The sequence below is a fragment of the Zophobas morio genome, unplaced genomic scaffold (genome assembly GCF_036711695.1).
Source record: "Zophobas morio isolate AGI-343-1 ecotype UQ-CSIRO unplaced genomic scaffold, CSIRO_AGI_Zmor_V1 ptg000582l, whole genome shotgun sequence".
Lineage (NCBI taxonomy): Eukaryota > Metazoa > Arthropoda > Insecta > Coleoptera > Tenebrionidae > Zophobas > Zophobas morio.
Window position 1 is genome coordinate 29,332 of NW_026972685.1, and position 62,516 is coordinate 91,847.

A 62,516-nucleotide genomic window follows, 5' to 3' on the forward strand; every position below is an offset into this window, starting at 1 on the left:
TGGCTTTTGGTATTAACGCAGGGGTAAGCATATTCATTATGTATACTTATTGGATAACAGTAATTGTTAACCAGTTTTAATTTATGTTGAGAAATACACCTATTGTTAAGCGATGTTAACGTTTTATAATTTACTTTATCGCTTCCACTACTTTCGGCACTAGAAAATTTTAAAAAGTCATTATTACTGCTACCTATCTTGAAATTTTCTTTGTCTTCTTCAGAAGAGTGCTGTATACCAGTATAAAGATTACAGTATGTGGTTACACTATGCATCTGTTCAAATTTATGCCATTCTTTACTTTGGTGGTTTAAATTGATGTTTATTGTTTCTGCATCGTTCGTCCGCAGTGACATTAAAGGTTTACCACATTGAGGGACTAGTTCGTCATTCATTAGAACATTGTCCCCCGGAGTACCCGAAAAACTAGTGGATAATATCTGAGTTGAACGCTCTGCCTTATTACGATATGAAACTATATTCTTTTCCGTGAAGAAGGAAGTTAGATTACAATTTGATTTGGAGAAAATATAGTTTTCCTGACTTCTTGCCTCTTTTAATTTATCATGGTCTGTTTTCTTCTCTTTTGCGTTGGTTTCCTTTTTCTTCGCATGCTTTCTATTTGCCCTTCTATTTTGAAACCAAACTTGTACAACTCTTTGAGACAACCCTGTCGCATAAGACAAATCTTTCCTTTTGCTGAGATCGGGTATTGGATTTTCGTCAAAAGCCTTTTTTAAGAGGTTAATATGCGAACTGTCAATCCTGGTTCTCTTTCGTCTATTATTTTGCTTTTTAAATAAGGTAGAATTATTATTATTAAAATCTAAAACAATTTGTTCTCCAAATTTTTTTAAATTATTAATATCTGAAATTTTCGTTTTTTGAGAGGTTTTTTGTAGATGAATGGTAAAAGTTAGTGTTTGTGCAATCATTTGCATATAAGTCGAATCTTTAAATTTTGAGACATTTTTAGTGCTTTCTTGAGAATTTGTTTTTATTTTATTACCTTGAACAGAAGATTTATTTGGTACTAAATTCTTTTGAAGGAAACTATCTTTTTTCATAAGTTTTCGTTACAGTTTGTAACCTACATACGTTGTTTTAAATTGCTGAGAAATAACCTAGAAAAATAACTACCAGCCCTTTCTGTACTTAGCGAGAGCAGTCTTTCATTTTTCTACTAAGACTTGATATCTAAACTTCTCTCAGTGCTCTAATGTAATTATTTTAAATATTTTGTAATGTTTATATATTTTGACCAAGTACGTGAGATTGCTTTTTTTGGCTTTTCTATTTTGGTGGCGTCCTGCTTTAGTGTAAACACATAAACAAAAATTAATATTATCCAATCAACTTGGACATAGTTATTGGCGAATCTCAAATTTCTAGCTGCTTAACCAATATACTATAAAGGCCATCTTTTTTTAAGTCGCACGTCAAGTTCCCCAAAGCAGTCAGTATGACTTCTACCGGTTAGTCACAACTACTACAGTATATAATTTTAAGGATAAGAAGTATTGTACAAAACTGTTAGCATGATACACTGCTAAACTTAAAAAAACTAAAAACAGTAAAATTTAAAAATATTATTTGTCGTCCGGTTGCGTATTAGATATGCTTTATAAATTTATTATTGTGCTTAAGGAAATGACCCTTGCGCATAATAAAGTTATGTGACTTTTTATTTTAGTTTTGCAATAATAATTATTTAACATTAAAAAAAACCTAAAGAACTCTAAAGTTTGTGTCCTACATATATTAAAAAACAATTTAAAAAAGTATAATAATTGCAAAATTAATCGATCTTAATAAAAGTATGAATGCCTTAGTTATTTTCTTAAATTACTTTAAGCTTATAAATATGTTAATTTAATAGTGAGTTTTGTTTATTTAAAAGTTGTAAAACGGAAAGCCCGTTTCCAAATGCATCTTTTTATTCCATGTACGGTAATATCTGTTTTACAAAATAATAAAATCTCATTTTTATTTAATGTGGTACTCGTAAAAATCTCTGTTCTCTTAAAAAACTTACAAGGTTTTATTGGTACATATACGTATGTCATCTATTTAAGTGGTAAAGCGCTGTAGCATGCATTATTAGCGAATATAATACCACTATACAATTTTAACCATCTTACAATGGTATATTGTAAATATTGAGTAATATTACGGTTCGGAATTATCTAGTAAAACAAAAAGTATCATATATGTCGCATGTTTTTTCCTCGCTTCTTCCCTTTTTTTTTATTTTACCGCCTTTTATAATTTAATATCCATTAAAGACTTCGAAGTACCATAATTTTTATGCCTTTGTAAACATAATAGAAATTATAATAAATTCGTAGAAATCAATTAAAAAAATAGATAAAAACATAAAGTGTAACGTAAGTCAAAAACCATAGAGGCGAGAACAAACTTTATCAAACGATTTAAGGATAAAATTGCTAAGCAAAGCAAACTATAAAAAACAGCAAAAGATTCTAAGGGACAGCTTTGATGCAAATACAAGGTAGTAATAAGTACTTACCACTCGAGGGTACATCACATAACAAATCAGCGATCCAGTATTACCACAGATTTCTTTTTATAGACAGTAAACATTGGGTTAGAAGGCATAACCGCTTAAATAAGCAAATATTTAAAAAAGAACCGCCCTTTATTATTAAAAGAATAGTGCAATTGGCTTACTTGGGATAAGCTTAACCTCCTTAGAACAATTTATGGTTGTGGGGCTTATTAAATGAATAAATAAATTTAAGTCAAGTTACGCGCCTGGTAAGATAATCAAGGATCAGTACTACCTTGGTATTTTGATATAATACAGTTTCAGATAGTTTCCAATATTAATAGTATTAGCTAGGAAACCTATTAGTCGAGCCTAGAACGGAACAAAAAGTTAACACCACATATATTGTAACACTAGATGTGTGAATTAAAAGAATTATCAAGAAACCTTATCTTTTAAGGTTAGTGCAGACATTCTTAACGTAGCTAATAACTTATTCAATCTTTTGTTTAATGAAACTATTATAAAATTAAAACTTCTAATTACAATATAATTGATTATTAGGAAGTAGAAAGGGAAATGGTGCGGAAGTTTGAAACCGTTTTAAGCACTGAAATAATTAAGCCAATTAATCTGATAGAACCTCTGAGGTAGTATAGCTTACAAAATTTTTGAAAAGTTGACAATATGCCTTGCCTTGCAAAGTCGAACACTAGTAGTTATTACCAGTAGTAAAACAAAGTTTAATTAGAATAAAAGACTAGAATAAGGCACGAGATAAAATAAAAGCTTCAAGCAAAAATGAAAACCAAAGATTTTACGTTTTCTCATTTGTAACTTTCGTGCTAAGCACGAAAAATTAAAACTTTACTATTTCATCCTCCATTAAATTTTTGTGCTAAGCATCAAAATATTATGTACAGGTTTAAAACCTAGGCGGTTTATTGTAACAACTAATTCCCGTTTCGAGGTGAATAAAAAAAGATAAACAGATTACTTTTTTTTTCTTTGCAAATTATTTACAGCATTAGGGATCGTGAGCTGCATGTAATATAAACTTAGCCTATGTACGTGCTGCTGATAGATTTTAACCTCTTACTCTTTCTGTAAAGTTGGTTTAATACCCCGATAGAGTCCAGTATTATTAAATAAATTTATACATGCTTTAGCTCTTCGATCACTTAATTATATTACGTTAAAGGCTATAGTATATCTTATTTTTACATTGTTTAAGGTGTTGTTTTATATTTATGTTCGAGGTCTTCCGGGCTGTAAGGTCAACAGTCTTTAATATAATCTAATTATCAGTCGTCTATGGTAGTTTTAGTTACAAAATAGAAGTGCAAAATTATATAGTAAAGGAAAATCATTTACTTAAAAGTGAGCTAAAAAAAAAATATTCAAGGCTAAACCAGTTTTGTGAAAATTCAAAGGTGTAATTTAAAAAATTTTCAGCTTTATCCAAATTATAAGATATTAAGAGTTTATAGTAGGGGATAAAGTGAGTTGAAAAAGTGCTACTTATTATGGAAACTTATTCCTAAAAAAAATTTAGGAAAAACAACGAGAAGTTCAGACAACGGCTATGTGAGAAAAAGAAAATATGCGTTTAAGTAGGAGAGAAAGGCAACTTGAGTAGAGTATAGACATTGTAGCATGCTTCTAGAATTGGCAAAGACCCAGTGTTTGCACTAAGGTGGGGCAGGTTCTATCTTACCTCTATTCTTACTGGAAGCGTTATTAATCAGAATATGCATGGGCTGAACCCACTCGGTACTGTCTTAAGCTCACTAACCTATATCCTGGCATTGCCTACTGCTCTCTTCTCGTTTTAAGCATTTAAACAGAATATTTTGACCCGGCTAATAAGGTGATATTAACTAAGTTACTATCGAAAACTGACTTATAGAACGAAAGCCATAGTAAGGAATGCATTAGTAATGCGTGATGACTAACTATTACAAGCTTTATGACATGGTAAAACTTGGGTTGAAAATATCCTTCTTTACTAGAAACCAACTTGTAATACGAGGGATACAAGAAGTATTGGTATTCAGTAAATTACCCGCTGACTGCTGGTGCTCTCTTAAATAGTTTTATTACCCAGTATAATAAGTAGATGGGGTAGTTTCTAAAAGGAACTCTTTATGACTACCTTAATATTTGCATAGGAAGGGACAGTTTTCTTATAAAATCAGCACGTCACGAGTTAGTTAAGAAAACTAATATGCGAAAGCTTTGATTATACCTCGCCACACCTTTTGTAAACAATGAAGTTTATCTTTTAAAGTGACGGTAAATAGACTGGTAAATTACACGAAGAGAAGCCGTTGCTATATATGAAAGTTGCATTAACCCCCCTCCCCTTCTGGCTGTGGATGTGATAGAAGAGCATAAAATAATATGTGAGGATTAATAAAAAGAGCTTTATATACTTTTTTTCATGTATCTTTCAATCAACACTTAGAGACCTAGCTTGGTAATACCCATTAAGTAATCAATAAAATAACCAGCGTTTTATTTTATTTAGTTTAGCTTCGGGAATAGTAATATGTGAATTTAAAAACTGCTGATTGTTGTATATCGTGGTTCTTTATGTGCTGTATTGAAACGCTTGAACTTGTGATTTTAACATGTATGAAATAGACTTTTAAGAAATAAGAGCACTGCCGAGCCAATTAGTCAAACTTAACTTTACAAAGTCATCCGCTCGGTTAAATAATGTCTACGTAATTTAAGACCTTTTACCCTATAGAATAACACGTAGTGGCAAACAATTAACCTTTTCACTATTGTCGAGTTCCTCTACAACACAGTCAGTAGTTATGTGATCCGGAATGTAAAGTCAAAAAAAAAAAATGTATCTCTAGGGGTCGGGCGCGTAAGGTTATAACACATAGTGAAAGCTTATTGGAAAGGCATAAGTTCCTTTACTAGTTGCTCAACATAATTGTATATATTAAGCGAATCGCTTCAAATGGATTCAGATTTACGAAGCACGCACACCTTAAAAAAAAAAAGAGCACACAAGCGCACACACATTTTTACACCGCGTGGATCACTAACTTTTGGAGGTCAGCGGGAAGCTATATCCGGTCTTTACAACTTTCAGAGGTTGTGTATTTATTCTAATAGCTCTATTTGAGAGTATCGGTTTGGCTAACCTAGCGTAAACGGTTATATTATTGAAGAATGAGTGACGTTCGGAATCTTCATGATAGGGGTTCAGAACCAGGCAAAATGTTTTTGGGCGGGCTAAGTTGGAACACGACTGATGGTTTTCGTTTATTAGTTTTTATTTATTTTAACTTAACTTAAAACTAACTTCACAAACTATGATTAGTATGTGCTTGGCAGGCTTAAATAAAAAAAAACTGTTACTACTGTTATGTTTTTTTATTATAATTAGTTTTTTTCCACACCTATATTTTTATATTATATCGGTAATAGTCGATTTCCATTTCTATAACATTTCTACTTATATTGTTAAAAGTAGAAATGGAATAAAACAACTTGGGTTCTATTCTTTTCATTTATTACCTTTTTTTCCTAGTAGCTCTAAAATCTTTGTGTTTTATTAGACACCTTGAAAAAGTATTTTTCCCGGTACGGAAGACTTACCGATTGCGTAGTAATAAGAGACGGCCATGGGAGGCCTCGTGGTTTTGGTTTTGTTACTTTTGCTGATCCGTCTAACTGTGAAAAAGTTCTTGCAGATAGTCCACACTTCATAGACGATCGACAGGTTAAAGATCAATTAGTTAGTTTCTTAGTTCAGAGTCACACGCTTTTAAGTCGTTTATAAGAGTTATTATTTTTTCAATAAAGTTGTAATAGTTTTACACAAAACAATAACTAGATTGATCCCAAACTTGCTATTCCTCGTGAGGACTGCGAGGAGCCTCCCGTCCAGTCCATCGAGACTTTCCGAACCAAGAAATTGTTCATTGGAGGCGTCCCCTTGGATGCTGATGAAAAGAAACTACGAAAGTGTTTTGAACCCTACGGTGTCTTCTCACCTTTTAGACTATATACCACTTTTCACGCACTTTTTGTTAGGTGTTATAAAAGAAGCTTTCTTAATGTACAACCGGGACACTGGAGAACCAAGAGGCTTTGGTTTTATCTCCTTTGATAGCGAGGAAACTGTTGAATATTTGCTTGCTAAGTCTGAACTTACTTTTGAAATTGATGGTAGACGGGTCTCTGAGTATTATAATATATTACCAAATTGGCCTCATTTAATTTATTTTAGCTTGAGATTAAAAAGGCGTTACCCAAGCAATCTGAATTACTAGCTCGCCGAAGTGAGCTCGACTATTACAGTCCTCATGGCCCCGTTCTCCGCCAGAAAAGCGAAGACATCGATCGTGGTCGCGGTTACCGTCACTGGGACCCTCGAGAAAGAGACAAAGATAGGGGCAGGGAGAGGTCCAGAGAAGCAAGAAAAGAAAGAGCAGACGAAAAAAAAAGGGGTGGTGGCATTGGGAGGGAAAGACGCCGAGGATATGAACCTGTACATGATTACGAGAGGGATTATGGCCGTGAAAGAGGCTCTCGAAGAAGTAGAAGTTTGGATAGGGTACATACCCTCTAGAGGAAGGGAAAAGAGCTACGAAGTTGACGACCATTATAGAAGCGCCCACTATTCCACACACGGAGAAAACTACATTAGGCGTGGCTTATCCCCTGATAATGTTCATAGAGCTGGCCACACTGGTAGGAGTCGCAGGGACATTAGGGATTATGCGAGCAGCGACCCTTACGGTTACTACAACGGGGACACTGAGCGCGTCTCGAGAGAATTCGGTCGGGAGCAAATTGTTGCTAATGAATACAGCTTCAGAGATTCAAAAGAGTACTCTACAGTTACTGGTTATCCTGCTTATAAAAACTTCGATAGCTATAAGGAAAGCGATACTAGTAGAGCGACTGATCCCTCGCCATTTTCCAAGAACATTAGGCCCGGTGAGCTTTTGCCTTATCATAATAGCATGCAGGGGGCATCCGATAATAAGAACGAATACTCTAGCATAAATAACTACGACCGGAGCCAATTTTTAGATGTTCCGCCAGCTAAAAGCGCTTATGACAACTACTACGACCAGTCTACGAGCAAGTCTCATTCCTCCTTGCAACCATATAGCAGCTATGGCACCAGCATTGGTGCGGGTAACCCGCCATCAAGACAAGCCCAGCAGCTTCCCGTTCAAAGGCATCCGCCCCCGACTGCTCTTTACCCTCCGACCACTAGTTACCCCCGGCCCTCTGCGAGTGGGTACCAAGTGCCAGGAGGAAGCAGCCACTACCGAACTTCAGCCCTTGACATGAGCAAAATGACCTATCGCCCTTACAAGCCGTACTGACACGCCTAGCCTTTGGAGAGAAAAGTTTTAACGACGAATGAGTTGTTATTGGCTAAAACTTAAAGTATTACCGATCGTATACAGCAGATTTAATAAATGGGCCTTAGGTTGTGTGAACTCTCGAGACAGAGTTAACGTTAATACTATGATAATAGGGATATTTATAAGCAACTATTTTATAGTGGTTACCTTAATTTTAATACATATTTATAAAAGCGACCTTGGCTTTATAGAGCACTTTATTTGTACGAATTCCAAGGCTCGTAATATGGGCAACCTCTCAGGTACTTTAGCTGTGTGGTCTAGGTACTTAACTACATAAAGTAATAAATTCGGCAAGGGGTTACCGCCTAGCGTCTCTTTTGTAAACTAACCTCAACCAGAAAACCCGAGCTATTCTTTCCTTTCAATATTTACTCAAAGAGGAGAGACCAGGTTGGTAGTAAATACTAGCCGCCAAATAAGCTTGAAAATTACATGTTAACTTTTTATTGCCTTGCACCGGAGGCTTGTGCGTCATTCAGTTTCTCTATGAACATCCTCGTCCAATGCGCTCTCCAGTGTTTGTAAGTCAAGGGCGTAGTCGGATCCGTTTGTGTGTTTGTTACCACCGTACTCAGATGAGTTATACTCGTCCTGTATTGTGGTAAATATCCATGACGCCCTAATTTTAAGGTTTTTAAGAACCTTAAAGAGAGAGGGAGCTGTCATGAAAAGTTCTTTTCCTGTCCTTTTATTAGCGTAAATACTTTTTGGGTTGGGTTTCTCACGACATTTCTTTTCTAAATAAGCGGACTTCCAAATCGCAAATGTGTCCTCGTTAACGGGGGTTAAAACTCCTTTAAGTTTTTCTCGCTAAATACACAGGAAGCCTTTTAATGTAGAGCATTCAGTGCGAAGGAACACTACCTCGAGTTCTACTAACTCCTCAATGCTGATCCCAAGTATCCGTTCGTCTTTGCTTTTATCCTTATTGAGTACATAGCCTGCAGGAAGAGTATGCTGGTATATACATGTTCTTCCTGCATGAACATAGCTCACAAACTAAAAGTTAATAATAGCAAAAGCAAGTACCATTGGGGACACTGCCATAAAGGGCCGAACAAACCTTTTTCGCAAGCTGTCAAGAAGTACTTGCAAATCTTTCAAACCAAAAAAATTTATTTACTTTTAGTAAATTAAAAGAAAACTCAAAGAATCGGATGAATTAAAAAAATCTGAATGCTTTTTGTTCTCGAAAAGAAAAAATGAACGAGACAATAGAAGTAGAGTTTTCTGACAGACCCGCTGGAATACTTCTTTGTTTAGGCTCTGAGAAATCTACCGACAAAAGTTTACTTAAAACAAAGTACAAAACATGGCGTAAAAATTAAACTTTAGACCTTTAGGCCAAAATTAACAAAAAAATTTTATTATAACATAATGACAAACTATCTTTAAAAGCTGACAGACTTCAACCAATAATATCAAATATTCTCACAAAGCAAACCTTTGAGCGACGACAAGTCATGAGAAAATTTACAGTTATCACCTTTCGCACAAAGGCCCCTTTTGTAAAGACTACAAACGACAGTCTTTTCAGTTTTAGCTTAAAAAAGTAATAATGAAAAGTAGATAAATAATATTTACTAAAAAGGACTTAAAAATGATCACCGGGGACGATAAGAGGTTTAAAAAAGGTATTTTTTCCTATTTTCTCATCAACTGACTTAGTTGCCTTCTGTTTATCTTCCTAATAATTTAAAAATGAAGCTAGAAAAAGATATAAAAGTCGCAGCAAAACTGTAAAAACCTAAAAAAATTAAAATTGAATTATCAGCTTCGGTTTTGGGCATGTACTAAAAGTAAAAAAACCTTCTTCATATAATTGCTTTTTGTGCTAGCTCTTAACTGTGATATAAACTTCTGTTGCTTTGCACCTAGTTTACAATTCTAAGTTTGTAAATAAAGATAATAACATATAACGGACCTTTTTTATTTTTAAGCCCAAAAGTTTTGTCTTCAACAACCTTTTGGGCCTTCTCCTGGGTTATACTGTGTTTCTTTGGAGGCATTAAAAATATATATATAACGAAGGAAAAAAAGATTAGTAAGGTAAGCCCTATGCGCTTGCATTTGTTGGCGTCTCGGAAGTACAATATTAAAATTAACCTCTCACGTGATCGCATATTACTTTTCACACTAAGGCCCCTTTAGATTTTCTCCTTTTTCGCCTTTGCTGAGACGTACTTTGCAGACCAATTTGCACACAAGGGTCGTTCTATACGCCAAAAGTGCAATAATTGACTCATTATACTTCCAGCACCAGTAGTTTAATCCGGGCAGGTTAGGTCTCACTGCGTGTAGTGATTTATTATATTAAAAAACCGAATTGCGCTTCCAGTGCTTTAAACTTAAATGAGTAACTTAGCTCGTCATGGACGCGTACGCTAAACATCCTCAGAAATGCGAGTTCAATTTTAGTTCATAAAGCAAAGCATGTACCGACCTCCCCAGTGGTGGTTTTTGGCAGCTACCTGACACGTCAAAGTGGGTATTAACTCTCTTGGAAGGAAATACAATAAGATAAAGCGTTGACCTCTTCGTAGGACGGAGCGTAGTAGCTTATTAGAGGGAAAAAAAAGAATATCTATCTTAAATTTGTCATCATTTATTGCCAAAGATTTTTCTGTAGGCTTTATTTATTCCTTTGCATACTGCTGACCAAAAATTAAGGGGAGTTTTAAAATTTAAAAGCTTTCTAAGGCGATGCCTTCGCGTAATTAACTCTTAAAATGTTATATCATTTTGAAATTTAAATTAATCAAATTGCTAAACGCTTATGATTATTGTGGTCAAGAAGAAACTGGTACGTTTCATTATACACGCTGGCTTTTATTGGGAATCATAACTATTTAAATAACTTTCTCTTAACTTTCAAAAAATAATTCGGAAAAAAATTAAAATTGTGTATTAATAAAGTGACCCCATTAATATAATATATAGCCCGAAAGGGATCATGAGACCATTTTATACTTAAGGGCAATGAGTGCTAGTGACTCTAAAAACCAGTTTTCTTTGGAGATGCTGTTTTATTTTATGCCCTTACAGGAGATGCCTGCTAGGGCAGTAAAGCGTTAACTTAATAACCGCAGAATTTAAAACTGCTTTCTTTTCTCTTAGCTATTCTAATTTTCTAATTTCTTATTAAAGATATACCATATTCTCACACTGTCTTTCATTGCACTTCTAAATATTCCTCATAGTTTAGTTCCGGCTAGGATGTTCGACGAATTCAAAATTCTTATTTTTCTTTCTTCACCCATAAGAGGTAAGTCTGCCTTTTTTTTTTATAAATCAATTATCCTTTTTCCCTTTATTTGAGAAAAAAAAATCAGTAACTCTTAAAGAATTTAGGGTATTTTTTTTAAAAACACTCGAACCTTTACAATAATTTTCTATCCCCACTACCTGTTACACCGGTTCCAGACCGCCACTCTGAGGAATATAAATTACTAAATTTGAAATTTACTATTAGTGGTCTATACGAGAAAATGATATTATTGTTATTATACAATGAAGTAAGGAGGTTTGTAAGGCTCAATTTTTTCTCCTTAAGGTAACTAGCACCGCCATTAATAGTTTATACTCTATAGGCTTCCCGGTAAAAAAGGAAAAGGCAGGCTAGAAAACTAAAAGGTTGCTGTCAGATTACCCACCACGCCAAAAAGTAAACGCTCACCTTAAAGGGAGAAGTAATCACTTATTACGAGCCCTAACAGTTATGGATTGTCCCGAACATTCAAAACTTGTGGTTCCCAATCTTTAAAAGCAGCGGACCGCCCAGGCATAAGTATGATGTGTCGCGAACCCCTTTATGAAAAAGACCTAATTGAAATTAGTTTATTAATTGTTACTTGTTAGAATTATGCAATGTTTTATGTGGAAAAAAAAGTGATTTTTGACTTGCAGTTTATTTACCAGTTGCGAAATTACGGGACTGGCACTGCTGTTCAAAGCTGCACGCATGTCGTCAGTAGCGGCCAACGATGCCTCTACTTGTTTTTGGTTAAACACAATTGGAAATTCCTCTTCGCACGAAAAAGTGGTTGAAAACATCACAAGATACAGCAAAGCGTTATCTCCAAGCTTATCATATGAGATTGCTTATGTGAACCAGGACTTTTTGAGGTTAATGCCTGCTTCGTACGTATCTTTGCAGTTGCTATCATTTTACGGTTCGGAATCCTTCTACACTAACACTGAAAGAGTTTCGAATTAATTTTAACAGCTTTTGTCTCGACGTCGTCCTATTTCAAAAATTACCTCGAAAACTCCTTTTAACTTCGCGGAGGTCACGTAAAGCATTTTTTTGAAGTTCGACTGTAATAAGGAATTTTTGTTGTCAATGAGCTAAATAATTTGTTGCTTCAGTTTTTTCTATCCGCAGCTCGAATTTGCAAATAAACGCGAAGTTTGTCTTCAAACACCATGTTTGCGCTACCCCCCAGTTTCGTTGTAGTTACATATAAAATGATATAGTGTTCAAAAACGTCTACAAGATCGGTTAGTCGTATCTCGCTAGAAAGCTGCTCCAACAAATCGGTGATTCCTTATTCGCTTAGCTCTTCTCACTGTTCATGATTTTCCCAACCTATTTCTTTCGAGAGTCAACGAGCCCCCTTAAGAAAAAAGGTAATATGTGCTTGGAGCCCTAATCAGAGCACAAAATTTTGAAAAACGCGTATTAAGTGAACTGTTTTTGACTGCTTTCACCAAAGTTATTGCCAGTTTCATGATGCCTGGCAACTATACTGGCAACGTTTTTGTCGCTAGTGCTGGGCAGTTATGCATACAGTGTGTCGTTACTGTTCTGCAACTTTTATTTCACCAATGTTGCAAGATCGGAGCGTGATCTTAGGATAACAGCTCCGCCTGTACAGAAGCAGCTAACTTTTTCGAAAGTACATCACGTTTTTCAACATAATTGCTTATTACTTTCATTACTTCCATTCCGTTTCCTGCAGTTAGAAGTTCTCTTATAATAGTTCTTCTTTGGCTGTGTTATCCTCGTCGAAATTAGAACAAAGATCAGTAATTGGCAACATTGTGTAATGTCAGTACTTTCGTTGCACTGAAAGGCAAATTAAGTGAATTTTTACTTCACTAAAAGTTATTCTTCAATATTGTACAACATTTTTTCTTTTACTATATTGTTCAATAGCGCAATTTCTTGATTTTTCTTTTTGGCCTGCTCACCTAAAACTTCTTCCGCCACTTATGACAGACAAGACATTACTTATCTTTCTCTAATCGTATGTCACTGCAAGTATAAAATTTATTAACGAGTTGTCTCTGGCTTAGCCCAGTTCTTATCGATGGCAGTACTGTTTTCCCTGGAGGCTCATATACTATTAAAATAAATTATTGGACAACTTTTAAACGTGGGCCAAAGTTTTAACAAGTATACATTTCATCCGTTAGAGCCAGGTATCGTCGATGCAGTCAATCATTGAGAATCAACAATCTAAAATGCTTATAATTAAGACTCAACTTCGAAGCCTTCTAGATCCTTTGACTTACTAATGTATCCCGCTATTATGCAGAAGATTAAAAGGAAACGGTTTTTTAAATTAGTATATATAAAGGCAAGCTAGTTAAGGATAAAAAAGCCTACAATAATTTTAATATTTTATCAATGAACAAATGGTAAAACTAAAAGCAACTTTGGAAACAAAAGCTAAAATGTTTACGTTCTATAGACTTGTATTGAAAATTTAATCCCTTCGACCCTTGACGCAATTTTTAAGTTATACCACTGATATACTATGACATAAATCTAACGTTTTTGCTCAAATCTTGCCTTCGTTTCGAGGGGGACCTTGGTTTAAGGCGACTTCTAACTACAAATTTAACAATCTTTATAATACTAGTTGCGAAGGAATTAGTTATATAATCAATTCGTTTAGGACCAAAAAGGTTATGGGACCAGAATTTACATCCTATAATGCTCAAACTATATACTACTAAGGCTACTGTCTATGTAAATGCGGTTTTTAATTCGATGTTAAGCATATCCTACTTTTTAAATCGTTCGAAGTTAGCAGAATTTGTTTTTATCCCAGAATAAAACCAGGAAACTTTTTTTAAGACCATCGACCCATATTACTATAAGACCGCGGTCACTGTGATACTCGCAAGATTGAAAGAAAAGGGCATTATTCCAAAGTGTCGATCAGGTTTCCGTAAAAAACAGTTGTCAACTTAACAGATTTTGAGACTTTCAGATTGTGGTACTAAAACCTTTAAAAATCGAAAATATGCAGCAATAGTAGTTTTAGACGTTGAGAAAGCCTTCAATAAAGTTTGACGCAGAGGAATTATCTATAAGAAGGCCAAGTTTAACTTTCCTAGGTCCTTACTTCAAAGGACAAAAAATTATTGGCAGCTTTTATAGAAACGGTTCATTCAAATCTGTTGGATTTTAAAGTTGAAGTTCTTCATGGATTATTTTCGTCGTCACTTCTATTCGCGGATTATATGGCAGACCTAACCAGATGGACAACCGTATTACTAGCCCAAAAAGAGCGGAACGCAGCTGTATTCTGCAGCTCTAAATCGATGGCCCAATTTTCAAAGTCATTAAAGAAATGTAGAATGCGTGTCTTCTTTTTTTTTTGTTATGGCTTGTTTAATGCCCAGTTCTTATACTTAACTGACTAGTTTTATAATAAAAAGCGTTTTAAGTCACATGGCAATAATATTTTCATTGGGAGCCGGGCTTAATAATTAGCCACTATCATTATCATACCCTCTCCCATTTCTCCTTGGTGTGTGCGAGCTTGAGTTGTACATTTATTAAGCATGTCTTCAGAACGCACCTTTATAATGATAAAGCCTGACGGTGTCCAACGCACTCTTGTTGGTGATATTATTCAGCGCTTTGAAAAGAAAGGTAACATATACTAATTATATATATAAGCGAATTAGAATTATCATTGTTTAATAGGATTAAAGCTTACTGCCTTAAAAATGTTTCAAGCCTCAATGGATCTTCTTAGACAACATTACAATGATTTATCCTCTAAAAGCTTTTTTGAAGATTTAATCAATTATATGTCTTCGGGACCACTTGTGTGCATGGTTTGGGAAGGTTTGAATGCTGTGAAGACAGGACGTCAGATGTTGGGGGAGACCGATCCGTTTAACTCTCTTCCGGGTAAAATATTTTTTTTATTATATAGGTAGACTCCCTATGATTAGTTTCTTCATGCACCACTCTGAAAGTTGTGTGGATAGTAAACCCATCTTAATTATGAGGGTTTTAATACAAAATTTTCTTTTTAAAAATATGACGTAGGGTGGGTTTTAAATAAGTATTATTACGCAGGTACAATAAGGGGGGACTATTGTCTTCATATTGGTCGCAACGTTTGTCATGGTTCTGACTCAATCGATTCAGCTGAAAAAGAAATATATTTGTGGTTTAAAAAAGATGAATTATGTCTTTGGAGCAAGACTACTGCTCAATGGTTGTACGAATAGCTTAAGTATTATTATATTATAATAAAAAAATATTCTTAGAAACCATTATCACGTCGAAATTTTTAGCCCTTGGATTTGTACTAGTAGATTTCGGGTAGCTTTACTTTTAACTTTAAAAGTTGTTACTATCAAAATTGAGTACGTTATTACTACCTGGCAACTTAATCATTTCTTGATACATTTATTACGGGTTCTATATATTTTTTTTGCCTAGCTTATGATTCCCAACTTTATGTCTAATAAAAGTTTGTACATAAGTTTCTGTTAGTTGCTCTGTGAGATTTTAGAAATTAAACAATTTAATTAGTTGTTAATCAGTGGGAGAGAAAATAGAAATATGGTAAGGGAATAAGTGCTATGGGTTAACAAGGTCCCGTTGATTATGTTCAATTATTTTTCTTTTCTTTAAATTTTCTTTAGATCTTTAGGGAGATGCTTACCACATTAAAAAAAAAAGTATTTTATCTTCTCTGACTTTAAAAGGACTGTCTGAAGGTAGAGGATAATAGGAAGTTTACAGCTGGTAAAGATTTTCTTGTTTACTTATCTTCGAATTCTATTAAAGCAATATACAACATAAGTTATAAAAGTAAAATTTAGTTAACGCAATTTTTAAATACGCTCATAACGGCCGTCTTTTTACTATTGTAGTAACGACTGTACTGCTACTTAGTATAGCACCGCATATCATCAATAACTACCGTGCTTCTATATAAAACGAATTCAAACATACTGCAATACTCTTGTAACCGCTTGCTCTACGAGTTTCTCATTCAATAACTGGAAGAGGCGCAGCCTTTATTATTGCTCGGGAACAGGGCGGCCAGCCGGTATGGGCGAAGCGATTACCGCTATGATTCTCTCTGAGTTCGCCTGGCGTCACTGCCAGATAAGATTTCCTTGTATAGCGGCTTTGTCGTTTACGCAGGTTTCCGGACTCCTTTCATGTAGTAAAGATAGTGAAACCCTTCGGCGCAACTTTTTTGTACATAAAACGGTTTCATCTAGTTTTTTAAATTGTTGATGTTCCTTTTCCATTTATGGTACTAAACTTAAATCGAGTCTTAATATAACAATATGATACTAACTACTGTTCACACAAACAAATTGAACTGAATAATATTTTTTATGTGGCTAAGGGGGGGGCATAGGTACATATGTTATGAGAAGTTTCCTTGCTACACCTTTCTCTATACATTATTTTTAGCGACTATCGCTTTTTACGTCCTTTTTTTCTAATGTGCTTGTCATTTATAGTGTAAACCTTCAAGATGTGGTGATTAGGGGCTAGGAGTGATAAGAGATTTTTAATATAAATTTTTTTTTTAATGAATATTACTCCCGTTGGTTAAACTCTGCTAAAGCATTGCTTTTCTAGCAAAAGGATAAGGCTTGGTGTTGGGGTAGTTTTTAACTTTTTAAGACTTATGAGTCCTTACAATTTAGCCCCCCGTTTCCTTTAATTATGTATCCCGGAAGTTCTGATATCCATCTTTGCAATTTTCGCGGATAGTAGATCGTTCTTGAATGCCCATGGTGCCTAGTTAATGATCGACTAACAATTGTTACTTGCTTTTCAAATTAGCATCCTGTTTTAAACCGTTTATTAGAAATCTTTTTGTTAAGTTTACGTACTGAAGTTAAACTGTGCTACGTGAAGGTGCAAAGACCCATTGACTTCTATATAATGTTTATTAATCCGATGTTTCTCAAAGGATGTTTTTCAATTGTTTAATATTTTCTAAAGTGAGGTGCGGATATACTCCCGAGTGAAGAGTGAGTTAATAAGCCTAACTCTATAAAGTTTTATAAGTCTGCCTTTCAAAAGAGAAGCACGTATGGCGAGTTTCAGTTTGCCGTATGCCGAACAAGCTTTACACAGTAGAGAAACTAGTAAAAAAAGCTTTTATTGCAACCCTTACTTTTGTAAATTTTATTCTTGTTATACTTGAATTATTTTTTTTTGTTATTTGTATTGTTAGTTAAATTGTCCAGATTAATAAGCACATCGTTTCAGATGTAAAAGAGAATTGCTAATATCCATTATCTAGTTTAAAGGGTAATTTAAGTAGTGTATTCTTCCAGTAAGACGTTCAGCTCCCGGTCTGTCCTACGAGCGCTAAAGTTGGTGAAGGCCGGTTACAATCTTATTTGAGAAGATCATTACTGATACACTGCTTACGCAGCCGAATTGTTAACTGGAATAGTCAGTTAAAAAGAGTAGTTGTACTATTTCACATGTTGTTTTATACTGTTGCTAAAATGTGTTTTTGCATAGCCTTTTTTTGTATTACGGTCTCTAATTCTTCTAGACAGTTTCTCATGTGCGTACGCGAGCTACTTAGTACTATTTGCTAAGGGTTCTAACTTTGTTTTTCAAAAAAGATATTGGGAAATCTTTGTCATAATAATATTTTTTTTGATGCCCATTTATTATAATTTAAGTTCTAACAGTTTTATAAGGGTTTTTTCAGTCCACGATACCTGGCCTTAGATAATATATGGTCGGCGTTAACAGTTGTTTAGCTAGTATTGCTAATAACGTGGACATATAATATATGAAAGTAAAAGTAAACAAATTAGTAATTAAAAGAAAAAAAGGGGGCTTTGGCATTGAAATTCATAAAACTGAGTATATAGAAAAGGAAAAAAAATATGTTTTTAAATATAGAAATTCAACTTTCTCACTAACTGTAAGCAAGTGGCGTTTAGTTAAAATTTAATGGCATGCGTTTTCATGAAGTGTTTTAAACGGTTTTAAATTTCAAAATTCGTAAAGCCTTAAAAAAGTATATGAACGATATATTTTTTCGAGGGTTAAGTGGCGAATTATAAAATTATTTGACGTACGTTTAATTTGCTTCGATTTAAATCGTGATTACGTGATAAAAATTTATTTTTTTTAAAGTTATTTTTAAATGTTAACACTACGAGAAATAAGAGTAACCCCCTAACCTTTAAGAAGAGTAACACTAAATGTAAGCAGAGTAAAAAAGTTTTAACCTAAGTGAGGGGTTGTATTAATATTTATACATAAAAAATTTATAAATATAATTATCATGGCAGGGGTTTTATTAATATTTATAAATAAAAAATTTATAAATATAATTATCATGGCTTCAGTGCATTTCAGTTGTAGCCACGCCAAATAATAATTGTTGTAAAAGGGATGACAATTGATTTTTAGAGCAAGATTTTAAGCACAAAGAACAAGCAGAAACACGACTACCTCTGGTTCACACAAAAGAAAACCATAATTTTTATATAGTAAAAAATTTAGTTGCAATGTGCTAAGATCTAGTATGCGTCCCTATCATTATTTCCGTTGAATATTACAATGTTGAATGCGACCAATGCCTTAATTAGTCTGCGCTCAACAGATTTTCAAGGATTTCCAACCTTAAAGTGAGCTTGAAGTGGGGGCGCTTGTTATCTAGCTTTCTCCTTACGCATTTTCTCTTTGGGTTACTTTTGCTTCTACATTTAAATTCCCAAGTTTTGTTTTTACTTTAAGATCTTTACGGTCTTTCCTTATTTCCACTTGTGCACAGCTTAGATATAGTTTTTGTGCATTACTCCCTCTTGCTCTAAGATCTTAGTCCTGTCTACTATGTTTGCTCCAAGTTAATTAGTTAACTTTTTTTTTCTTATTATTTATTTTAACTGAGATGTCCATCTTTGGGCGCTTATTTTAAAATTTTAGGATCTATCTCAATGTTCTTGGACTTGAATTGAATGTGCCAATTCAATCTCCCCTGTCGCGTAGATCTTAAGCTTAATCTATAACTTTGTATAAAGGTAATAGTAACAAAATAGGTACAGTTTTATTAGGCTATCTCCCACTCTATAAAGCCTCAAGCTGCTATCGGGGCGCTATATTACAGACATGTATACCGTATATATTATGGATAAAAATTTCTTTAATCTTTTATATATGGCAATTTAAAAACCTTTTGTAAACATTTTAGAATTGTAATATTTTTATCGTTTAGCCCCTTTTACTCTTTGGTGCTAGTTATAAGATTTTTACAAGCATTTCGTTTTGTTTTAAGTTCAAAATTTTCAACTCATCTCTATGGTGGATTTATCAACGGCGCATCGCCAACCCCACCTCCTTTCTTTATTTTTTATCCCTAGTACATATATTCGCGATAGAAGAAACTAACCTACAGACAACTTTTGTCTTTTGTAGCAGGCGCAGTCTTTATCGTCCACGTGTTTAAGAGTATTCTGCATGCAGCTAATATATTGGATCTCTTCACTCCGAATGTGTTCAGATTGTTTCCCAGGGTATTATTACGGTGCCTTCTTCAGTTAAGCTCTGAGGGTTGTACGCTGCTTCGGAAAGTTATCTGTATTTTAGTGCCCGGTGGAAAGCTCTGCCTTAAGTTCGTTCTGATTTTAATCCTGCGGTAGGTTCTAGATTACCTGTGTTACTCGAGGCTGCGTTATCCTGAAAACCTTGCTTCATTGAGTCCTGCTGACACTGTCCCAGATTCATCGACCTTAAGTAACTGGCTTTTTTTGTGGAATTTTCAAAATTCTAGCTTAAATCCTTTGATTTTTCTCCTTTGTGCATCGGTAATAGGAGTACGGTCATTCCTTATTCCCTACTCGAGCTAGGTACTGTTCCACAAAAAATAATTGAATAGGACCTTAGAAAGGGTGAAATATAACTTTTGTCCCTTTTTCATTCCACTTAGTAGAACACTTGAAAGAGCTGGCATTTCTAGGTTGCTAGTTCGTTATTTGTTTCTACTAAATCACTGTGCAAAGGTTAAAACAAGATCTAACTTGAGTGATTTCGAGCTAATTTAACCAACCTTAACTTTGGTAACCTAAAAGGAAGGACGAAGTAAGCTAAGGTGCCTTTCTTAAGGAGTAGATTAAGCTATATTGTTGAATTGAAATGAAACAAAAAATCAATCTAATGGTTCACCTTGGAACCTTTTAAAAAGTCCTAAAAACCTGTGTTTACTTTAAACTGTCAAGAAAACAGCAATAATAATTTAAAAGGGTTTCCTTATCCTACGCAAACCGACTTGTCAGGAAGGGATCATAGTCTTGATGCTACTAGCCTCATAAGAACTTGGTTTAAGTTATGTCACAAGGCTCTCATTCTGACTATCTTTCTGAAAATTTAAAGAGTCATTGTAACGCCCTACAGAGCAACATCGCAAATCTGTAACTTAAAAACTATTGACATTTAAAGAATATCGGTTGTACGTGAATACAATAAGTAACGATAATAAAAGGGAGCGGAGCGGGTACATATATAGTACTAGTACCTAGTATTTACTATAGCACAGACACTATTCGCTAGGCAAAGGCACCAAACAGTGCCAATACCATAGACAACGCGAAGCCCGCTCCGTACTAGCAAAAGGCACTAGCACAAGAGACAAGGAAAGCGCACTGAAGCCGCTCGAGGAAAACAAGCCAACTCCGGTGAGAGTGTCCATGCTATAACGCGAGGCGGCGCCTGCCACACCAGCGCGCTCTGGAAAGAGCGTAAATCTAGATCACATCACTCATCATAGAGCTCTTGTTGTAGCGGCGTTCGTCTTTGCTACTAACCGTAAACCATAGTAGTGTGCTCTATAACTTAGCAGCTTTCGTTAACTATTTATCTAGTGTTAAAGTTAACTACAACTGATCAGCTTAGGTAAATTAGATTGAAAACTTGCTTCAGCTGGCAATGCCAGTACTCAACGTCAAAAGATCAAACAAGTAAACAGTAGTTATCTGTTTGTGTGGTATTACTTGATACCTTTATAAAGTCATTAAACTTGCGAGCAATTCTCGTGACAGCAAAGTCAGCTAAACAGAGCACAAGTCGAATACAGATAAGGTAGAACCTGCCGAAGGACTCTATTTAACTTTAGGTTTTTGTCATTTTTAAGAGCAAGTCTTTCAACACGTGCGTCTCTAACATATAATTTGGTTAGCTATTGCAACCTGCGGCTCTCCTTGGTACAGTTCAGCTCATGATTCATAGCACAGCAAAGGAAGGCACCATAGTCACGATCCTAGGTTGTTTGATTAGTCAGATAACGAGTCCAAGCTTCAAAAAGGAAGCTAGCCATGTTGTTCTTAGGTTAACGTGGTGATCCGCCTAAGCAGAGGGCATGAAGGATAATCGCGGTCGTGACACCATCGGATAGTAGAGGGTGACATGACCCAAGCCAAGATTATCCTGTGACCCGCTGCCGTTTGTGCAGTACGCCTGGAATTTGGCTAAATAAGAAATTTAAAGCGAGCTGTAAAGTAGGAATCCATTCTGGTTTAAAAATACCTAAACCTCAAATCATATGTAATAACCAGTAATTATATTTATAAAGGGGACCCATGGTGATGCGAGTTCACTTCCATTAGCTTACTTACCTATAAGGTAAAAATGCCCAATGATCTTGGTACTAATCTAACCATGGATTAGGAAATAAAGTAGCATTAAAATTAATTAAATTTAGCTTTAAATAATTTATAGGTAAAAGTATTGAGTTGAAAACTCGAAGAATGTATTCAGTTCCACATTTAAACATAATCAAGGTGTCCAAGGACATACTAAGTTTTAAACGACATCCATGTCTTTGCCTCAAAGACTGATTAAAAATTACGGGTAATAACAATTTTTTAGCCTCAAAAGGAGCGATTTAAAACTAAATAAGAATTTAAAAACCCCCACTTAAAGAGCATGGTAATTAAGCTCCGTGCTAGTTCTTTTACGCATTGCCCCTGTACGTTTACTATTTTTATTCTCGCCTTTGTGCGGAGACTCGTAATGTACCTTTGCGGTGTGAGCGCAGCAAGTTAGCCTTTCGGCGCGATTCGATTTGGAAACTGTAAGTTAGTATATGCAGTGGAAACATTTTGTCGAGCGATTGGCTTTGACTTCGGACGTTGGCTCGAATCTTGTGAGCCTCGTGCCACCTTGCACACTCTTCATGGACGTAAGATTACTGTCCCTTCCCCATGTTCATCGTGGTAAAAGTGGTCAAAAAAGATTAACCCTATATATAAAATCCGTGTTTCCCTTCGCACCTATTCCTGAGAGCTGCCTGATGGTTTCGATCTAAAAAAAGGTAACAGGCCATCCTAAGATGGACTGCAACGTAAATGTAATGATACCTGTCTCGGGTCATGTCACCCTCTACTAACAATAAAGGTCTTACTTAACTCTTTGGCTAATGCAGGAAAACACAGGTTACTGTAATGCTTAAGACACCTCGTTGTCATTATGGTACCTTTCGGACTACAGCTATATCGTAAGGGTTTCGTTGTACTTGGAAAAGCTCTGGGGTCCGGTCGGATCGTATTGAAAAACATGCTTTAAAAAATGGTAAAAAGACGGTGGTGACTTAGCCATTCGCCAGGTGAAAAAAAATCTTCCCTGTAACATGCAACAAACTAGAATGGTTATTAACGTACCTTGTGCTTGATACCTTCGCGTTCATTAACTATTGTTTGAAACTTCATGTTGACTCTGTAGCTTCGAAAGCAAAGGGCTTAATAACCTTACGGAATTAGAAGCTTCGCGATGATACTACCATTACCTTCTGCAGCTATTCCTCTTTAGGCGTAGTGAATGAAGATCCGTCATAATAAACCACATCTAACATATACACAAAGTTGAAGAAAACAGGTAAGTTATGCAGTACAATACTTAACATCCGAACAATTAGGTTCGACCGAAAGCCATGTAGGAAAGAACTGTAGAATGAGAGATGACTAATAACACAAACCTTCCTGTCCGGAAACACTAGTATGACTAAAGATACAAAAGCAACATAACTTATTAGCTAAATGTACAGTCACAGTGCTAGAAACTATAGGATGGTGCCGCGAACTTAACTGTTTAGCTACTATGGTAGCTAGATAGTGTTATTAGCTAACTCTCTCTCTCTCTCTCTCTCTCTATATATATATATATACACGACGTTTGAATACTAGAACATTAATATCCTCTCTGGAACAACATAGATTGGATTGAAATCCCGGGAAATAACGTGCTTGTAACTGATATTGGGATTAACTTTAATAAACCATGTACTCATATCTCGTGGTGTTATTATACGACGTTTCCGTAACACTAGTTATCGCACGTGCTTTATGCTTGCCCCACATTTTTTATATTTCTTTCCTGAAGGTATAAATATCCTTCCTCAACGGGGGCGATATACCCTTCACACCTCATTTTCTCCGTCAGGTGAGTAACGCCTGGAAACATATAGGCAACTCCTTAATTCTTTAGGGCTAAAAGCTACCAAAATCTCAAAATAGTATGTAATTTAAGAAACTCCCGAACATTTTTAATTTTCCGAAAATTTCATAAATTTTAGGTATAAAAGCGGTACAAACCTAGAGCAAAGTAGATCTCTACCCTTTGTTTCTTTGCTTCACTCTATTGGCTATTGGGTCGGAGGTTAGGGGTCAAAATCCTGATTAAATTGAAAGAGTAATTGTGCGCGCTGGGGATTTTTTTTTGTTTGTCGGGTGGTGAGCGTTGTGCCACTCAAGCTGCTCAAGGGCAACCAAATTAACTATTTTTTGTTTTTAATATTAGCCTATTACTCTCATTTATTTATAAAATGTTAGTTTTGAAATTTTTAATGAAAAACTCGTCAATAAAAATTTATGATCAAGTTACTAGTAGGGCTACCACGATATGGAGGGTTTCAACATTTGATTACTGTTAGGACTATTATTATTATTTTAAAAGCTTAAAAGTAAGAAACTATGTTAAAAAGGCGGAAAACCACGTTAGATGACAAGTATTTTTATTAATTATGTTGTTACTTGATTAAAAGGACAAAAGCTGTAAAAAAATAGGAAAATAAAGTTTCATTTTTAGACTATATTTTTCTAATTAAAGAAACCTCGATCCTTTGTTCCTGACTGATATTCTAACTATAACCTATATATATTAAATGTTAAATATAACCTATATATATATTAAATGTTAAATAGATTAAAAAAGTTTCACATAGCACTTAAGTGAAATTGAAAAGAATTTATAAAAGCTTTCACACGATTTTAAAAAATTGTTTAAACTTAGTGTAACTCTAAAAGTTTTACTTTTTTACTTATATATCAATATAGCCTTATGATATAGGCAAAATGATTAAAATTTAATACATAAAATCTTAAAATAAATAAAGCAAGAATAGTAACAACCTACGATTTCACTTTAACATTTTAAAGTTATATTTTCATCTTCCAAATTCAATAGCTTTAAAATAAATTATGATTGGTTTATCTAATAAAGATGACAAGCCAAAATTTACTTCAGTAAGTAGTAAATGCTCCTTGGAAATCAGAAGTTGCGTTATTTCGAAATTAATGCTAGAGGAAAATCCGCTTGTACCTAGTTACTTTACTTAAAGGTTAAATTTCATAATAAATGTTTACTAAGCGAAGTGTAGTAAAGAACCATTTTTAGAAGTTTTAATTAATTATAAATTTTGAACCGTCTTCCTCTCTGTTACAGGGAAGATTATCAAGTTTACATCAAAGAATTTTTAGTTTATCAAACTTCATATATACTTTTATTTCTTATATTGAAAAACTTGAAACTTTAAGGAAAAGTTTTATACTTAGAATAGCTTTATAACCATTTTTTTAAAAAACGAGATCACCTAATAAAAGGCGCCGGTACACCTAATATTGCGGTTTTTTACCGAGCTTGTTCTCAGACTTTTAAGTTATATTACTAGTGTTAGTTGTATTTAATATGTTATTTTTAATTCTTTTACTAGTCTAGATTTTTAAAAATTTACTGAGCTGAGTGTATAAAAAACTCGTCTTCTCTTGTGGAAGTTTAGCTGAGAAAAACAGCAATGATAGCTTTAGGAAAGAATGAAGATTCTCATCAACAGAAAATAGCAAAGAAAGCTGACGTTTTCCTTTGTGCAAAAGATCAGAAGCGTCAATTTACGGCTTTGCTATCTTTTTTAGGTCAAAATTTTTATTTGCATTATCGAGAGATAGTTACCTCAACTCAGAATTTTTTTTTCTCAACCTTTTTAAAGTAGCTCACTTTTTTGTGTTGAAATAATCTTTTGCATAAAGTGACCATCCAACTTTTTGGAATTGATAATAATTTGTTGAACTTTGGTAAACTTAGAGTTGGCGGATGAGAAACAAGTTAAAACGTTCTTTGACAACTACTTTTCTCGGATTTTTGGTTGTATTTACGATGCCTTCATAACTTGTGAGGCAGCTTGCAGGCTAAGAGGTTCGTTTAAATATTATAAATCCTAAAGAGCTTCTCTAAATTTGAAAGGAGACCTATTAACTCCCTTTTTTTTTAACCCACTCGGATAAGTAGATAGCAAAGTTTAATTTTATCTTTTCATTTAAGAATTACCAGGTGAAAATAATTTTTTTATATAACCCAAGTTTTTAAGGATAAAGAAATCGGACAAGACTTGCTTAAAGAATTAGAGGAAATTTTAAATGTTTTTGAGCTTGTGCTTTTAAATTTAAAAACACTTACTGGACGCCTTTGGCAGTACCACAGCTTTTGTAATTATTGATGCTTAGTTCCAAATGGTTTATGAGCTAAATAAAATTAAACAGACAATGTCATCCGAAAATTGACTCTTCCCGGCACTGCGTCAGAATGGAGACTTAAAGGTCTTCGATTATTGTGGATGTGGCTATGTTGTACAGGTTACATTTTCCTTATCTTTGTAAACTTATTACTTAAAGCTTTCTTTATAAGGAAATGCTACGCCCAAGGAGTCAATAGAGTTATTTATTGAAACTGTTCCATTGTTCGAGTCAATTAAGAATGGTTTTTAATTTTATAATTTTCTTTATAAATTTGTTTGGACACGTACAAGTTGAAATCGTAGTCACTCAGTTCATCTTCCATTCAAGTTTATACTTAAACTGTACTGTGGGCATATGAAGGCACTTCATAAAAATTCGGTGCACTAAACGTCTTTAAAGCAAAAATATTTTGTGCTACGGGCAATTATTATAGCCTTGGAAGTTATTAGCCATGCGCTGCTGTTATGTTATCGCTTATCGTCCCTTGTTTACTCGTGCACTGTCTAGTCAATTCTTTAAACACGAGTACAATAACTTAATAGAAAAAGTTCTGGTTCATTATTTATTAATTCTTCTAGGGTTTACTATTTTTGTTTAAGTTGGCTTAAGCTAATGCAGTAAATTTATAAATCTAGGGAGTATATATTATCTTAATGTAAATATGGATAGTTGTTACTGGTGGACACTGACTTTTTCGCTTGCTGGTCGCTGTCCAAATAAGAATTTTTTATGAGGAAATTCTAAGTATAACATTTATTTACAACATTAATAATTCTTTGGAAATCGTGCAAAGATGATAATACTCTGCTTTTCGTATTTATGGTCATATACATTTCGTCATACTTTATTTTTCTTGTCATTCATAATTTTTTTGACTAACTATTTTTGTTTAGAAAGTTTAGAATTGGAGGCATTTCTCCCTGCAGGTTCCTCTAAAGTTGATTCTCACTTAAAAGTTATTACTGAAACAATATCACACTTCTTTGAGTATTGCGACTCCTTGATCAATTCTGACCAAGGTACCTTACAATAAGAGAAAGTTATTCATAACTTTGACTGTAATACAGTTGTTTTTAGTAAATATTACAAGGCAGTTATAATAATAAATTTATTTACTTTTGTACTAATTATATATTTGTAAGTTTAATAAATACACTAAAGTTTGACTTTAAATGTATATTCGGAACACCAATTATATTAATTAGCTTTGTCACTGAAGCTCAACGTTGTTAAAATTTTACTCACAAAAAAAAAAAAAACATAAAAGAGTCGAGACTGCAACAAATAAGAAAACTTTTTTCCTACGTTTTTAATTTAATTGAATAAAATTAAAATGTTATCATATAAAAATTATAGCTGCTTATACGTTCCTGATGTCTTTGTTTACTAAACACCATTTATCGCGTCTTTACGGCGACATCTCTAAAGGTTGCGGTCTTCTGCCCGAAAAGTTCGGTACCATATTTTCTATTCTCACTGCAGCTTTAAAGTTTATCAACACTTTTATACCATTAACCTCCAAGAAAAAGAGTGCTTTTCGACTTGCCCCGTTGCAATAAACCTCATACTCGCTAAATACTTCTGTAAACTAAAAGATGAAGAGTATGTGCATTGCAAATTGCTTCCTGCCGTATTTACAACGGTATACTAACTACCATTAAAAATATTGTAATGATATCTTACGAAAATGCAAAAGTCTAAACAGACCATGTCATTGCTGAATGCAATACTTCGTCAAATTTTACTTTCCTCCCCGCCTAATGAGGAAAATACTTATGACTTCGGCTTTCCGCTTTTAGTGTATTCACGGTAAAAGTTATATATAATTACGAGAAAATTACTTTTCACTTTTTAATTTAGGTGGAGCCTTGCGAATTCTCCGGATCCTTTTAACTTTGAAAGCGCAGATGACGATGAGGACCAGTTTGTCACGTCATTTGATACAGTTAGAATTTATATTCATAATAAATAAATACTTGCGTTATTTGCGCTCTCTTTCTTTAGTTAGCTTCGTAAATTTGATTGGCTGATACTTTGTATATAAACTAAATTTGAAACCGCCACTTTTTATTGTTTATAAATTTTATTAAGGACTCCCTTTCTTTCTGGACTAACTACACCCGTCAAGGACAACTAAGAATCTACATTCAGAACGCCATGGATGTGTTTATTACGATATATGAAACTGAGCACGTCAAGCAACAGGTAAACTAAAGACAAGAAGGGAGTAAATATCACACTTTATTCCAGGAAGCATGGGTTTTCCGAGAGTTTTACACCTCACGAATCTCTCATACAAAAGGTGCGGGTTTGCTTGGACTCACTCTCTTTCATAAAAGCCATTGCAGCAGGACATGGCTCTGAAGACAATAAAAAACGAACAGCTTGCTCTAAGAAAACCTGGTTCTCCTATAAATTCATTTCTCTTTCTGTTGATTGGCTTATATAGCTATAGATGGTTTTTGTATGCATATTTTTACATACACTAGCAGTAACTATAGGAAACCGTAATAATATAATAAAATAAACTCCAATAACTTATTAAAAATACACGTCTCCAAGTGCTTCATTGCCAATTTTACGCAACGCCCGCTGAATATATTATATACACCCGCAAAATCTTCATTAGGCTTATTTCTCCCTCGCGAACTTAAATTTTATTTTTTAAATATCCAGGGCGTTCATGCAACTAAAGTTACTAGAAGTGGTCGAATGTTTATATAAAGAACACATCTCGGAAAAGCAAACTGCCAACCAACCTTTGGCCACGTTTATCGTTCGACCGATCATGGAGGTTCATTAATATTCTCTATGTTAACTGTACTTTTTTTATTGTTTTTTATTTCTTTATATCCTTTTTTGTTGGACTTTGTATATCATTAATTTTTTTGTATAAATTGGCTCCTATCATCGTTATTATTATGATATCTTTAATGAGCCTTCTTTTCTGTCCGCTTTTACTTGAAGTGTAGATCTCTATTTTATATCTTCATGTTTTCAAGACGTTAAAGGTTTTACTTTTTCTAGACTTTATTTGTCGTGTTTATTCTGTCCAATGTGAATAATCCAAATCCATCGAGCTTTTGGTTGTTATTCACTAGTACGATTTCCAAGTGTCTTCTTTGGAAGGATTTTGTACTCGGCTGGAAGGTTTCGTCACCAGTTGATAATTATGTTCTTTTGTTAAAAGGAAAATACAATCTTAACTTTTATAAATTTCGCAAAAATAAAGTGCTGTAAAGTAGTAACCACTTCGATGACTGTTATATTCCGCCAAATACTCCATTTTTCATATGTTTAGAAATGCATGCACGTGTTGAGCCAACTGCTTTCGTTGCATGTGTTTAAAATTGACCAGCGAAATTTGCCTTCCAAACTATATTTAACAAGGAAGGATCGTTTTCGAAACGCGCCAAGTAGTGTTACTTTCTTTAACTCGAACTAGATTTAATTTTTTTTCGGACAGCAGATGAAGGTCCCAAGGATGGCACTACCATTTCTCAGTTAGTATTCTACGTTTTCCAAGCTACTACTGTTTATTAATATAAGAAACAAAAGAATTATATAAATATATAAAGTAAATAGACAATAGCATTGCAACAACATAACCAAATGATAGTATAAAAGATTACTCGAGTTTAACAGTTACAGTCGACCGTTTTGTATCTCATTTAAACTTTAATCACAAAAAACTTTTTTTTCATTAATATAGAAGTGCTTTGAAAAGCAACGCCTCTTCTCTTCCGGTAAGAAACTTATGAAAGAGTTTGCTTTCTTGAGAAACATTAGGAATGTCCATCAATACATATTTTATTCAGCCGGAAGTAAAAAGTGAGGAGAATGTTGCTTTTGCATCTTTTAATGATCTGGAAGACTCTTCGATTCCATGGACTCCGCAAATTGTTTACTTTATTTGGAAGAATATTCTTACGTAACTTTTGTAAATAGTTAATAGTAACTATTCTTACTCAATAAAGAAATGAGTTAATATTTTATTAATATGAAAAATGTTTGTTTCGATATTGTTATGCGTTAGTTGCTTGGGCAACATTAACGACTTAAATGATCCCTTCTGCTTCTCCGTTGCATTGGACTGTCTAAGTGAAACGCACGAACTGTTGAAGTGTATAGAAGCCAATCAGGTTTTCTAGAAGTCGGTTTTAAGTTTTATAGAAAGTCATTAAAAAATGTTATAAACTCGTGATATATATTTATAATATAACGAAGTAAGAATTTATTAAATCTATACCACAAAACTCTAATTTTACTTGTTATTATATTTATTATTTATCCTTTTTCAGGGGATTCAAACTGAACACGACACAAAAGTTCCTATAGTCCAGACGAAAATTCCGCTTTACTTTTTTTTTTCATGGGTCGTCCAAGCTTCCAACAAGCCCGACTCCTTTAAAACAGGCATCTCTCTGCTGCTGCTCTTATCTATCTATCGCATTCCGTTATATATACTATTGTACTCACTTAGTAAAGCCTCTTGTCTGCTTGAGTTTTTACAGTTAAAGTACATTTACTATTAAAATTAAGCGGTATATAAAAATTTTTTATACAGATTTTGAAATTTTCTTATATATTCATTACAAACTTTGAGGAGTAAAGTATATAACCACTATACATAGAGCGCTCTTTACTTTTCTTTGTTTACTAAATAATGATGTTTATAAGGGCAGAACGTATAAGTATTCGAATCTTTAACCATATGGCGTATTTCAAAGGCATTAATTAATTTACCAATCACAATCATTCAGTAAATCTTAAGCTTAAAGAATTATATATTCGAATTTTTTGACGTCAAAAGTCATTCTATTTTTTGAGTGACTTAGGAAAACTCACCGCTCTTCGACTTATGTGCCAAATGGTGGTACGCCGCCATTATTTGTCTTCAGAGGTACGCTAGTCTCTACATTACTTTTATTTCTTCCTTATTTTTACTGACAGATCACTCCAACAATTTTACAACACTTTTATCGTGTGCTAATGAAGATGTTACTTTTTACGGACCCCGATTTCGTGAGCACCGCAACCATTGGATGCGCTGTAATTTCCTTTAACTTAATTATTTCTGTGATAAAATTTAACAATTTAACTCTAAGTATTTCTGGTGTAACGTACTTATAATTTCTTAAAAATTCTACTCCTCATATATTTCTTTATGTGTAGTAAGCATATCTTTATAAGAAACATGATTTCTGCCGTCTTTTTTAACTGAAAATACATGCAAATTTTTTATTTTAAAATGTTTCAACGTTTGTTTATTTTATATCGTGAGGAGACTACTTGGATGCAACTTTTCGTTATTCTTTTTTATATTATTATTATATAGTTTGCCATTTTACATAAAGCTCAACATTTTGTGTATAAATTGCTCTACTGACTCTTACCATATTCTATATCCCCTCATGTTACTGTATATTTCTCCATAAACCATCAAATTCTATACGGCACTGTAGTAGTTTAACATTATTTTAATGAGAACATCTTCACTATTCCTTTGCCCGGCTGCAACCTCGTGCTCTTTCCGTTACTTGAAAAAGTAGAAGCACTGTTAAGCGAGCCAACTCTTCCTATTTCAGTCCGTTCAGCTTGTATGGAAATTCTTTCGTCCCTAATTGGTTATTATCCTTTCACTCACACTAATATCGGGGAATATTTTTTGTTAGCAAGCATTCATCAATAAATGGTGACTTATTTATATTATTTTTGACATGTTTGTGAACAGGAATATCTCATGACCCGTCGGAAGCCGCTTTTTTTGAACTTCAAACGTTGTATGAGTTTTTACTACTAACTGTTAAGCTTATGAGCAATATAGCCATTTGGATCTTATAAACATACCGAGAGACATTCCCTACATTTTCTTCTTTATCAGCAAAAACAAAACTACTTGTGTGAAAGTTAGCTTTCTTACTCTATTGCGCACACACTCGAATTATGCAGAGAAAAACTTTTTCTTTTTAACTTTTTCTGTACCCAAACTTAAAACAGTTTATAAATAAGCTTGCAAACGAGTTGTTACGTTAACACAAGATCACTAACATTTCTTAACATGTTTTGGGTAATAACAGTTCAGACCATGAAAAAAATCACGTGCTTTCCGACTGCAAACTTGCTAGCTTGGACCATTCTTCAGCCTCTCATCTTATTTTTGTACGTCTTCGCTAATCCTTCTTTTTTTTTTATAACACTCAGCAGCACTGTAAGCTAATAGTTTTTAAAAAGCAAAGAATAGTTTTACGGAGTTTCCAAACTATTAGTCGCTATTACATGTAACTAATGAACAAGCAATATATGCTATGCGTGGTTACTAAATTTTAACAAGTATGATAATCATAGAGACGAGTATTTGGCGTACTAAAGCTGCTCTGTTCCTCTTCTAACCCTCATAACTTGCAAGGTTCCATCATACTTGAACTTTTTTATTTCATATTTTTATCTTTTTTATATGTATGAAAAAAGTTTATTAGAAAAACATACAACAATAAGACCAGTAATAACTCGGTCATAACTGCTATTAATATTTGATAAATGCTAAAATCTTTTTAAAAAATATTCTGAAACGTCATATGGCCTGCTGGCTGTTCATCGGTTTTTGCTGGGTGCGATATAAAGGAGCGTGGGCATGTAGTGGCACATAATACCACGTGATCATATCACGTGATGAGGGGACGAGACAAAAATTCCTCAAGTTTTTCCTCCTCGTTCGTGTTTATATGTATATATTTCTTATACTTTCCGGCTGAAGAAGGAAAAGTATTTTTCTTATATGGTTTGTGTAACTGATAACTCATAAATATATAAGCTGAACTATAGCCATACTAGAATGAAATTTTTTAGATTTCATGCGTATAACTTTAATATATTCATAATATAAATCAAAGTAGAAAAATAACGACTACTATAATGAAGGAATAGTTATATATTATTTACAAATAATTATCTACTTTACAATTAAATTACTTATTTACAACGTTATCGTTTTTATTTTTTATATTTTTTAAGAATTATTAACTTTTTTTTACTAAAGGACAAGCCATCCACATTATGGGGATGCTTATCTACTTCAACACAAAAAAAAGCGATACGTATGTTTATAGCACTTTTCTACCTTCCAGTATCCTCCATTGGCTTTTTATAAAAGATCTCTTTTAAGCTAATTATTTGAGTTTACCAATAAACTTTAATTTATTTGCTGAACCACGCGTAGCTGCTTGCTATTAAAAGAACAGTTTTTTGTGGAGCTTCTTGCTTCAACTTTCGTACTGATACGGAGCAAAAGTTCTTCCGTTTATTCCGCTGCAATAAACATCATCAATCTATTTTCCCAACACGTGAGTATGCAATTTATTTAATGAATTAGTTTATTATCAATCAAGTAAAGAATTATACATTTATATAAAAATTTCCCATCTTCTGTGCAGGAGTGCTTTTGTTATCAATTTAGTTTACTCAAAAACTTATTTAGAGTCAAAACTATTTAAAAGGCAATCATTTTTCGTGTAAAAAGTAAATAGCTATAATGTATAGTTTCCGGTTCTTGTTTAAAGTTAATCCATATGAAAACAATGCATGTTCCCTAGGATATACATATACGCTCCACTAGTAATCAAAGCTTGTGAGCTCTTAGGTTGTGCCTAACATTCTTTTTTGAAAAGATCTTACACGCGCGCTATAAACACGAAAAAGAAACTCCGCATGAAGTCACGAAAGCGCCCACTGTACCGCCTTGGTTGGACCTGACTGGCTTCATTGTAATGAATGAATTATCGGATGTTCTACTTGAATCGGTTATGAAAACCAATGAAAAGGAGAGTTTAGAGGGCGTGGAGAAGAAGGTGCTGCCATGTCCGAATAAATTTGTGTTGTTGGGGTTTTATAAGTAGTCTAGAATAACAAAATAACACTACTTCTATGCCTTTTTTTATTTAGTAGCGCACGTGCGAAATTACACAAATACCAAATATATATATAATTTTTTTTGTGCATAAGTTTAACTGTTGTGTGGCACGTCGCTCTAATGTACGCTCTACCGTAATAGCGTATACTATAACCTTTATACTACATTTTAGTTTATTAATTAAGGCTGGGATCGTTTTATTATCTACAGCTTAAAATGCTCCTGATATGTTCCTTAAACTGGATGATGGCCTTCCCTCCGAATTACTTCGATCAGTCTAACAACATCTCAAAGTTTTGCTGTATTCTGAAAATTCTTATTTACGAAAGTATAGTCGATCTTTCCTTGGTACATTACTGAAAGTTTTTTTTATTTGAAGTTTAAAACAAACTTTTTACTCGCTTGTATAAAATATAATAGTTTTTCATTATGAAACATACACTTGTAAGTGTAAGGCGGTTACTACTCCCTAGAAACTTTTTTATTAAGCACTATCACCTTATAAAAAAGAGGGGGTGGGGAACCAAAAGAATCACCTCACTTTATATTATTAGTACAGTTTATGTTATTCGACCCATAGCGCTGCGGAGTGACAGAGCGTTTGGTGGGTATTTTACGAGTTTTAGTAAGTATAATTACCCTATGTATTCGCTTAATCATGGGCAAAGAGTTAATTTCTGTCTTAATCTGTTAATTATTACGTTGATTTACAACTGATTACTTTTTCATGGGCCGTGCATAATGCTCTCTTTATAAAACGTTATATAAATTTTTTTTGGGTTTACGTTATCTTTTTTTAGGAGAGGTTATTTGTTGATCTCAAAATAAAACAGGAGTCTGGCTTGGATGCCGCGCTCATTAATCGAGCAATCAGAGGTGATATACTGGACCTTCTTACTACAAAATCATTACTATATCATCAGCTATTTAGTTTTTTTTATTAAAACTAATATTTGTAACAATCACGCTAAAAGGCCTACAGTAAAAGTATCAGCTGTTGTTGTCCCCCTTTACCGAGATGCTCGGGGAAAGCCTGCTTTCATTGTCTTTTATTAATAAACTCAATAGCTACTCCGACTAGTAGTGAACATTGGGATGGGTATGAGCTTGAACGGCAGTGGGCGGAAGTGGAGTTGTAAAGCGGAGACCATCCGTTCAATATCTTGCTTATTCACTGGCTATTCTATATTTTGGAAAAGGAAGAACTGAAAAAGTCATTTTAATTAATTACTTTTCCAACGATTATAGAATGCCAATAGTGTAAATATAGTATAAATGAATGGGACACTGAGCATTACGACAATTTAGTATTTTTTTTACTTGCTATTCAACAGTACTATAAAAATAATGAAATGAAGAATTCTTATTAATTGAAATTACTTATTAAAATATATAGTAGAGAAAAGTTTTTCTTATAAACTTATCTATTCCACTAAAATTTTCGTTATCTCTACTTTTATTTTGTTTGCAGCGTTAACTGCAGCTCCTGACGTTACCACCCTTTTTCATCGGCTTGGCAATGAGCCTTTCTATAAAGGTGAGTTTGCCACAACCTGCAAAACAAGCTATATTTATATAATAGTCTTAAAAAAATGTAAAGAACATAATTATCCTCAATGCTTGTGGTATCGTAACCAATAGTAAATAGTTCATTTAGCATGTGTAGTGTTAAGATTGATCTATAGTGAACTGGCGTCTTTGAATCTTATATTGTATCATTTCGTCAGTCTCCGAGGAAGTTAAGGTGACGGCCAAGTATATTATGCACCACATGTGGAATAACCTCAACAATTATCCTCCACATTCTGGAGTCACCTGCATCACGAGCATAGTATTATAAACATGAAAGGTTTTCCCTTTTCCTCATTTCTGGTCGTAGCTAGTGGAGATGGCCTCGCCCGAGGATCCTTCAGAATTTGACCCAAAAATCTTAACAAACCCCAACATTCAGTTCTTTGTTTATGGGCCTTCAACAAGTATTTCCTTAGTTATAAGGCTTATATAAAGCTAATAGTCTAATTATTGTGCAGTACTTTCTTTTGTAGAACAACCGTCCGACGTTGCTCTTCACGAAAAAGGGTTGCACAGAAGTTCTTCTCAACTTTTCGTGCGAAATTTATTTGGTAAGTACTCGTGGGAATGTCAATTTTCGTACCGAGAGACTTGCCCGCAAGAGGAACGATTTAACAAAGCACAGGAAAAACTTAATGGGGCGGTAATGTATGAACTTCGCCGCCTTTGCTTGATACTAATAGCCATATAAAGTTGTTTATTGGTTGATAAATGGTGTTCACGCAACTATTTACATCTTATTTGTAAGGCAGTTTTACTCACAGAAAAAAGGTAACTTATCGTTAGTAGGACAACGAGCCGGTAGAAAAAAAAGAGGAGTCTTCGGCGCCTTCCGGAGAATCCGAGCGTCCTCCTAGAAGAAAGAAACGTACCAAAGGTTGTTATTTCGTCAATCAATTGCACCATTAGATTTTACTACCCGTGGATAGTTCCAACCTACAAGAACTTTACTGACAGCGGCGGCGTAGACATTCTTGGCGCTCTACTTGAATACATAGGAGATACAGGCCCCGAAGTTTTAAAAGGTATTCCTACTTATACTACTTACTTAGTAATTTTTGTTATTTTAATATTAATATTTCGAAGTTTTCTCCTGTTTATTCTGTATACTTTAAATAATAGAAGAGAAAACTTTCCTAAATTCACCAGCAAAAGTCCCAGAGTTTATGAGTCTAGTCGCACCGGTTGCTATGGATCTTATACAAGAGAAAAGTCTTTTAAAAGAAAACATTAGCAAAGAAAGTTTTACTCCATCAATGTACTGATGCCATCAATAATAGTGAATAGAGATGAAAACGAAAATAAATATATTGATGAATCTTAACAGTCTCTAAGCTTTTATTTATAGTTGGGACAGCCCGAATTCCGCTCAGCAGACATTAGCAAAGGGCCATACTCGGTTCCAGATGTCACGTGCGCTATTGTGGCATGCAAATTTCATACTTTCCTATCTTTTTTTATCTTACTAGAAGTTATTATATAAATGATAACAAATTTTTGCTGATCTGATAATTATTTTTCTTTCTTTTATTAATATATTTTAAGAAAAATTTTCAAATACTAGTAAAGGAAAAAAGAGTATTTAGCCTTGTGTTATATACGTGGATTTAGGAATTTCTATTTAACTTTTTATAAGGGCTTCATTGATTGCGCTTTAATTATCTATTAGAAATTTTTTTAAAAAAAAAAAAAAATTAAATGAACTTTTAAATACTTGTTTACACTTTAGCGAATTTTGGTAACGAGTAATTTCTTTTCTAAATTATTGAAGAGCTCTACGAATTTATAAACACTTTCAGTTTTTGCTAGAAATTCATGATGTGTTGTTTTCATTGTTAAAGCAGAGTAACAGTTTAGTTTGTGTATTCTCCTCTGTTCAATATTATAAATTGTATAAGCTGATGATATCAGATTAGCGGTTGATGTATTTGTATCGCTGTTGTTAAAGCTGAAGATTAATGTTTACTTACTACCAATTGTCTCTATTTATTTCTGTTTTATTAGTATGTGCACCACTTTTTCTATTATTATCATTATTATAGTCGTATGGGCTTCTTGTCTTATGAAAACCGCCAGCATTTTTTCTTACTTGAAAAAAATGAAGGTCTTCTACGCCGCTTAAGACAGTTGGACCGCACAGGAAGGTTTATTGCTGCTCAACCTTTGATAGTAGTCAGTAATTAAAAGCGAAATGAAACAATTAATATTATTCTCAATTGAATCTAATTTTCGAATAATTATTTAAGTAATATTAATATTTAATCAATAAATAATTATTATTTATATATAACTAATAATTTCAAATAATTATGATGTAATCAAAACTATTAAAATATTATTATTAGAATTAAGAGTTCCTTCGTGTTCATCAATAATCATTTATTTATTATAAGCCGGGAGACGCACAAAATCGGCGTTATGTATATTGCGCCTGGGCAAGAGCATGAAACGTTAATTTTAAACAATCAAGCTGGAAGTAAACTTTATGAAAACTTTCTAGCGTCCATCGGCTGGGAAGTTGAGCTGGAGACTCATAAAGGTTTCTTGGCGATAGTATCAAATCCGGCTTACAGTAGTACATTTTTAATAGGCTTCAACGGCTTTCTGGATCCCAAATCCAACGGGGAGACGACTGTTTACTACGCAAATTCAAGTATATAATACATTTTTTTCATACTTATTTTTCACTTCTTCTACTACTAATGTGTTAAGTCTTGTCATTTCATAATTAAGCATTATATACTATAAACATTTTTATAATGGGGAAAGTTGTGGAGATGGTATTTCACGTGGCGACCAGAATGCCCACTGAAGAAAACTTTTCGGTAACCAAAAAAAAGGTTGCGCTATTATTCTTAAAACCGGAGCTAAATGTTTTGAAACTCCCGTCTTGTATTTTAATATTTACTCTCTTTTTAATTTTTATGGCCCACACGACGTCTTGAATGGTATCTAATGTTTTCTCTTTTGCTCGTAACATCTTATGTCGTAGAATACACTTTTCTACGAAAGTTTATGTTTCACAATATTTTTTTTTGGTGTTAAGTTATAATTTTCGTTACATTTATTTATCAGTAATTTATACAATTTTTTCTTACTGTAGAGGCACATCCACAACGATCGTGTCCAAATAATATGGACCGAGCACTGGAGAGACTTTCACCCGGACATAATGAGAACCGAATTTAAAGATGCTCTCATCGTCATCAGACCATTACTGAACGGCTTGTTTGCTGTTAATATTTTAAAAGCCGAGGAGGTATTTTATATTGCGTTTCAATGTTAGCCCTTAAAAAAGTTTATTATTATTGTCTTGAAAGGAATATTACGTTTTGCACAAAAGTTAACATTGAATAGTTAAGAGCGCTTTGCCAATATATTAAAAGTTTACTATTTTTTCCAAAAAATGTAACCATTATATTATTAAGTAACTTGTAAAGATGTACTAAAAGATGTTTGTATAAAAGTAAAAAAATATCTAAAAGTGAATAATAACAAAAAATTATTTTACAAACACCATAGTGGAAAAGCCCGATGAAGTTTCACGTAGTGGTAAAGTATTTTACTAATAAATACTAAAAATAATAAACTTATTATAAATAGGGAATACTTAGAATAAATATAAAAGTAAAAAACCCAAACAGCAGTAATTACCAGCTTGAATAGCGTAATTAGCCTCCCAATCAAAAATAACATTAATGAGCTTAGTTAAAAGTAAACAATAACAGTCATTGGTTCATATTCGAAAGTATCTAAAAATAGTGAACTAAAGTTTTAAGACAATTTTTAGTAGAGTGATACTCAATGCAGTGGACTACATGTTGTAGAATTAAATTTAGCCCATAAATAACCAAGTATATAAATTTTGTTAACAAAACATTAAATAACTAAACAAGTAGCTTAATAAAAATAGTGAAGAGTAGAATTATGAAAATGAAAAGGAAATAAACTAACTTCATTGCTCTTGCTTGGAGGTTCCGCCGTTTGGACCTCTCCAGAACAACACGGTAGTCCCCGAGGCTGCCCTGCCCGGCCTCGTGCGCGAAACGGCCATTAATGCCAGCCGAGCCGTCATGACTACGATTCCTAGTTTCCATAACTTTTTCCAGGTTTCTTCGTTCAAGTACATGAACTTTTAGTGTAAATATAGTAACCCTGGTAGTTTTATAAAAAATACCTAAACTTTTAAGTAATAATCTATTAAAGAAATTTATATACGAGTTAAATTTTATTTTACTTTCGTGATAACTATGTTACTATTTGTCACACTGATACATTTATTGAACTATTAGTTAATATACTGACTTATTTTCAAAATACATTTAGTTTTATTACTTAATAATTATAATATTAATATTATATATAAATATAGTGTACAAAAACTTTTGCCACGTCAGTTTTGTTTTTCTTTTCAACATTATAATTGCAGTTCTTATTAATGTATTAAATTATATATTTAGCAAAGAGATGTTCTTTTAACCGAAATCAAAGAAAAGCACAAAATGAGACAAACTTTTGAGGAGTTTACCAGCGTTATCATCAATCCAAAGTCGTAATAAAAACCTATATAATAAACTTTCATGCAAACTTTAAAGAACTCTCCAACAGGTAGTTATAATATGGGGGTGTAGCCTAATTATTATATCTATAATTAATAATTACATGACTGCCTTAAAAGAACCTGGAAATGTTGTTATAACAGTTGTTGTTTGAGCGTGTGCACAAAGCAAACTAATAGGCCTTTCTAGCTTTGTTTTAATTCTATGAGGATCTTTAAGTTGAGGAGCGTTAGAAATAAGTATATGTAAAAAATGAGAAACGGATAATTCTTTTGGGTTTAAGACATGATGCTACCAAAATCCACTACTCACTAGTACCCAAAAGCAAAAGCTCTTTTAAAGCTTAAATCCAGAGAACTTTTAAAGCTGAAAGAAATATCAAGTTTATTTAAAATTGAAGACTTTAACTAATCATTTTTGTCGCTTTTTTCTGTTACTATGAACACAGGTTTCTTAAAGCCCCCTCTTAATGCTGTTATGATATAACGATTTTCATAATAACTATCGGTAATACATTTATATAGTTAAATATAAAAAGAAAGCTGAAAAGTGATAATAGGAAGAATAAAACTTATAGACAAGTCTATTTATATGAGTATTTAAGTAATGACAAAGAGGGTGGACATCTTATTGTGCACGCTCACAGGTTCAATGCTACCAATTAGGAGAAAGAATGGCAAGACAATGACAGCGCGAAATAAGATTTTGGGCGCACATTGTTTTACAATACATTTTAAACCCCTTAGCCATAAAGAAAAATAGTTCTAAAATACTCTTAGGCTACTAAATAAGTCCTCTCTTCGCTCCCTCCCCTTCCTGAAACCTGGTTCTTTCGAAACCGAATTTCACTTTAACCTAGTATCATAACTTTATTCAAGCAGCAATCACGAAACACTTTCGTAGGTAATTTGATACGAGTTCGAATTGGAGGGAGGCACTAACAGTAGAGTGAGGATAAAGTAGGCTAACGTTTGGCTTTAGATAGCTACCGAACTAGGAGCACTTTAGTTTTAGAGACTATAATTTCGGTTTTAGGTTGTAGACTTACTGGCGGACATTACTTTGCAGGTACTCGCAGCTGAAAATCTTGAAATTTGGACAAGTGCTATTACAGCCCTTAGATTTAAAGCTCACTTTGGTGTGCTTAGTTAACCAAAGCGAGATGTATGCCGTAAGATAAGTGTTTAGCGCTATGATGAAATCAGGCAGACAAGAAATTTTACAAGTTGTTTGTAAAATAGAAGATCTTGAGTAATAGGTTCACCTTGTATTTGATATAGAGCGCCTATTGGCTTACAAAAGCGAGAAATTCACTACAGAAAATCAAAGTTAACAATTCGTCTTCTATGATGGTATCTAGCTGTTATTAATTCACATTTTATATAATTTCGAGTCGCTTAATAACTAACAGAAATTTAAGCAAGACATAACACTAAGCACAACGTACCGCCTATAAAAAATTATACAAATTTGTAAATTAAATTTTTTCTATTTATTAATAAAAATCCCAATGAGCTTTTTTAGTTGCTCCAAAGTTTTTATAAGCGTTAAAGAAGTAAAACAGCAATATCTGTAGAAGCAAGAGCAAAGCGAAGGGACCATAATAAAACAGTAAACTTGATAAATTCCACGAGTTTTCCGCTATGAAAAAAGCCAAATTTTGAAGTTCCTATCGAGTAAATATTTTTAACTAGCTTTCTTATTAACTTCCTTATAAGCTAAGATGCAATATAACTTTCCAACAATAAATGTATCCGTAAAATATAATTTTCAGAAGAGCTCTTTAAAAAGTTTTTATACATCCATTTGAGCGGACAACTGATGCAACTTCTTTTCTTGGTCTTCAATATTCTCCCTACACTGATTGGCTAGATTGTCAACCTCTTCCCAAACGCTGCTATCGGTGAATCCTACAGCATTACTAACTGTACTCACTATAGTAGATAGATTTGTTTATAGTAACGCCTGCCTGTTCTGTAACGAAGAATTGTTTTTTCAATATCATTGGTTAGTTCATTAAAACTTCCGTCAGCATCTTTCCCATCTCTACAAAATAATAATAACAATAATAGTAATAATAACCACAAAAATTTACAAATTGCGAAGAATATTTGCATGAGTTTTGGATAGCGATCGAAGTATAGATAACTGATTCTGAAAAACTTCATATAAACCGGAGTTTTCATCAGCAAAAGTCTAGTAATGAACACAAGAATTAATGTTGCAGCTTCTTGAAAGGGTACGACACTTTAGGTAACGTGCAATCTACATATTTTCAAAAACTTCACGTGATACAGATGATTGGTGAGCTCACCGCAATAACTGTAATAAGCCCAAACTGCCTAATAAACGCGAAAGAAGTCTAAAGGAACCCCCCCCCCCCCCAAAAAAAAAAAATAATAATAATGGAAGAAAAACTTTTATAGGTAAGCACAGCTATAACAAAACTCTATAAGTCCTCCAGCGTTGGCTAATCTTGCTAGTTCAAATTTTAATTGGTTATTTTACATCAAGTAATAACCAGAACAGAATTATTAGTTAACGAGCTGAAATCGAAAATAAAACCTGATAAATTTCACGTGTGTCTTCATGTTGTTTTAAAACTTTTTCATTCTGAAAATATATTTAATAAATTATAATGAATGTAAAAGTTTCTGATAAAAACAGTTCTTACATCGTTTTGGTCCTCCTTCCCACGAACGTCGAGGTTGAATGTTCTGAGAGCTAAAAGGTCGTGGTTATCTAAGCACACATTGTTAATGCACAAACAAAAAAAATATGCGCTTCTTATAATATTAAATTTATTTCTTCAAAAAAAAACATTTTTTGGTAAAGGGGAAATGGAAAAAGGGTTCTAATAAATTCTATAGAGCACCAAATAAGTCTCCTGTTGCTGCGGAGACGCCAAAGAACCCATTTTGAAGCAAATTGACTTCCTTTCAAGTAAAATGTACATTAAAAAAATACTATCTTCGTGCAGCCATAAAAAGCGAAAAATCTAAAGAGTCAACCAAAAATGTTAATCAACCACAAGCACAAATACCTTTTCGAAGCATAAGGCAAAACCTCCTGTGTGGGTTGGATCCACTTCAACCTTTAAGCAAAGAAATAGTGTAGATTTACTAAAGTTGTTTATGCTACCAAAATAATAAAAATGGTGAATGAAGACCCAAAAAAAAGTTTGAAAGAGACAATATTTGAACACAGCAAAGTAGTCACTTTTAAGTGCCCATCCTTATATGTTATTCTGAGCCTGAGCGGCTTCACTAAATTTCGTAAAGAGTAATCGCATCTCCCAAAGCTCTGCCGTAAGCCGTCATCGGCCTCGTGGTACTTTTTAGTACCGTCGTTAAGCACGCCAATAATATGCGATTCGTGCCCCTTTGTTAGATATACACATAAAAAAGAAGTTAAAAGTCTTCTTAGTTATAAATAAATACAAAGAGTAAAATATTTAATTCTTCTTTATTAGTAAGTTGAATCTTTTCTAGCGCAACCTACGTAGCCAAAGAAAACACAATTGTTGTGGCGGATCTTTCACATGCAAGAAAATTTAACCATTTCCTTATTACAGGAAGATTACAAATCAAAATAATTAGCAAAGGATTAAAAAAAAGCTCAAATTTATATTTATTAATAAAATTTACACTTATATACAGAGAAAGTGTAAGTCGCTTATTTGGTGTATATGCATGCAAATGCAAAGTTTAACTCTTTAAATTTTTGTTTAGCAGCACTCATTAGACAGCGTTTTGTAAAAAGTAACTAAGATTAGAGGTTCAAGTTTGGCTATTAACACCTCGATTATATCTAAATATTACTGGCTTTAAGAAAAATCCAAAAAGTGGCACGCCCCGATGACGAATAGAATATAATTTATCTCACAAAATTTTTTTGAGTTTAAATTATTATAAATAAAGCAGTAAAAAATAAACGCATCTCCCACTAAAGCTGTGTTCGTATAACAAAAAAAACCAAAAAAAAAAGTTTTTCATGTATACTGTATAAATAATTCTCACACTTCACTAAACAATGTGATGTGGTGACGCCTAGTAACGCTCTAAAAAGTAAACCCATTGGTCATTGTTATAGGTGTCCAGGACAACTGCTAGGCCTTTCCACTGATCCATACCACCATAAACTGGCCCTAACTATAAAAAATAAGATTACCTAATAAAGTTAGGTTAATAATTAAAAGAAGCGAATTATGTGTGGGTTTAAATTTAACTTAAGTGAATTACTTAAAGCGTAATAGATAAAAGAAAGTATAATAACTTATAAATGAAGATAATCTTATAGGAAGAAGTAAAGTAAATAATACTGAAGAGATGAATACTCTTAGTGAAAGTGTTACCTTCAGGGGGGCCTCCGTGTACCAGAATGCCATCCCATCAGCGCCAAGCGTTGCGTCTCCAGAAATTTGAAAATCCACTAAAACTTGCCACCGTTGAAAAGAGATCGGATATTTATTCCAAAGCTTAGGAAAAAATGTTATTATAAATAAGAACTATTAATCATTATAAAAGTATACCGCTCCTTTTTCATTTCGAGATGCACTAGTAAGTCGAAATAAATTGTCTTTAAGTTGAGCAGCTAAAAAAAAGAGTATGATAATAGTTAATTTATAAAATAAATAGATAGTATAAGTAACAACATAATATTGTTTACGCCTACTAAAAATATTTTATAACGACTTAGCCAAATGTACATATAACTATGGAAACCTGCCATGGTACTAAAAAACTATAAGTATGTATAATTCCATGAGAAAGAATTTACCAATATTTTAAAAATTTAACAATTTTTTCTATGAATATAAGTTATATAAAAAAGAGCTACCTCCATATAAACGCCAAAAACGGGAAGGACTTCCAAAAGAAAAAGGTTTCAAAGAATGCTTAAATTCATACTTGGAAAAGTCAACGTCTAAAATTCAAATATTAATCAGTTATTAATAGTTTTACAAAATAAAGAGAACTGGTACTGTGAGTTACACTTACATACTTTACATCTTTTCTTAAACTGCTATATATTTACTCACAAATTAAGGTTTATAATAGTATTATTGGGTTTTCATTGCTGTTCAACTATGATTTTAAATTGCTTACTTAAAAAAAAGTTATTTATTCCCAACTAATTTACATTTTGTTACTTCAAAACGTCACTAGATAGTATAAAAGACACAAAAACTATTAAAAAAACTGTTACTATAAATAAAAAGGTAAAAGACAATATTTCTTAACTTAGGTAGTCATAAACAGTACTAACAATTTTTAATAATAAAAAAATAAAGGTGCCAAGATATAATTTTTATTAATTCTTTGATGTTTATATTAAAAAGAGTGAACAAAGAAAAAAACCGGATATCTGGCCTTGCACTAGTAAGTCCCCGTAAAACAAAACAAAAACTGCCTTTAAAAACCAAAAAAACATTCGTCCGGAGGGCATGTGGGTAAGCAATTAGGAAGTCAAGTGCGATTGCACATTTATAACCAGATTTTGGAGCTTATTCTAGCCTCTTATGCAGTTATATGATAACTCAGTACTGCGGTAAACGTGCCCATCAAAATTTCAATTTTTATTTTAATTAACAAAAACAGTTACTGGAATAAGCAAACACATTGTAGGTCTAACTGTGGAAGTATTAAGTGTCCAATAAAAAAAACTCAAAGCTAAGTTTATAAAAGCGAGAGGTATATTGCTGTGTTATTGCATGAACGAGTTTATAACACTGAGCAGGAAAATTTTTTTTCTAATAGCTACTTTGTCAAAAAAATTTTCAAGATAGTTATATGATCCTGTATCATCTAAATATTTACTTCTATAACAAATAGCAATTCTATCACTATAAAGAAATATTAAAGCCGAGCTTTAAAACACCTTGTGTAATATCGGAGAAACTTTTCTGCATTGGTGCTGCTCAAAATAATAATCAGTTAAAATTATTTTGTTCGCTTCCTCCAATTTTTTATTGGTGTTACAGATACGTGTTGTAGAGAACGTAACTTGCCGTCGATGTTAAACCTGCCCAAGCAATGCTTTAGCTAATACTATTTATGAATGTATGTTAAACAATAGCATATAAAAAATGAAATCACAGGTAGTATAGTCAAACACTTTTTTTTTACTCAAATTTTTTTGTAGCTTATAAACTACAAATTTGTTATTGGTGTTTAAGAGTTTTGTGCATTCATAAAACGCATGCTACAACAATATTGTTACACCGTATGGTATATGGCTTCATATAATTTATCTTATTACACTTCTGTATGACTATATCTTCTGTTTCCTACTTATATGTTGCCATTAATAAGATATATACACAATTTTTTTTTTTAAATTGTAAAAAGTTCATGATGAATTTTAGAATGCTGATCTAATAAGTTGTACATACCACGCACCGCTCAAACGAACTAAGTTTTAGCCAGATGGAAATTTTAAAAAACTGTTATAGTCCTTCCCCCATAACTCAAATACTAATAATTTCCAATATTATCCAGTTGAATGCAAACTAAGCCGCCGGGCAAATACTGAGGGTTGTCAGTATTTTTTAATAGGTAGTGCTTACTACTTTATTAATTCATATCTACATACATATAAAGGTAAGCATTTTGCTGTTAAAAATATAAAATAAACGGTTTCTTCCACGTATGTATTGCCAGTCTCGATAGGATCATGACTGTCTACTGACTCGTTAAATATTGAGTTAAACTGTAAACCATCGTAACCCGCTTTAGCAATTTTTTTTATACAATGAAAACATGTATATTCTGCAAAATCTTCCAAACTTTCTGAACACTTAATAAAGTTAGTGGCATTCACCAAAGTGGGTATCACCACTATTAGTTCGCCTGGATTTCGAGCTAGTTTCAAAAACTTATATTTTTCACAATTAACTCTGTTATTCACTTGGAGAGAGTTACTGTAATTGTTTGCAGTAAAGTAACTTGTATGTATTTTCTTTAACCTTCTTGTAAGTTCAGAAAGGAAAAGACCTGCTGACATCAAGTAACCAGAACTTTCTTTTTCAAGTCTAAAAATATTTTGTTTTAGGCGTTTTATCCGATTATGGTTACTATTATTTTGGTGGTTTCCGTGATTATCAGTTCTATGGCAACTGCATTGCAACTTGTAATATTGCCTAATATCTATAGATCCATTAAATACGTTTATTTGTACATTCCTATCACTACCGCCTTTCTGCTCAAATCCTTTTTTGCAAACTTTGATCATGTCAGTTAGTGAAGCGCTGTAGAATAAAACCATCATACTATTTAACGATACTCTACTTTTTAACAATATTTTCAACGACTTATAACTCTCCTTTTCGGAAAAGAGCTGTAAAATTTTTTCTACTCTTCTTTTGGAAAAATTCATAACTTTATTATGCAAGTATATTTTTTTAGGGTAATCAAATTTCAAACTTATTGTTTTAGCATTTACACGTAGTGTATAAGTGGGGCATGACTTGATAATATATTTCATCATAAACTTTAATAATTTTTTTTTTATAACGTAAGAATTGTCAGGACTCCAAGACATTTTTACTAATTTAATAAAGATTTTAATATATTTTGATGATACTTTTTCTTTATATTTTTCAAAAAGAGGAAAATGACGATCAAAACTTACTACTAGTTTCTGGGTTAAAATATTATTTTTATGTTTGTATTCATTGCTACTACTTTCGTTGAATTTAAAGTTATAGTTGTGGTTATTATAATTGAAGTTTTTAGTGTTCACTGTTTTACTAGGCAGGTCACTAGTTAAACTTTTCTTTCTTATAAGTAGCCGTTTTAATGCTAGTTCTTTTATAATTTTACCTTCGCCACTGGATTCTGTAAGACGGAAGAGCTTAATAGCACTTGATTCCTGTTTAGCTTTAACCTGCTTTATTTTTAAGCTTTCCTTTTTCTTTAAGTTAAATCTGTCAAGTTTTAAATTTTCTGAAAATATATGTCCCAGAATATTAATTATATATAGACGCGAAGATATACTTGGTTGCAATACCTCTTAACTTCTTAAAGCCAGAGTTTGAATTCTTGTCTCGAACTAGTAATTTGCCGTTATATATCTAAAGAAAACGATTTTAAATATTTAAGATCTCTATCGTTGAACTCAGTATAATAAACCTGAAGGTTTGGAAATAACGTAGAAATGCTACATTTTTCTTGCTTCTTCATAAGTATCATGTCCCTAACGCTTTTTTCCGTCCAGTTTTTTCTTTTCTGTTTCCAGAATCCTCCTTCAGAGGTGTTACGCAGATCTAATACTATAAGATTTGGCGAGCTTTCTGCTAAATCCCTGTAAAAAGCTCCTCTCTCTTTCATTTTATTATTTCGAGCAATAAAAATTTTTAAACAGTAAAGCAGTGCCCAAGCTTTGTTCACGAAAACGGCCAAATCTAAATATTTATTATGAGATATATTAAATGATTCTAGAGCCATGTATTCTTTATCACATTGATGGCTACGAGAACTTGCTTTGGCCCTCTCAATAGAAAAAGCACTATTCAAAGTGTTATTACTTAACTTAAGAGATTTTAATTCTTTACAATACAAAAATGGGTTTAAACTATTTATATAATTATAACCAACAGATAAGTTCCGAATAGCTGAAGGGTAAAAACAAACTGGCTTATTATGATCTTTTCCTAAAAAATTTTTTTGAACTGAAACTTTTATCAGAAAAGGTAAATTTTCTGTTATGTTATTCCAACAATGTAAATTGTTTGCATCTAGGTTTAATTCCAATAAATTAGGAAATACGCTAGCAAATTTCTTCTTAGAAATTGAAAGGATATGGTTGTTCGATAAAGATAGTTTTTTTAAATTTTTAAAACTTAAGTTAGAATAAATACGATATTTCTCCTTTAAAAGTTGGTTACTAATATTTTCCTGGCGGGTAGTTGAAGAAAAAGAAGAAAATATATCTAAGCCTGTAGTAGAGTTTCCAGACGTATAATTACAGGGCTCTTCCTCAAAAAGAGTACATATGTTATTATAGTTAGCCATTAAGACTGTAAGTGAAATATTGTTGTGCAGTTGGACGAATACATCGTTACTGAGGTTGTTAGAGGAAATGTCTAAATACTTCAGGTATAGAAGGTATTTCAGGGCACAAACATTTGAAAGGTTTTGACCGGAAATGTTTAAAGTCGTGATGTTACGCAAAGACTCAAACTCAGTAAACAAGTTTACAAATATATTTAACGTAATGCTATCATTGCAACCACCATTAATATTTTTTGTTTCTGTACAATTGCTACCGTCAGCGAAGCTAGGCTCTTGACTCTTTTTGATTAAGGAGATTTGACCACTAGTCGAAGAAGGAACTGAAGACTGCGTAAATTAAGTTGAACGTTAGCTACCAGCAAGCATATAATATCAATATGAGACCTCAAACCTAATATTTTTTGAAAGTTTCCAAGTGTGCTCAAACACAGTTTCTAAATAGTCAGGGTATGCCTTGGGGATATTATTTCTACCTGTGTCATTAATAACAACTGAAAGGTATTCACTTGGCCTACTACTTATTGTTACACCTTCCCCTTGAGATTGTAAACTTTGGGAGACCAAAAATTTCTTTAAATTTACACTATTATTTTTAGTGTTTTCAGGAGTTTTTTTTAAATTGTCACCATCTTTTTTAAAAATAAACCTATCTTTTGAAAAAATTAAATTGCTATTATTTCTTTCGTTTGGATTAACAATGATTTCTTTTTTTAATAATTCTTTCAGTAGCTGGGTGTCATATAGAGCAGATCCTCTTTCAGCAACACTATTTTTCCAATGTTCAGCCCATTCTAAGAATTTAGAGAGTTTATAAGAAAAAATGGTGAGGTTATTAGTTTTTCTTTATTTTGCGGCTAAAAAAAGTTTATTGGACTTTTAAATACCATTAAGCAACATAGTGTGTATGAAAAAAGCTGATTATTCTATAAATTAAGTTAGGCTATGTAAACACAGAGTTTTTAAAATACTGTCACTAAGTTACTTTTGATTATTCAGAATAACTTACGTATGCTACTATTTGTTCAAGATTAAAGTTAAGCACGGAACCCATTGTACTTATATATACTTTTGAACTGTCCTCACCATTTTAATCCTACAGTAGTCGCAATCCTTATTTAGACATTAATAGTCGCGGTAGGTCTCTCAGACTCCTTGAGTTTTAAATTTTTTTTTTTTACTTCTATATTAAATAAAAAATACCGAAAATTTTTGAACACTTGTTGTTTATTGAGATTTTAGTATACAGGTCACACTAAACTTAACTTCTATCTAATTTGAAAATAGAAAACATAATTTTCAGCGTGAGACCCCTTGCGACTACTGTAGAGTTAATAGAATGGTCTTAACGTATTAAATATTACAAGGTTGTACCCAAAAACGGCTTTAAATGAGTACAAAATACCTATAACAGAGCTTTCGGCTGAGTTGCTTACTTCTAAAATTACTTCTTCAGCACTATTACGGCAAAACCTGAACCAAATATATATTATAATGATATAGTATAAATTAAACCGGTTGTAGACATGACACAACCTATTTATTACGCTTTAGTCACTTGTAAAAATTTATTTTATAATTTTAGGAGTGAAAACGTTTCATAATTTGGTAATGAAACTTAGTTAAATTATGACTCCTAAGTTTATAAGTTAATTTTTTTCAACTAAGAATTTACTCTGAATTTAGGAAGATAGTAGCTTTTAAAAATCTAATTACAGGTAATGAGGTAGTGTGCATACGCTCTTTTAGTTAAAAGGGAACTTATGACCATATTACACCCTTAAATAGTTAGTAAGTCTATGTGGTGCGGTTAGTGGCATCAAAATTTATTGGATTCATGCTTCTATTAGCATTGATTATGATTTTAATTGAAATAAACAAAATGTGAATGATACCACTTCTTTAAGTTTTCGTCGTACAGCATTTTATTTGAGGAAGGAAAAAACTGTGGCCGCGAATTTACGAAGCGCTTTATTTCTGATCTAAAATTAATATAGACTGAGAAACACTAACAAAGACCTTTAATTTTTTAGTAAGAACTCTCTGTATATTTTTCAAGCGAATTTTATAATCCATAAAGACAAGTAATGATATTATTATATACCCTCTTGTTCCATTTTGAAAGTCTCCAATATCATTAAATTGTTCAAGTTCTACTTCATTTCCGGCCCACTTCATATTCTGGACATCAAAAGTCATGTTGCCCCAAGAATATAGTATATCGCAAGCTAAATGAATAACAAACTATTATATCAGAACTTTCGCAAAGTGGGTATTTTTAACTGTAAGTACCTTGGACTAATAATGGCCCTTTTTTAATATTTTGATTTTTACTCGAGTCAGCTTTAAAAAATCTAGAACTATGGTTATTAGAGTATTTTTCATCTGTACTATACATTTTTGTAACTTAAGTCATTGACACTGTAAGCATTATAACTCTCTTTCTGTTGACGTATTGTTCATTAGGCACGCTAACAAATGAGCAAATATATATATAAAGATTTTCTTTTTTTTAGTGTAATCTAACTTTACCTTATATAGAACTAAGAGGAAAAATAGAAATAGGAATTCATAACGATAATAAAAATAAATTGGATATATAAAATATGTATATAAGGATATATAAAAAAGTAAATAATAATCTAATTAATTTACTAATAGTAGTCTCCTTGCTAATACTGTCTCATAAATCTATTAAAATAACAACTATTTTAATGTTTATACGATCAGGCCATGTTAACGAAATTGTGAAAGGATATTGGATATTGCGACTCTAAATAATTACGCATATTTCCAAATGTCGGTATTTAACAGGTTGATTAACAAGTAAGCCCTTACGAGACACGCTTTAATTTTAGTCCTAAGTATATCAAAATGTCTATAGATGGGTGTTAAAGGCTAGGAAAACTGGTATTTACTTAAAATCCTACTTAATAATATTAACTATACTTAACTTAAATATAAATATTTCTATTAATGTTTTTTTGTTAATTTTTTTTATTTATTAAACATTTCCTCTTTTTTAAGAATTTTTTTTGTAATTATTTATTTTTTGTTTAATAACGAGTTGTTTGCTTTTTTATAGTAAACATTCTTTTTTCTAAATTTCTTTTAATGGTAAAAATAAAAGTTTATTTTTATATAAAGAATAAAAAGAAGTATAAAAAATTTATAATTTATATATAAAATTATTATAAAAGTATAATTTTTTTGTAGACTTATTGATACGATTTAAGGATAACGTTCTGTAGGGTGGTGGCTTAGACAATTTTAATTGCCCTATGAAGCCATTACAATTATGGAATGCTTTGTATAACAAGTTTACGGTTGTCACGAAGGGTATGTTCTCGCTCTAGGAGAAAAGTTTGGGAACATAACAAAATAGGTGGATGGTGACTTAAGATCGTTAACGGACCTCATTAAATCTTTAAGCTTTAGGATTGAATACCAAAATAAGGGCACAGGAATAAGCGAAAAGCTGATGCAAATTAGAATTTTTGATGCTCTAACAAATGGCGGGATAGGGACATCCTTCAAGGAGAATGTGTTAAAAGATAGAATTGTTCTGGGTCCAAAGATAAGATTGGAGAAAGTTGTAACCTCTGCAATTTAATGAAAATTACAGCTTAACAGAAATATGGGGGACATAAAGGTGTATCCTTGATAGCAAGCTCGTCAATACTGTATTTGAAGAAGAAGGGCGAGGGAGCTAGCAGTAGTATGTCAAATAATAAGACTAAAAGCAGGAATTAGAGAATTATTCAAATGTTATAAATGTGAAAAAACTAGGCAGATTGCGAATCAGAGCAGAAACCCAGGAAGTGATAATTTATAAGCGGGAGGTCAATTACTAATAATGCATTTTAGGACTCGGGTACTGGCTGCTGAATACTTAAGGGCTTAATTCTAATAAAGAGTTTTCGATCTACTAGTGAATGTGTGGGCAATAAAAGTCACATAATGGCATGGATTTTCGGAATATTTTATAATAAAAAGGCTCTTTATGTATTAACGGCAGCGGAAAACATGGTCAGTGTGGGGCAACTGTGATGAGGATAATATAGTAATTGTAGACTCCAAGGAAGGGAAAGTGTATGAGAACGAGAGCGTGGAACTCTGAAATAAGCATGAAATTATCTTATTATTTAATTAGTACACTCACATATTTACCTTGTTTTTATTCTATATTTAAAAAAAAATTATTTTCTTAATTTGTTCGTACATCAGTCATAAGGTTAGTGAGAAGTGGTATACCTCTAACTCTTCCGAAGGGCCTTCTTCACTCTATTCCAAAACCTGCTAGGTCTTTTGCAGTCTTCCCACTTGCGCTTAAGTTTCTCTTGATCAAAGCTCAATAACTTTTATTGGGTCGATATTAAGAAGGACGTTCGATAACTTCATGCATTTTCCCCCAAAATTACAATTTTTATAAAAATTGCTATCATTGCTCGTTCACGGCGTGGAAGCAAAATCAGACCTTAATAATGTGGAACCTGTGTGTATTGTAATAAAAGGTGATTAACGTTTCTTAATGCGCTCGGTAATGTTGTCTCGCTTGTGACAGATGGTTAGATTCTGTGAAACGAATTGACAAAGCTTGCTACATAAGGTACTCATTTTGAAAATTATAAGTACATTTGAAGTTTTTTATTGAAAAAAGTTTCTCTTGGAAATGCGATATTAGGTTGTGGACCTGGGAGCGTGCTAAAATCTACTTTGACGTACGTTTCGTCACTTTTCTTTCCATAAAATTCGAAAATTTTCGAGCTATTATTTTAAAGTTATTAAATAGGCACGTTTTTTAAATCTTTGAATCATTGCTTAATTCGTGCCACACTTTCGGGCAACCTCCCCGAGAAAACTTGCTTCGCTCCTTTATAATTGCGCTGACAATTATTGATCCAATTCCTTAAAATGTGCTTCAGTTTTGGTTTGTACATAATTCTTTTTAAGCGAACGTCAGCGGTTCAAATAATGTTTTACTACTAAATCAACCGAACTGTGTGACAATTTCATAATTCCTTTGCAATGGAATGATATGGCCTTTGTAAACCAATCACTGCGCAACGTTTCTTTTGGAATCAAAACCTTGTAAAAACACTACACGCCACTAAGCTAATCGTTGAGTTAAAATATTATGACTTTTAATTTTTATATTGAACAAAATTATATCTGACGTTTGTGTCATAATAACCCACCAACTCCTTTAAAGTTTTTAATATTCATTATGTCGGTCCTTATGGTAAAGGTCTCTAATTTGGTCTACTACCAGAAATTTGAACGATTATTACTAAGTTGACGAAGTCATAGCATTACGATCTATACAGGTATGCATGATATTTTTGGGCATAAAAAGGGGTGATAAACAAAGATTTCGTTAAATAAAATAGTATCAACGTTAAAATAGAGGAATTATCCCGCATTTGTGTGCGGAAAAGAATTTACATCGAAAATCTGTCCGCAAACTAAAACATAATAATAATGAACTCCCTGCTGGACCTCACTCAGGTGTTGGTATATATGGCCAACGACCGAACTCATCTGGCGGGGCTACATACAGTCTTACCGTAGTATGCAAAGGCATGAGGTTTATCTGGGTTATATAGATTACTTAGAATTCTACAATGGCCTTGCTGTTCAATAAATTCTGGGTAAAAACTTCAATATGGCTTCGTCGTTTAGAAGTTCACCTTAGCTCACGAAACGAAGTTTTACCAATAAAGTTTTCCGAGGTTTATGCAGACAAAATATGATTAAAAAAAACCCATATAACCTAAAAATATCCTCCCTTACCCAATTACAAAACGGTATAATGGCATATTAAAGGAAAATGACTAAGGCCACGATCCTAGAGCTAAAAGCTCTCAAGCACGTTTGCTTTTGTTACGGGATTAATTCTAGAGGTATAAAAGTTCTATATGGTCATAAAAAATATATATATACCCACTATACATGTTTGGTGCACTCGAGGGTTTCCATCGTTGAGCTGCGAATTGTCACTCGAGGCGCGAGAGCTGGTGCATATAAAAATGATTGCGCCCTGCCAGCGACTTCTGTAGGTCGCTAAGTATTAAATTGTGTACCCGTTTCTCAACTTTCTAAGAAAGAAGAAAAAGGTACTGAAGAATTTTCTAGATACTAGTTGCTAGCGGGCATTATCTGATTCCTATTACATACATCCCTACAGCAAAAGCCTAAACTTGTTTCCGAGAAAGGAGATCAACAGTGTTGTGAACAGTTTTGCCGCCGTCGCTTTGAACTTTAATTACACCGTTACGCAGTGGTATATGGGCTGTGGCAGTTGTTTTAATATGCTTGATTCAGTACCGTGCTAAAGCAGCTGGGTAGTAATTAGTGCCATTAAAAAAGTTTCAGTCGAATCTCCTCGAGGGAAGGAGCCACGGAAGAGGAAGGCTCTACAAGCATCGCTAAAAATGTAATTAAGTGTTTTAATGATCATCTAGAAAGTCTCACTGTTTCTACGATTAGATGACTATGGTTGCCTGGGTCAATATTCTGTTTCAATCTGAAGTTTGCAATTATTTCTAGTCAGAAATTAAGGCACATAATATTCTGATCCTATTTATGAACGCCTAGAATTTTGGGAATAGGTTCTTTTTCTTCAGAACGTGGACTTAAAACTTGTTTAATAAAAAGAATATCTTATGAAGGACTTATTATACCTAGTTAGTAAGCTTTTTTCTCGGGGAGTATAACACTGTAGCGCCAATAAAAGATAGTGAAAGTTAACAATAAAAACTATTTGTTGATAGTATTTGCATTGCTCGCCAGTTATATACAAACGAGCACAATACCAAAACTACTCCACAGTGCTCTCACGCAAGCTAAGGTCCACATTAAATCTACTTGTGGAACAGAAGCAAAAAATTATTATACTTCTTTACCAAAGCACATCTTACAAAACAAAAATTCGAAAATCTTGTGTAAACGTACAACTTATAAAAAAGCTTTTTAACTTTAAACCTTTTTGAAATTCGTTTAATAAATAACTATGTTAATTAAATAAGGTTTATAAGCAGACAATAATTTGGGGATAAATTTTCTGACCTGGATATGTCGAGTTCATTCTCCTGATAGACTAACCTAATAAACAGGAACTTTGCTTACATAATAAAGGTCCACGTGATCCTAATTATTAAGTCGCTGTTGCGAACAGGCTCCAGCCGGAGAAAATGCTGGACATTTTAAAACCTTTTTCTGAATGCACATCTCTCCCTAAGCAAAATCTCTTCTTGAGTAGGGCAAGCATGTAACTAATGTTTTAATGAGCTTTACTTGGTTTATGAAGAAGTTTATATTAAATTGCACGTCTCCTTCTTGTCTAGCAAAGCGTGCCGCAGGTCCATTAGGCATTTTTTTGTAAATAATTATATTTGGCAGTAGCGCTAATTATCTCTTATTTAATTACTAAGTTTATATACAACTCTAGTGCAGACTTTGTTATTTACTATTGTTGAAGCCTAATTCTGATTAATCACATACTTATACCATAGGGTACATATATGCCACAAGCCCTTACCGCGTGTCCCGTGGTATTATGTTTGTCCCACAGTTTGTATTACTCCTCTGAGGATATAAATACTCTTCCTTTACGGGACTATAAATTTTTTGCTCCTTTTTTTCTCCGTCAAATTCAAGTTCGTTGCTGTGCACTCGTTAAGACTTCTAATCGAGGTCAAAAACCTCTTTCTCAAGCCCCTGCGCCCTTTAAGTACCTGAGCCCCGGAACCCCGTGATCCCGGACTTACTCTCTAGGAGACCGTCTACGTTTCCCGAGGAAGCTCTGCCAAATTTTTACTGAATACTATTAGGAACTTGAAACAAATTCAAATTCTCTTCCATACTTTGACGAAAAGAACTTTCCAGACTGGAAGACAAAAATTTTTTGCACGGGCCACTGTAAATGAACGCCATTGAGTTTTTAAAGGGATTGAGCCTTCCAGTCGCACTGTCAGCCTCTTTACGCTTTACCTTAGAATCAGACTTTTAGCCGCGTACTCACCACCGATACCCCACGTGAAGCATGGGAATCGCTTCTTTCACAGTATGAGAGGGTATCGACTCATGGTGGAATTTAACTTAAACACAAACTGTACCTCATGAGCCGTTAAGACTACTTAAGTGAACAGGAATACGCAAACGAAGTAGGAAGATTGAACTATAGTATTTTACGTTGTTTAATAAGGACTTTATCAGTGACAAGTACTTGTTAGTCCCTTTCTTAAGCGGTCTATCTCCACGAATACTCTTCATTGATATTATATATCCCCAACCTAAGCCTTCCTCAAAATGGCTAACCAGGTTGATAATGTGAATACTGTGCTTGCCGCTGGGAAGGGGCGGGAGAAAAGAGGGAACTCCAATGGCATTTGCTGTGTCAGTATCAAGAGTTTTCCCGAATTGTCCGAAGTTTTTGAGATCAGAACACGTCCCGTCAGACTGCCGACTGTGTGATTCTAGCGAAAAATACAAGAGATTTCTGTCCCTAAGCAAGAATGGCACAGAAATCATAAGCGGCAATGATGTGGATCCCCCTTTGTAATTAACCATCGCTTATGTAAATTGAGTGATTTTATTGGTTACGCATATACCGAAGTCCCCTTGATCTTAGGCACCGGCGCCTTATACATACCTCAAAGCGTTTGCTGATGGGCAGGTATAAGAAAAATATCGATGATTAATATCATGGGCACCAATGAAGCTACTGTAAGTGCATGTTGCCAAATAGCTAAGAAAAGATCACTGAACTTTGCGAACTAAAACTCATTGAAAGCTACACTAATTTATAAACAGCGTATTCGATGTTGTAAGACCAATTACTCCTGCAGCTATGGGTGATTATAGGTTTGCCTTGTCTTTTGCCTGAGTTTTTATCAGAGGAGTTACTTGGTACCTGCGGAGACAAAATAGTGATGCCTTCAAGATTGTACTTGATAAACATCGATAGTGTAATATGACCCATTCGAAAGGGTAAGGTGACTATACATAATGACATAGCACAAAAAATTTATTTCGAGGGTTTCGTTAACATATTCGCCTTTAAAGGCATCAAGGTTTTCTATAATCCACCCCCATACCTTAAGTGCAAATGGAAATGCTGAAAGGACTAATCAGACAGCACTTAACATGACGAGAGCTAATGGTGCATAATCCTGTTTTACCCAAGCACTTGTGAAAAGAAGCTCTATGATATAATGCGCAAAATAAGAATTGTCCAAGTGACAGTAATAACGTCCATTCTACTGCTTATCAGTTAATACATTCTTGGAAGCCGGACGTAAAGAGTTTTGGTTGTTCTAGAGCAAGAACTTATAATCTGAACTATACTCCTTGCAAAAAGCTAAAGATCGAAGTATAAGGAGATTTTTCATCGATCTGGACCCAAAAAGATTCTGCTTCAAAATTTGGGACCCTAAAGCTTCGAGATGTAACCTTTGTTAAGTCCGTTGTACACAAAATACACTGAATCCACCCGCAAATCCGGGTTCTGTACCTACCGGATCGAACAGTAACACTTGTCACGGCATGTGTCGTATGTTTGCGGAATATATACAGGAATCGTATACTATACCTATACTCAGCGCTAAAACCGATGAACCGACGTCCTCCCCTCCAGCAAACACGGGATGTGCCCCTATTACGACCCTACTCAACATATGGAATTGCACCCAATACTACTTAAATCTAATTTGTTTGGCGAAACTACCATACCTTATGAAAATTTAACTTCAAGAAAGCTGAGGGCCCTAAACACAGAAGTAGACGAACTTCCTCGCGCCAACCTGGTGAAACAAGAGAGTCTTGATTAACGGTCTGCACTCTAATACTCCGCTTTTATCCTATGTCCTTACTACGCATGCTCGGGAGGTACCTTACCCCAGAACATATCGTGAAGCTCTTGATAAAGATCAGTAGTTAAAGTTCATTCAGCATTAACTTGGTTATATAAGGAAAAAACGAACTTGGAAACCTGCTTCTCTACCAGCTGGAAAAAAGGAATTTAAAAAAATACTGATGGCACCATTAATCGATACAAGAGTCACACCCTGTGCTAAAAGTTAGACATATATATATATTGGACTACCTAGATAGTTTTAGCCCAGAAGCCAACATCATATCTGTTCTAATAGATATGCTTAGCAGCATGTTAAACATAAAAGTGTTCCAATTTCAAGTTAATGGTGCCTTTACTGTACTACCATACATGGAGGTGCCTGATGGTATTAAACTGTTAACAGGATATAACTGTGTGCCTTCTCTTAAACTGATACTGGACTGAAACAATTTAAAATGAGATGGAACGCGACCATACATGAAGGTCTTAACTACGGCTTCATCCAGTCTCATAGCAATTCCTGCGTGTACGGGAAAGGCAACTTGGATTCTTGGGGGAGGATGTCACCCAAATTAGGGACGAATTTTTTCCGAACGGAAAAATAATCAGACCAGTTCAAGATGGCTAATGCCAAGCAATTTAAGCATAAGGATGATGCCGGCAACAGTCAAAAATACGGTACAACCTTATAGAGAGTTAGTCGATTCCTCGCTCTATCTGTAAATTGTTTTTAGGCCGTATATAGCGTTTGCTGTGACTAGAGTGGCCAGGGATGTATATAACCCTACTCTAGCCAAATGAAAAGCAGCTCAGCATATCGTTAGTTATTTGAGCAGTACGATTCACTATAGGATTTACTACCGACGCAATGCGAGATTCCCCCTTAAGGGTTTTTGAGATCGTAAATTTCGCCAGGTTTCTTAAATCTGGTGAAGTAAGAAGACCGGATACAATTTCATAATGAATAATACTTCCGTTATGGTAGTCTATACTTTACAACTCAACGGCCCTATCAACCATGAAAGCGGAGCTGATGGCTACTGCAAACGCATTAAGGGAGCTTTATGATTACACTACTTAACGGAGGAAGTGCTGTTCTTTAGATGTTGCATCCGAGTGTACGCCGACAATTAAGCAGCTACCAAATTATGTCGCAATTCAGACAGCATCACGCAAGGTCGAAACATCTGAGTCAGCTACATTCGTATTCGTGATGAGCTAAAGAGCTATAATATATTTAGAGAACATATTTTATAAATATTGGTTCAAAAGTTAAATCAAACTTAAAAAAATAATTGGTGCAAACTAATAAGAAAATTTTAGTAAAATATAAAGTATAAAAAATAAAGTAAATAAATGAAGAATAGTTAATTTAGCAAACAAAATAAAGAGAAAAATTTAAATATAACTGAACTGAGAATATAAATATTAATAAAGTTTAACGTAAAATTAAAAATTAATAATATCATAGATGTTAGAAGTATAAAAATATATATACATATATTATATATATAATTTACAGTCCTTCATGATACCGCAATATCTAAAGTTAAGTTAAAAACACGGTTTCATAGATTAAACATATCTTTATTTTTTTTTTTAACTATTGCTTAAATAATTGGTAGATAAGCTTAATTTGAATAAGAGTCAATCTCATATTTCTGGCTGTGAAAAGTGTCAAGAGGGAAAGTGAAAGAGAACTAAGTTCCTCTAAAAGGTCAAACATAAAGCTACTGTGTTTAAACTCTACAATATGATTTAACTAGCTGCTTTGGGTGACTAGCTGTAAGTTATATGTTTTATTATATGCGTGTACATTGGTTATTGGACTTAGAAACTTTATAAATGCAAAAGTAACGTCTCCTTTTGTCTTTATAAACTTTATTGACTTCAATGATTATTTTTTTTTTAACATTGGCATACTACCGCTGGTCTCTGGAGGCCTCAAGTCGCTTAATCTGAATCCTCTTCTGCAGGGGTTGGAGGACTCTCTTCATAGTGCTGTAATTGTCGCGAAAGACTGAAAAAAGCGGAAAATATCGGGCCCACAATATTTAAAATTTCCTTTTAAGCTTTTATGTTCATTTAATAATACACACGGCCTCTAAACGTTAAGCTCCCAATAAACTATCCTGTAGACAGTTAGTATCTACACATTGTTCGGTCCTATAGACCAAAACAATATTTTAAACTTGCTCTTTAGAGAATAAAGCTAAAACTTCTTTACAGACCTACAGAGTAAAAGGTGCAACAAAAACGAAAGATTGAAGTCTTGCTTTTATTGAATTAAAATGAATATATATACACAATTTTAAAACAATCTTGATAGGTTAAAGCTGCCAATTAAAATTGATGTTTAATGCAAAGAGTATACCCTCAGTTGTATGGAATCTACCCCTTTTTTTAATTTTTTTTTTAACTGCACGCTGTAACTAAATCATATAATCACACGGAATCCGCCATTCTACCTAGTGAGGTGGGAAACCGCTTAAAAAACCACCACCAGGAGAGACAGTCTTAGACAGAAAATCCGAGGCCACCTAAGGACACTGGTCGATACCACTGAAGTTAGGCATCCCCGATTATGAGCTCCTACCTGGAAAAGAGGAGCCCTTGCCTTCATTATTTTATCGATTAGGTTTGCTAGATAAAGCTGCACAATGATAAAGTTAAATTTTCGCATAAATGTGCGTTCTTCCATTAATTAGCATGCCCATAGATATAAATAAAAATAGTTCACCCCGGGGGAGAGGATTTAATTTTTCTGCTCTTTTTCTTGCGTGGAACGTATTGGGGTAGAGGAGGGGGCAGTCTAATTATTGTCAAAACATAATTTGTCTAATAAATTTATTTATACATTTATTCCTACCTTGGGTATAGTTGTATATAGGCTTTTATAGCCATTACCTGCAATAGTGCCATTCTAAGGGTAACATAAGAACCAAAACGTTAACTCTGGGCCACCTACACCATTGTGGGCTAAGGCTCAACTTCATTCTGCTTTTGTAAAATAAACAACGCCAATTCATTAATTACGTTCAATTCATGCGCACATGAGCAATTCTACAAAGAGGAGATCAGACAAATTATTATGTAGGTTTGAGTGTAGAATCCATTAAGTATAATAACTCTCTTCTTTTAAGTTGAACGAACAGTGAATAGGTACTAAGATTGATGTATCTTATCCGACTCTCTGTCAAATTTCTACCCCATAATCAAAAGTTATACACATCAAGAATGTACCTTTTCGTCTGTATAGTACTGATGGCAAACCAATGGTGAGGACAAAGCTATAGAAACAAAACTCTGTAAAACTGAAATTTTAGGTAAAGCTTTATTAACCTTAAACCCAAACTTTCTATGCATGCGATATGCAGAGCGATAGTGGCTACTAAAAAGGTGATTCTCAAATTAGGTTCTAGCAATATAGTTCCTGACATGAAAAAACAAAATGGTTATAAATAATTTAATCAACAGTGATTGTGAGTCAATCTAAAAGATAAGTGCACCTTAATGCACGAGACTTAAAAATGTCAGTTTTACAGAAGACTAAACCCTTTCTACAATGGAAACAGAGCACTTAACTTCAATAAAACAAAATTATGTAAGTGCAACTAATTGGAAAGGCACCTTAGAAATTTACACTATAAACTATA

General features: G+C 33.5%; 6 protein-coding genes and 2 long non-coding RNA genes across 9 annotated transcripts; 5 read left to right on the forward strand and 3 right to left on the reverse strand.

The window, feature by feature from the left end:
* Nucleotides 1–5,667: 5,667 nt before the first annotated feature.
* On the forward strand, nt 5,668–7,998 carry LOC135121430 (RNA-binding protein Musashi homolog 2-like). 2 transcript variants are annotated; one of them, XM_064045755.1, is made up of 5 exons: nt 5,668–5,786; nt 6,091–6,254; nt 6,369–6,516; nt 6,569–6,711; nt 6,765–7,195. In XM_064045755.1, the coding sequence occupies exons 1-5, from the start codon at nt 5,702–5,704 to the stop codon at nt 7,104–7,106; spliced, it is 882 nt and encodes a 293-aa protein (XP_063901825.1). In that variant the 5' UTR covers nt 5,668–5,701; the 3' UTR covers nt 7,107–7,195. The 2 variants fall into 2 exon arrangements, with proteins under 2 accessions (XP_063901825.1, XP_063901824.1); XM_064045754.1 differs by lacking the exons at nt 5,668–5,786; nt 6,091–6,254; nt 6,369–6,516 and having other exon boundaries at nt 6,620–6,711; nt 6,765–7,998.
* A 376-nt stretch (nt 7,999–8,374) lies between these two features.
* On the reverse strand, nt 8,375–10,304 carry LOC135121431 (zinc finger CCCH domain-containing protein 15 homolog). Its single transcript, XM_064045756.1, has 10 exons — nt 10,282–10,304; nt 9,845–10,211; nt 9,730–9,794; nt 9,529–9,607; nt 9,365–9,463; nt 9,134–9,195; nt 8,950–9,017; nt 8,785–8,844; nt 8,563–8,730; nt 8,375–8,511 (listed from the first exon to the last, which is right to left on the reverse strand). The coding sequence occupies exons 2-8, from the start codon at nt 10,041–10,043 to the stop codon at nt 8,796–8,798; spliced, it is 621 nt and encodes a 206-aa protein (XP_063901826.1). The 5' UTR covers nt 10,044–10,211; nt 10,282–10,304; the 3' UTR covers nt 8,375–8,511; nt 8,563–8,730; nt 8,785–8,795.
* A 14-nt stretch (nt 10,305–10,318) lies between these two features.
* LOC135121432 (uncharacterized) lies at nt 10,319–11,192 on the reverse strand. Its single transcript, XR_010278973.1, has 3 exons — nt 11,074–11,192; nt 10,454–10,571; nt 10,319–10,391 (listed from the first exon to the last, which is right to left on the reverse strand). It is a non-coding gene; the product is annotated as an uncharacterized LOC135121432 (long non-coding RNA).
* A 3,517-nt stretch (nt 11,193–14,709) lies between these two features.
* LOC135121433 (nucleoside diphosphate kinase-like) lies at nt 14,710–15,892 on the forward strand. Its single transcript, XM_064045758.1, has 6 exons — nt 14,710–14,809; nt 14,864–15,073; nt 15,245–15,389; nt 15,439–15,493; nt 15,718–15,769; nt 15,820–15,892. The coding sequence occupies exons 1-5, from the start codon at nt 14,719–14,721 to the stop codon at nt 15,730–15,732; spliced, it is 516 nt and encodes a 171-aa protein (XP_063901828.1). The 5' UTR covers nt 14,710–14,718; the 3' UTR covers nt 15,733–15,769; nt 15,820–15,892.
* A 2,892-nt stretch (nt 15,893–18,784) lies between these two features.
* LOC135121429 (uncharacterized) lies at nt 18,785–19,253 on the forward strand. Its single transcript, XR_010278972.1, has 3 exons — nt 18,785–18,863; nt 18,951–19,022; nt 19,103–19,253. It is a non-coding gene; the product is annotated as an uncharacterized LOC135121429 (long non-coding RNA).
* A 5,493-nt stretch (nt 19,254–24,746) lies between these two features.
* Nucleotides 24,747–30,471, forward strand: LOC135121440 (uncharacterized). The gene is made up of 22 exons (XM_064045766.1): nt 24,747–24,782; nt 25,155–25,353; nt 25,523–25,633; nt 25,798–25,923; nt 25,978–26,070; nt 26,123–26,194; nt 26,847–26,972; nt 27,310–27,408; nt 27,477–27,595; nt 27,650–27,762; nt 27,814–27,898; nt 28,045–28,158; nt 28,256–28,356; nt 28,630–28,747; nt 28,981–29,103; nt 29,255–29,369; nt 29,420–29,456; nt 29,666–29,699; nt 29,772–29,884; nt 29,990–30,095; nt 30,255–30,424; nt 30,468–30,471. Exons 2-22 carry the CDS (start codon nt 25,236–25,238, stop codon nt 30,469–30,471), a joined length of 2,097 nt encoding a protein of 698 aa, XP_063901836.1. The 5' UTR covers nt 24,747–24,782; nt 25,155–25,235.
* A 3-nt stretch (nt 30,472–30,474) lies between these two features.
* On the forward strand, nt 30,475–41,173 carry LOC135121441 (ral GTPase-activating protein subunit alpha-1-like). Its single transcript, XM_064045767.1, has 30 exons — nt 30,475–30,497; nt 30,792–30,856; nt 30,907–31,005; nt 31,442–31,580; nt 31,688–31,736; nt 32,034–32,115; nt 32,302–32,362; nt 32,993–33,050; nt 33,173–33,296; nt 33,621–33,800; nt 34,073–34,210; nt 34,663–34,738; nt 35,334–35,399; nt 35,590–35,693; nt 35,742–35,838; nt 35,893–36,077; nt 36,224–36,311; nt 36,364–36,459; nt 36,557–36,692; nt 36,783–36,857; nt 37,477–37,578; nt 37,828–37,973; nt 38,025–38,087; nt 38,204–38,274; nt 38,538–38,693; nt 39,409–39,543; nt 39,895–39,986; nt 40,030–40,042; nt 41,029–41,061; nt 41,108–41,173. The coding sequence occupies exons 2-30, from the start codon at nt 30,815–30,817 to the stop codon at nt 41,171–41,173; spliced, it is 2,772 nt and encodes a 923-aa protein (XP_063901837.1). The 5' UTR covers nt 30,475–30,497; nt 30,792–30,814.
* A 315-nt stretch (nt 41,174–41,488) lies between these two features.
* LOC135121442 (protein ERGIC-53-like) lies at nt 41,489–45,416 on the reverse strand. The gene is made up of 14 exons (XM_064045768.1): nt 45,354–45,416; nt 44,833–44,919; nt 44,525–44,586; nt 44,348–44,470; nt 44,067–44,144; nt 43,213–43,374; nt 43,037–43,087; nt 42,869–42,929; nt 42,668–42,735; nt 42,559–42,606; nt 42,089–42,189; nt 41,963–42,039; nt 41,794–41,903; nt 41,489–41,662 (listed from the first exon to the last, which is right to left on the reverse strand). The coding sequence occupies exons 4-14, from the start codon at nt 44,378–44,380 to the stop codon at nt 41,489–41,491; spliced, it is 963 nt and encodes a 320-aa protein (XP_063901838.1). The 5' UTR covers nt 44,381–44,470; nt 44,525–44,586; nt 44,833–44,919; nt 45,354–45,416.
* Between the last annotated feature and the right edge of the window lie 17,100 nt (nt 45,417–62,516).

Coding starts and splice junctions, on each gene's coding strand:
- LOC135121433 (XM_064045758.1), top strand. CDS start 14,719: ATGTCTTCAGAACGCACCTTTATAATGATAAAGCCTGACGGTGTCCAA. Junction 14,810..14,863: donor TCAGCGCTTTGAAAAGAAAG/GTAACATATACT, acceptor ATTGTTTAATAG/GATTAAAGCTTACTGCCTTA. Junction 15,074..15,244: donor TCCGTTTAACTCTCTTCCGG/GTAAAATATTTT, acceptor ATTATTACGCAG/GTACAATAAGGGGGGACTAT.
- LOC135121441 (XM_064045767.1), top strand. CDS start 30,815: ATGTGCCAAATGGTGGTACGCCGCCATTATTTGTCTTCAGAG. Junction 35,400..35,589: donor CAATGAGCCTTTCTATAAAG/GTGAGTTTGCCA, acceptor TCATTTCGTCAG/TCTCCGAGGAAGTTAAGGTG. Junction 41,062..41,107: donor TGGCGGACATTACTTTGCAG/GTACTCGCAGCT, acceptor GTGCTATTACAG/CCCTTAGATTTAAAGCTCAC.
- LOC135121431 (XM_064045756.1), bottom strand. CDS start 10,043: ATGCGATCACGTGAGAGGTTAATTTTAATATTGTACTTCCGAGACGCC. Junction 9,464..9,528: donor TAAACCTCTTATCGTCCCCG/GTGATCATTTTT, acceptor TACTTTTTTAAG/CTAAAACTGAAAAGACTGTC. Junction 8,845..8,949: donor TTATGGCAGTGTCCCCAATG/GTACTTGCTTTT, acceptor GTACTCAATAAG/GATAAAAGCAAAGACGAACG.
- LOC135121430 (XM_064045754.1), top strand. CDS start 6,841: ATGGCCCCGTTCTCCGCCAGAAAAGCGAAGACATCGATCGTGGTCGCG.
- LOC135121440 (XM_064045766.1), top strand. CDS start 25,236: ATGATAGCTTTAGGAAAGAATGAAGATTCTCATCAACAGAAAATAGCA. Junction 29,104..29,254: donor ATTTTGTACTCGGCTGGAAG/GTTTCGTCACCA, acceptor TCATATGTTTAG/AAATGCATGCACGTGTTGAG. Junction 29,700..29,771: donor GCAACGCCTCTTCTCTTCCG/GTAAGAAACTTA, acceptor TATTTTATTCAG/CCGGAAGTAAAAAGTGAGGA.
- LOC135121442 (XM_064045768.1), bottom strand. CDS start 44,380: ATGGCATTCTGGTACACGGAGGCCCCCCTGAAG. Junction 42,607..42,667: donor GGAAGGAGGACCAAAACGAT/GTAAGAACTGTT, acceptor ATATATTTTCAG/AATGAAAAAGTTTTAAAACA. Junction 41,663..41,793: donor AGTTGTCCGCTCAAATGGAT/GTATAAAAACTT, acceptor TTTACTCGATAG/GAACTTCAAAATTTGGCTTT.